The sequence below is a fragment of the Zootoca vivipara genome, chromosome 2 (assembly GCF_963506605.1).
Source record: "Zootoca vivipara chromosome 2, rZooViv1.1, whole genome shotgun sequence".
Lineage (NCBI taxonomy): Eukaryota > Metazoa > Chordata > Lepidosauria > Squamata > Lacertidae > Zootoca > Zootoca vivipara.
The window spans coordinates 100,951,123-101,023,211 of NC_083277.1; positions in this window are offsets into that span (position 1 = coordinate 100,951,123).

Consider the following 72,089-nt stretch of genomic DNA (forward strand, 5'->3'; position numbering starts at 1 on the left):
CCACATAACACTGGTCTTGAAAAATCTACATTGGCTCCCGGTACATTTCTGAGCACAGTTCAAAGTGTTGGTGCTGACCTTTAAAGCCCTAAACAGCCTTGGTCCAATATACCTGAAGGAGTATCTCCTCCCCCATCATTCTGCCCGGACACTGAGGTCCAGCGGCGAGGGCCTTCTGGCGGTTCCCTTGTTGTGAGAAGCCAAATTGCAGGGAACCAGGCAGAGGGCCTTCTCGGTGGTGGCGCCCGCCCTGTGGAATGCCCTCCCATCAGATGTCAAAGAGAAAACAACTACCAGATTTTTAGAAGACATCTGAAGGCAGCCCTGTTTAGGGAAGCTTTTAATGTTTAATAGATTATTTTATTTCATTTTTCTGTTGGAAGCCGCCCAGAGTGGCTGGGGAAACCCAGCCAGATGGGCGGGGTATAAATATATTATTATTATTATTATTATTATTATTATTATTATTATTATTATTATTGCAAACAAATTGCAAAACATATGACAAATTGACCAGATGAGAAATGTCACGGAGGAGCAGAAATCAGATGTTCTGCTCAGGCCTGCTCCATTGAACTAAATAGTCCATTGAACTAAATAGCCTGATTGCTGTCCATCGAAACAAGCTAAGGTTATATTTTAATGACAATCTCCTCTGCTCTTCTCGCCTAGGCTTTGAACAGACCATCATGCCAAAAATAGCACTAAATGTGACCTTGCACAAGAGCTCCCACTAGTTTCAACTGTGCTTGCACAGGGGAAACCCCTCGTGATAGATGTGTTGTTGCCCGGAAAATGGCTTCTGCTCAGGTAGTTCACTTCAGATAACAATTATAGAGCTGCATGGACCACTTTATTTCTGACTTTGTGCCATCTGTTGTAGCCAAATTGAAAGGAAAATTACCTGCTGGCTCAATGTGCTGAAATGACCTTTTACATAAAGCTAGTATTTTAACCAGGACTCCCAGGAGTGTGTATATATATATATATAATCTCCCCCACACACACACACCTATTAGGCTAATGAGTCCATTAAGCTACTATGTCAAAAAAGCATTCACCGTTTTTTCCTAAAACAAGTAAGTCTCCACTTATTTTTTTTTATTTTATTTTATTTTTTTTAAAAAGCTATGGAGCAACATAATTTTTCAAGTTTATTAGCTGTCTGGCTAGTACTTTGCTTAGAAATGGCTGTGCGGATGTAAATGAAACTGCCTTCTAAATCTGCCAACGGAACTGAGCTTTGGGGTGGGCGATGGGGTGATGGGGGCGGCGTGTTGGATGGGAGGGGAGACTTTTGCTGCTGTAAAAAAAAAATGCAGTTTCCATCATGCCCAAAAGTAGCATGGTCTTGCAATCAAATGCCATTGCAATGATGACTCATGCCCCTAATTGCCCTTCTTTGGTTTACCCTGGCCTCTGTAATTAAGCCTAAAGGCTAATAGTATGGACAGGACACACATATAACCAAACGCCAATAGCACTTCTTCACCAGTAAAAGGGTAACTTAAAAGCTGAGAAGCAGCCAAGGTGTGGGTGGGTGCTTAACCCTACCCCCCCCCCCCACGGCCCCCTCTTGATTGCACCATATCCCTCCTCCGAAGCATTTGTCTCACAGTGCGATTCCAAAAAAAGTCTTTGCACATCACATCTATCAGAAGGAATTATAGGGGTCTGGCCACCCCTTTTATTCCCTCCAGCAATGATATTGTCCAGAAGACAGGCATTAATTAACACTACAATAACAGATACTTGCCAGAAACCAGAAAATTTAGAATGGCGATTTTAGTAACTGGTGGTGTGCACCTTTAAAATGAATTTACAGGCATTTTAAAGCGGAACTATTTTATTAGGGCCCACCCCATATTACCACGGGTGGCGCTGTGGGTTACACCACAGAGCCTAGGGCTTGCTGTTCAGAAGGTCGGAGGTTCGAATCCCCGCGACGGGCTGAGCTCCCATTGCTCGGTCCCAGCTCCTGCCAACCTAGCAGTTCGAAAGCACCTCAAAGTGCAAGTAGATAAATAGGAACCGCTCCAGCGGGAAGGTAAACGGCGTTTCCATGTGCTGCTCTGGTTTGCCAGAAGCGGCTTTGTCATGCTGGCCACATGACCTGGAAGCTGTACGCCGGCTCCCTCGGCCAATAACGCAAGATGAGCGCCGCAACCCCAGAGTCGGTCACGACTAGACCTAATGGTCAGGGGTCCCTTTACCCTTACCATATTACCTGCACAACAGGAGTTAGGTAGGATGATTTGAGAGATTGTGAATTTCCTGTCTGTGTGTGTCTTTGGGTAGCTATTATTTTGGTCAAAAATGTGGGGTGATAACAACAACAGAAACAGTAAAAGTCATAATGATGATGATGATGATATTATTATTTATTAATGAATAGTAAAAATTACTAAAATAATAATTAATTGTCCTCACCTTTATTTAGTCTACAACCAGCTACCCTTCCACATTATATTATTCATTTTTTCTACTACTGCTATAGAGTGGATAGTTATTATAGATATTAAGGTTATAACAATACTTTTTGCTGATTTTAATTTTGATGATGATGATGATAATGTTACTGTTATGTACTGAGCTGAATCCTAGAACAATAGGATTCAGAATCAGCGGGAGCTACCCAATCCAACTCCAGGTGGAAGTGAATCCGCAACCTGATTGGCCTGCTGGAGCAGCCAATCAGGCGGCTGGCAGAAGCGAATCTGCTACCTGATTGGCCTGTAGGAGCAGCCAATCAGGCTGCAGGCAGAAGTCAATCCACAATATAATTGGCCCACAGGTGTAGCCCTGAAGTAGCCAATCACGCAAGGCCCATTGTGTAAATAATGTATATAAGCAGATGGTTTTGGGAAAAGAGCCATTCTTCTTCTCCTCTTCTCCTTGATGACTATGAGCTGAATAAAGAGCATGAAATTCACTCTCGACTCCGAGTACATTTCACTGGCGACGAGGATGGGATCCTGCTGAGCTGACCGCCACCACGCACTGCACCGCAGCACCGCCACCTGCTGCACCGCTGCATCGCACTGTGCATCCAGGCTTCAGCTCCAGGACCCAAGGAACCCAGAATGGCAACCGACAGCAGCTTCTCGCCATTCAAACCAGCATCAGGAGACTGGGAAGGGTACGCCGCCCGTTTCAACTTCCTCCTGCAAGCGAAAGAAGTCACCAACGATGCCATGAAGAGGGCGACATTCTTCAGCGTCTGTGGAGAGGAGACGTTTGAAATCGCCCGGGCTCTCCTTGCACCTAGAGATGTCGCTACCGTCTCTTACAAAACAATAATGGAACGGCTGAAGGAGCACTTCTCACCACAGCCCTCGGTGGTAGCTTGCCGAAATGCCTTCTACGCAAAGCGGCAAGCCCCGGGGGAAACCATAACTGGGTTTGTGACCTCCCTCCGCCAAGCCGCCCGGCTATGCAACTTCTCAGAGTTGGAGAACATGCTTCGTGACCGCCTCGTCGGTGGCCTGAGGGACGAGATGTTGCAACGACGCCTCTACGCCAAAAAAGACCTCACGTTCCAGATTGCTCTGGAGGAAGCCCTGGCAACCGAAGCCGCCGAGAGGTCAACGCAAGAGGCACGACCGGCCCCGCCATCCCAACCGAGGGTCTACCACGAAGACCTCACCGACGAATCCGAATCTGACAGGGAGGAAGTACACCGAGTACAGCGGCGCACTCAAGCAGCACACACACCACAGCAGCCTCGACGAGAAGGAGGGAACTGTGCAAGCTGCGGGGAGAACCACGAGAGGAGGACCTGTCGTTTCCGCAACGCAGAGTGCAGGCAGTGCAGAAAATTGGGACACATCGCCCGGGTGTGTCGGGCTCGACTCACCCGTCGACAAGCATCAGATGACCGACCCAGGAGCCCCAGGTCACACGGCACCATGCACCAAGGCAACTCGACGGAGATCACGGACTACCAGGTATTCCAGTTGCCCCATCCCAGCACAGAGAAAATTTATATAGAGGTACAGATAGAGGGAGCCCCATGCCGCATGGAGCTGGACACGGGTTCAACTCTATCCATAATCTCGGCCCGAACATTAAGGGAACTGTGCCCTAATGGGGGTCCCAAACTAAGGCCGGCCCCATTCACCCTCCGGGACTTCCAGAAACGTAAGGTCCCTACAATGGGGGTGGGGACCTTCAGGGTGCAATATCGAGGGCGAAAGCAACAATTGGACTTGCTGGTAGTTAAGGGCCCCTACGTTAGCTTACTGGGACTGGCATGGTTTGGACCTCTGGGGCTAGCCGTTACCGGGGTGAACCGCACTAGCTTACAAGTGGACGTGGACGCCATATGCAAAGAGTTTCCAGGGGTTTTCGATGGGGCACTGGGACGATATACAGGACCCCCCATTGCCCTACAGCTAGACCCCGCTGTACGACCCATCAGGCACAAGGCCCGCCGGGTCCCGTTCGCCCTGAAACCCCGCATAGACGAGGAATTGGACCGGCTCGTGGAGCAAGGAGTACTGGAGCCGGTGCCCAACGCCCCCTGGGAAACTCCAATTGTCACACCCGTCAAGCCTAACGGTTCGGTCCGCATCTGTGCAGACTACAAATGCACCATAAACAAGGCTCTCACGGCCCATGCATACCCAGTGCCAGTGGTCAGCCATGTCCTCGCCACCCTGGCTGGGTCAAAAATCTTTGGCAAACTGGACTTGGCCCAAGCGTATCAACAGTTGCCTGTGGACGAAGCCACAGCAGAGGCTCAGACGATTGTGACGCACAGAGGGGCATTCAGAGTAAAGCGGCTGCAATTTGGCGTTAGCGTGGCACCAGGCATATTCCAGAATCTAATGGACTCTCTCCTTAAAGGGATTCCTGGCGTCACCCCTTTCTTCGATGATGTACTGATCGCCGGGCCCACACCAGAGGAATTTGAGGACCGCCTCCGCTCCGTCCTGCACCGTTTCCAGACGGCGGGCCTCAAGGTGAAGCGGGAAAAGTGTTTACTGGGAGTGCCGCAGGTGGACTTTCTGGGATTTAAGGTGGACGCAGAAGGGGTCCATCCAACCGGTGACAAGGTACGGGCCATTTGTGAGGCCCCAGCGCCCAAGAGCAAGCCCGAACTTCAGTCATTCTTGGGACTATTGAACTTTTACCATGCCTTCCTTCCCCATAAGGCAGCGGTAGCGGAGCCCCTACACAGACTCCTAGATAAAAGGGCCCCTTGGGTGTGGGGCCAGCGACAAAGGGCCGCATTCCAGGCAGTCAAGGACTTGCTCGTCTCGAACTCGGTCTTGGCACACTTCGACGAGAGGCTGCCAGTGGTGCTGGCATGCGACGCCTCTCCCTATGGCATCGGCGCTGTCCTGGGACACCAACTCCCGGATGGAAGAGAGGTGCCGGTGGCATACTTCTCCCAGACGCTTGCTGCAGCCGAACGAAACTACTCACAGATTGACAAGGAGGGTCTGGCAATCGTGAAGGGCGTAAAAAAATTCCATGATTTCTTGTACGGGCGGCCCTTTACCATAGTGACTGACCACAAGCCGTTGCTTGGCCTGTTTGCCCCCGAGAAGCAGACCCCCCAAGTGTTGTCTCCACGTGTCCTCAGGTGGTCAATTTTCCTTGCCGGCTACCAGTATGCACTAATCCACCGCCCTGGGAAGGCGATGGGCCACGCAGACGCCCTCAGCAGGCTACCACTACCAGAAACAGGCCCCGACCCAGCGCCTGCGCAAGAGGTTATGACCCTGGAGCTGCTTCCCGACCGACCCATTCAGGCACAAGAAGTTGCGCACCATTCCACAAAAGATAGGGTCATCTCCCGGGTCCTGGACTGGGTGTGGCGAGGATGGCCCAGCAGCAGCCCCGGGCCAGAATTCGCTGGCTACACAAACCGCAAACATGAACTGTCGGCCCACAAGGGGTGCCTGTTATGGGGAAGCAGGGTTGTTGTTCCCCAGCCCCTCCGCAAAAGGGTCCTCACAGCCCTACACGAGACACACCCAGGGGTAGTGAGGATGAAGGCCCTTGCCAGGAGTTATGTGTGGTGGCCGGGGATTGACAGAGAGATAGAGGCCTGGGTCCAACACTGCCAGACCTGCCAAGAATCCCGCCCGGATCCCCCAAGGGCCCCAGTCCAGCCCTGGAAGTCCGCCCGACATCCATGGTCACGCTTGCACGTGGACTTCGCTGGCCCCTTCCAGGGAAAAACATTCTTCATAGTGGTGGATTCCTACACCAAATGGCTGGAGGTCGCACTGGTACCGTCCACTTCTACGGCGGCAGCCATCCGGGTACTACGTAAGCTTTTTGCAACCCACGGGCTCCCTGACACCCTCGTCTCGGACAATGGAACCGCATTCACGTCAGAGGAGTTCCAGACCTTCACAGCGCAGAACGCCATCCGCCACATCCGCTCAGCACCATTCCACCCTGCCACCAATGGCCAAGCGGAGCGCATGGTGCGGACCACCAAGGACAGCCTCCGCCGCATGACACAAGGGGACTGGGAATACCGCCTTGCCGCATTTCTTCTAGCACAGCACAGCACCCCAAGCACAACGACGGGCCGGAGCCCAGCTGAACTACTAATGGGCCGGCGCCTTGCTACTAGACTGGACCGACTTCACCCCGACAGAGCTCAGGATGAGGTAGTGGTGGGGAAAGGCAGGAACCCCCGGACATTTGTGGCCCAGGACGCAGTGTACGCAAAGAATTTTGGGGCAGGCCCAGCATGGGTACCCGCCACAGTCACCAAGGTGACCGGTCCCGTGTCGTACGAGGTACTAACGGAAGGGGGGCAATGTTGGCGCCGCCACTGCGACCAGCTACGGCGACGATTCCCAGGAGGAACCCGGGAGGAGAGCGGGACAGAGGGGTCCCAAGGGGACAGCAGGGCAGTGAGGCCTGTAGAGCGAGAGGGGTGGGCAGGGGAAGCAGAAGCAGTAGGCACAGAGGGGCGCCCCGAGGCTGGAAGGACACCGGAACCAGAGCCACAACCTAGTGGTTCAGTGGCGCCAGACCAGACAGCCCCGGAACACGAGCCAGAACCAGAACCCCTGACCAAGGAACACCCCAGGCCACAACGCACACGGAGGCGGCCAGCAGACCTTGGGGACTACAAATGCAACTTCCCGGGCAGGACTGGAACTTAGAGGGGAGGGGTGTTATGTACTGAGCTGAATCCTAGAACAATAGGATTCAGAATCAGCAGGAGCTACCCAATCCAACTCCAGGTGGAAGTGAATCCGCAACCTGATTGGCCTGCTGGAGCAGCCAATCAGGCGGCTGGCAGAAGCGAATCTGCTACCTGATTGGCCTGTAGGAGCAGCCAATCAGGCTGCAGGCAGAAGTCAATCCACAATATAATTGGCCCACAGGTGTAGCCCTGAAGTAGCCAATCACGCAAGGCCCATTGTGTAAATAATGTATATAAGCAGATGGTTTTGGGAAAAGAGCCATTCTTCTTCTCCTCTTCTCCTTGATGACTATGAGCTGAATAAAGAGCATGAAATTCACTCTCGACTCCGAGTACATTTCAGTTACTATCACTAGTAGAATCGTAGAATCGTAGAATTGAAAGGGACCACAAGGGTAATCTAGTCATAGCTGCCAAGTTTTCCCTTTTCTCGCGAGGAAGCCTATTCAGCATAATGGAATTTCCCTTAAAAAAAGGGAGAACTTGGCAGCTATGAATCTAGTCCAACTCCCTGCAATGCAGAAATCTTTTGCCCAACGTGGGGCTTGAACTCACAATCCTGAGGTTATGAGTCCCATGCTCAACTGGTTGAGCTATCCCTAATAATAATAATACTCATGAATAAGTTGTTGCCAAGGAGAAGGTCTTGCAGGATATCTCACTGGCAACGGATGATTGATTTCCTGCCAGGTTTCAGAGGGATTGTAGTCTTGCCCATGATCCCTGAAAAAGACCATGCATGGTTCCATAGTACCTCTTCTGCATTGAGGAGAACCATCCAAATTTTCTACAATAAGGCTTTATTATTAGGGAAGGAAGGGGACTTTGAGGAAGCGCAAGGAAGCAATGGAGCTGGCTGTTAGCCCCAATTTGAACCAGGCCCTGTTTGAAGGGGTCCTGTGCTCAAATTGATTGGGCAACTTGGTTCCAATGAGAGCTTACCTGTTTTTGAATTATTGCCCCCGTCTTTGACAACCTCAATTCAGCTTTGGAAAAAAGCAGTCAAAACCAAATAATTGTGGAGTATTATATAGATTTACCCAGATGGAGAAAGTTATGTCTTCATGGCACAGATGGCAATTCCTACCATCCCAACTAAATACAACTTCATCTGAGTGGAGAGCTTTTAAGGCCAACTGGGCTGTGCAAAGTGGGCTTTGCCTTGATTTAAGCACTAGAATCTGGAGCTGATCCCTTCCTGACTCCAATGGAAATGAAGGATCTTGAAATGCCAAGTTATTAATCACTGCGGATTAGAAAAATCCAAGGTCTCCATTAATCTTCCTGTCCAATTCTGTTATCTTCTGAGATTTTCCTGTCATTTCCTTTAAGACTTTCCTTGTAAATTTTGCATTTTGAGCTGTAAGAAAGCCATTAGAGGATGGCAAGAGGCCTGTACTTCTCTCGTAATGACTTCTCAAGTTACTCTAGACTTTCCCATGCCAAACAAGTTGAAGCCACACACACAATTTTACATCGGTGGCTACATGAAGCAGCCCTTCTTCAAAAAGCAGGGCCTTTTTAATATGTTCTCTCTGACAAGTTGGTGAAGGGGTTGTGAGTTTTGACCCATGCTGTTATTCCGGGTGGGGGAGGAGAGAGTCTAAAATAGCTAAAACACACTAATGGTAAAATAGCTGCTTATGAAATATGTACAGACAAGCGGGGCACACTATTTATTGAGAATTATGCAGCCACCATATTTCATTGTTATTTATCATTTCTGTAGCACTTTACAATTCTTATCTCAGTTATCCCTTCCCCACAAACCCCGTGGGTGGCAGGTTAGGCTGACAAACCATGACTCAAGTTGACCAAGGCCACCCAAAGATCTTCATGGCTGAACAGAGCTTTGGATCAGAATCTCCCAGCGCTATTTATTTAGGCACCCAATGGCAAATGTTCTCAGGGCATCATGTGAAAGCGGGAGGGGGGAGGGTATTATGTTTAGGGAAGCTTTTAATTTTTAATAGATTATTTTATTTTAATGTTTTGTTGGAAGCAGCCCAGAGTGGCTGGGGAAACCCAGCCAGATGGGCGGGGTATAAATAATAAATGAATTATTATTATTATTATTATTATTACAAAGCAAAAAAAACCTCAGAAGTCCAATGATAACAATATAAAAGCAGGTTACAGGTAGGTAGCCGTGTTGGTCTGGGTCGAAGTAAAATAAAAAAATTCCTTCAGTAGCACCTTAAAGACCAACTAAGTTTTTATTTTGGTATGAGCTTTCGTGTGCATGCACACTTCTTCAGATTCTTCAATATAAAAGCAGCAATTAAAAATGAAAAGGGGAGCTGAATTCTGTCACAAGCAGCAAGCTCTGCAACATGCATTGCATCATTCTGCACACTTCCCAAAATGCAGTTTGCATTTCTCATCTGCTCAGACAGTCCCACATGCACAACAGCAAAGAAACCCACAGAGGCACTATCTTCTTAAAGTGATCGAAGGGGCCCAACGTGATGCCCTAGCGTCATGCGCACAATGTTGTGCGGTGTCCTGATGTTGCACACGTGATGTTGCAAGGAGCTGTGGGCGGAGCCTAATGCCCTCTGAACATTGGGTGTCCTAACTGCCTCAGCCCGTGGGAACTGGCATGTAGAAATTGGAGTTCTTGGTGAAGTCAAGAAATAAACTGTAAATTGCAAGAACTCAGGCCAGGAGGAAGATGAATTTCAAGTGAATCTTCAAAAGGTTTTATTTATGTACACTCTGACCATTAAAACATTGCTGACGAAGAATTGTCGAAACAGGGCCTTGTCCTGGGATTTTTTTCACTGGAATTTATTTTTATTTGCCTATTATACTGGAATTAATTCCTATTTGAATTCTTCATTATATAAATACAACCTTTTGAAGATTCACTTGAAATTCATCTTCCTCCTGGCCTATGTATGGCCACACAGCACAACTGTCAAGACAGGGGACTCTCAGTCACTTTTTATGACAACCCTGCTATACTAAATCTGTATTAAGTGCGACCCACCTTAGATCAGGATACAACCCATTGCCGAAGTGCACTGGTGTAAGGGTCAAATTAGAACAGGAAGAGACAGCAGGTCTAGCTCCCTTCCCAAATACACCATTGTCTGCCTCCTTCCCAAATACACACTTTATATTCTCTTTGCTCTTTCCTGACATCAGACATGGGGTCCTGGTGAGAGGAGGACCAATTTCAATGGATTAAGGGTGGGCTCTCTCAAATTTCATATGCTCTGCCTTGCATTTTCCTCTTTTTCTGCTTGTTTGATGTGGACAGTGCCTCTTATCTCTAGCTCCCTTAATTGTGAACCGTTGAACAAATTCCTGAATGTGGCTACAATGCTAATATTATGTAATGCTCATTTAAACTTTTTCCCCCTACTTTTAATATCTTACTTTATTTCAAGATTCAAAGTTACACTATATCACTCAACAGTTATAATCCTATTCTACAATATTAATGACTTCCTGGTCCCCCATCCTCAATAATTACAATTACATACAATTGAGTTTTTTAAAAAATCCACCATATCCAGTTTCATCCTTTTAAACACATTTCTTACTATGTTCTGCTATTCTTCTTCTTAGACCTCAAATCCCACGGTGGACTTTGCATATGAGAAGTTACTTTTTAAAAAAGACTAGAAAAGGTTTCCAGTCCTACTTGAAATAATGTGTCTCTTATCAGAACCGGACGTTTTGCCATCTCTACATAATCCATGATTTTCATCCAAACTTTTGATATGCTGTACCTTTAATTGTGAACCAGTAATGCTATATTTTAATGCACTATTATTCAGGTTGCTGTAATTGTCAATCCTCTGAACTGCTTTGAACACAATGTATTTGTGGAAATACAGCATGGCAAACCAATGGACGATGACTGGTTCTGGGTAGAGTAGTAAAAGGCCTCTATACAACTTCCATAGTCTGTTTCTTCTGAAAGTGCCTACAAAAATATCAGCTGTATTCCTTGGAAGGAGGAAACAGCAGGGGAAAATAGCAAGCCAAAGGATGCCTTACACATGCCCTGCAGTGGCATGCGAGAGGAGCCCCTTGCAATATGGATCATGCCATGAAAGCGATGAGCATTCTGGGTTGTTAATCACTCAATTAGACTCTAATTACCATTACCGGCCACATCAAAGGGCCTCCTGCTGGAAAGAGAAGGTTGCAAGCCTTTCAGTGTGATAGGTGATTCCTTCCACAAACACAATGCCACAATGGGCCTCGGTGGACTTATCAGCATGACTGGACAGCATGGGAGACTGAGACGCAGCCCTCCGGGGGTTTTCAACAGCCTTGTTGCGCTAGATCAAAGGGGAGGAAACAGCTGATTCCAGACTGGCTGGTGTCTGTTTGGTGTTTCCCCCCACCAGAGGCAGATGCAGTCCTATTTTATTGATTACTCCTTCACAAATGAAAGCTGTGGCCCCGGGGAGAATGGCAGGGGGAACTGCATACTTCGAAGGCACTTAGAGAAGAGATATGGATAATCTGCTCCTTTCATTGACAGACACAACAGATTGATACATGCTGGACAAAGGAAGTCTGTGATTCTAGAAGGCTGGGTCCAAACACTTGGCTATAAAAATTCCACTGGATTTAGGGAAGGCAAGAACCAAGGCTGACCTTTATAGGTCAAGCCTAGCCTAGCTCTAATTATACAACAGCCCGACTGTCCTGGAAATTAACTTTACGATGAAAGGTCATCCTGTGTCTTGTGCTGATCTGTAGGAAGAATTTTGGCTACGTCTTTAAAAAGTTGCTCCCTAGGATCTTTGAGGTTGCAATCCTTGCAACACTCTGTACTGAACTTGGTAGGAGTAAACATGCCTAGACTTGGACTGTGCAAATGTTTACCATTGTTATTTTTTTTTCTTTAAAAAAATGACAATACGAAACCAGAGCAGAAATTGTCTGTTCTGTTCTGGAATTGTACAGCCACGATTGCAAACTGTAACTAGAGGACTGACATTTTGACCTAGACTAACTTTTTTGTAGAAGAATGCAAGCTGGTCATTTAAATGCAATCATCTAATCACGAGAGAGAGAGAGAGAGAGAGAGAGAGAGAGAGAGAGAGAGAGAGAGAGAGAGAGAGAGAGACCCAAAGGTGTTTTAAAGGTAAAGGGACCCCTGACCATTAGGTCCAGTCGTGACCGACTCTGGGGTTGCGTGCTCATCTCGCATTATTGGCCGAGGGAGCCAGCCTACAGCTTCCAGGTCATGTGGCCAGCATGACAAAGCCGCTTCTGGCAAACCAGAGCAGCACATGGAAACGCTGTTTACCTTCCCGCTGTAGCGGTACCTATTTATCTACTTGCATCTTGACGTGCTTTCGAACTGCTAGGTTGGCAGGAGCTGGGACCAAGCAACGGGAGCTCACCCCGTCACAGGGATTCGAACCACTGACCTTCTGATCAGCAAGCCCTAGGCTCAGTGGTTTAACCACAGCACCACCTGGGTCCCCTAAAGGTGTTTTAGTACAAGCTAAATTGTTGAAGTGAACAGGTTATAAATCCATTGCTAAAATGATGTTTTCAGGGTTGATGCTGTTTTCGTTGTTTTAAATTATGACATAGTTGTTGTTGTCATATTTGTTGTTATATTAATTCCTTTAGTGGTTGATAATTCAGCATATTGCACATGCCTATGGAGATGCGCTGGTGTCTCTCTGTGTGTGTTTTGCTCCAGCAACCACATTGCCTGCTCACTCCACATCCCAACTATAGCATTTTCTTCTAGTGCGAAAAACCGAAAGGTGTGTCACGGACAGAAAAAGAAAACCAGAGCCAAACCCACAGACTTGATGCTCAGCATGGACAGAGGAAAAAAACTGCTACGTGACTAAGGCCCTAGGCCTTAGAGAACACTGTGGCTTGGACACCTCACTGAACTCTCTCTCTCTCTCTCTCTCTGTGTGTGTGTGTGTGTGTGTGTTTGTGTGTGCGTAATCTAATCTGGCAGTCCTGCGCTCTGATTAATCCTTCCTCGACAAAACTCCCTCCATAGCTGAGACACCCTTCTCTTCTTCTATGCTAAAAATCTGTCAGTAAGAGTCACAATGAGACTTCCAGGTGGTCTAGTGATTTGTGACTAATCTCTTGGAGGATTTAAAGTACTTGGTTATGCTCTGTGTGCTGAGACAACCAAAGATGTGGTTTTTTCTTTCTCTTTTCTGCGACATTGCTTGGACCGAAAACTATCAGACAAATGGAGCAGTGTGTGGACATTGCCCTTTGAATGTTATGCTATCTTCTAAGATATTTTCAGCAAACAACAGGATATAGGTCTGCATTACTATTTTTGACTACTGAAAACACTGCTTCTTGTTTACCCCCATTACCTAGGAGTAACCCCCACTGAATTCAGTGTGGCTTACTTCTGAGTAGACTTGGTTAGGATTGTACTGTAGCCCAGAACCCTAGGAGCATTGTGAATCATCTGCACTATTCCAGTTAGTCCCCTTTTAAATGAAATCATCCCAAGGTGAGCGGATGGGAATCATAAATAAATGAGAATAATGCAGCAGGAGTTCCCATGATTTGGGAGTGTAACACACTAACTAGGAAGCAAAATCAGAAAGGTATTAGCATTGATTGAAACAGCCAGGCAGAGGGCCTTCTCGCCCTGTGGAACACCCTCCCATCAGAGGTCAGAGAGATAAACAAACACCTGACATTTAGAAAATACCTAAAGGCAGCCCTGTTTAGGGAAGTTTTTAATCTGTGATATTTGATGTATTTTAATGTTTGTTGGAAGCCACCCAGAGGGGCAGGGGAAGCCCAGCCAGATGGGTGGGGTATAAATAATAATATATTATTATTATTATTATTATTATTATTATTATTATTATTATTATTCATGGAAATGTTAAATATCTATTACATTTCCCATTTCACCCTGCAAATTTTGAATGTGAAATCCTGGATTAAAATGCCAATTTTGATTTTTGAATATGAAAGATTTTGAACATGGAACCAAATGCGATCTGCCAAAAATTAAGCTCTGGTCCTCCCACAAGCCAATTCACAACAATGGGAAATATATAAAAAAAACCGAATTTTTCCCACCACAAAAGTGGATGGAATTTACAGGCATAGTGTATTTTCAGTGTATACAACAAAACACTATTTAAAGCACTTTTCCTTTCACATTCCAGTGCAGCACAGAAATAAAATTAATGCAGGACACGAATGTGCTAGGAGAGTGGATGAAGCCTTCTAAATCGTAGGCAAATACATCACAAGGGGTTTGCCTGCACATCTATTTATGGGGGTGGGGAGGCTTGTAAATCATAGCTGTATAAAATATGCTAGTTTTTACCATAGAGCCATTGGGTGGTACTAAACTCAGAACAGACTCATTTGAAATGAATGAACATAACTAAGTTAGACTCACTAATTTGAATTAGTTCTGTTCTGATGAAAAATGTAGTTGAATACCACCTAGTAACCTTGTGTACTTTTCTTTTCACATACACATTTTTCATCTCAGGCTCCTGACACACTACCATTAATTCCTATGGGACAGCAACAAAAGCACCTGTAAATTACTTACGGGGCTTATAACACCATGGGCGCCTTTTTCACCCCTTTACTTTCTGGGGTTTGAATCTTTAACAGAGAACAAAATTTCCCCCCAGGCAGAAGGTGAAGGAGGAAGATGAATGGCAATTTATGGCGCTGCTGTTTGGTTTTCCAGGACTCCTGTCCCTGCTGTGATGATGAATGACAGTAACATGTCACTGGGGCAACGGGGCTTCAATTAAACTTTAAAGCAACAAGTCATTAGAGATATATCATCAGGATTGCTGTCTGTAATGGTCTGAGATTTTTATTTTATTTTTAAGCCAAGGAGTGGGCAGGCAGGCAGACAGACAGTCAGGCAGACAGACAGAGGAAGCTTCTTTTCACGTTGCAATCTCTTTTCCCTTTCCTCCCTCAAATTTTTTTGGCTGTGTTCCTTTGATGGAGCAACGAAGCAGCCACTTCGACACAGAATAGCTCCTCATAAGACTTGACTCCTTCTCTTACATGGAACTATATCATAGGAGGCTGCTTGTGAGAGAGAGAAAAATCATTAACAAACTTCTCTCTCTCTCTCTCTCTCTCTCTCTCTCTCTCTCTCTCTCTCTCTCTCCCTCCCTCCCTCCCTCCCTCCCTCCCTCCCTCTCCCTCTCCCTCTCCCTCTCCCTCTCTCCCTCTCCCCCATCTCTTCTTCTTCTTCTTCTTCTTCTTCTTCTTCTTCTTCTTCTTCTTCTTCTTCTTCTTCTTCCTCTTCCTCTTCCTCTTCCTCTTCCTCTCTCTCTCTCTCCCCCCTTTTTCTTTCCTTTCTATTTCTCTCTGATTCTATTCAAGTAAAAGAAAGTTATGCTGAGAATATGCAACACTAGTATTATTTCAGATTTTTGTTTTTTTTTTGTTTTTTGTAATTTCTTAGTTTCTTGATTTCCCCCTCCATTCTGATCATTTCTCTTACGTTTTGTAAAGAACAATGAAAAAAAAGAGGATTATTTTTTTCCAGACCAATAATTTATTTTGATTCAAAGCTCCCCCACCCCACCTTGTCCTGAAGATTCAGAGTTGGCAGTGAAGTTTATCCAAATAGATGGGATAATAATTCCAAAAGATGCTAAGGCCTGAACTGTGCTAAGTTTGCTGTGAGATGGAGTGCATAGGTAATAATACTACTCATCATTTTTGCTCTGAGAGCCTGACCTCTTGGTGACATAATTAAGAGAGCTATATCCTCAGAGGGCATAATTTCTTGCATAGTGGAACTCAGTACAGTATACATACTTGGTACATAGCTGCCAAGTCCCCCGTTGTCCCCGGGAAATCCCAGTTTTTCCAGCTGTTCCTACCTGAAAAAAGAGATTTTTTTGTTTTTTCCCAGTTTAGTCTGGCACGGCGGCCATTTTGGAACTGGGCAGAGCATGCTCAGAAGCGACTTTTGATGCTGCTTTGCCCAGTTCCAAAATGGCTGCAGTGTGACTTCTGGCGCGACGGCCATTTTGGAACTGGGCAAAGCAGCATCAAAAGTCACTTCTGAGCATGCTCCGCCCAGTTCCAAAATGGCGGCAGCACTACTTCCGGTCTGCTATTTCCACCCGGTCCCTTATTTCTCTGACAGCAACTTGGCAGGTATGACTTGGTAGGCTCGATGTTGAGCTCTAACCCATGTTTGGTCTGACTCAGAATGAGTTTTCCATGCTCTAGCCATCTTAGCAATTTTTTCATCACCTTCAGCTCTGGGAGAAACCATGGGGCTGTCCAGGCTCCAGGCAATCGGAGAGGGTGCTTCGGAGCCAGACAGTCGATAGCCCTGGTTAACTATACATTCCAATGGGCCACCAGGGAATCAGCTGAGAGGCCAGGCCATCAACATGGGATAAAGCATCCCCTCCCACTCTCTGGAAACCGTTTGGATCCATTAAGGGGCAGGGGCAGAGCATTTGAATCAGTCCCACCTCCCTGTGGAGGGGAAGGGTTTTTGGAGAAATCTAGTTGCACCAGGAAGTGATCCGACCATGGCACTTCTTTTGTTTCACTTTTACTCAATGCCGGATCACCCACGTCCATAGAGGTGATGAAGACCAAGTCTAAGGCATGTCCATGGCTATGGGTTGGGCCAAACTTATTCAGGGATGGCCCCATGGAGGCCATACTTTCCACGAAGTCCCACGCGGCCCCTTGTAGGGTTGTGTTGGCATGGATGTTAAAATCCCCTAGGTAAACCAAACTAGGTGTCTCCAGGAGAACATCCACCATGACCTGAAGCAACTTGGGCAGGGAATCCTTATAAACAAATTGGTCCAGCAGTCTTTAAAGTTGTTGTTGCTTTTACAGAGGGGAGAACTATTTGCTTTTCTCCTCAAAAGCACTGGGATTTGTGTGTCTCATAAAATATTCTTTCTGAGATTGACCTTTCAGTCACAATGGAGCTCTCTCTTCTTCCTCTCCCCCCCCCCCTGGTGTTTGCTCTACCTCCTTCCATGGCATATATATATATATATATATATATATATATATATATATATATATATGGTCCATGTTTGTTAAAGCCCACTTTTCTCTGAAACCACTTGCCCCATCGCGTTCAAATTTGGCCATAACGTCACATACAAATATGTGAGTGTCTGCATGCACTTAGATTGGACAGATGTCACACCTATGGCAGGTAAAAACCTGAATTTGTGTAAAAAACTGTAACGCCCTCCAGTGGACATCAAAGGAATAAATGCCATTGTGTAGCAATAGGGCCATAATCCCGCCCCCTCCTCCTTCTCCTAACTCACCACCCAGCCCACCGAGATCCAGGCAGCCCACCGAGATCCAGGCCTCTCACCGAGATCCAGGCCGGGTCCCGCAGGCCCACCAAGTTCCAGGCTGCCCCAGGAGCCAGCCCGGGTCCCGCAGTCCACGCCGCCCACCGAGATCCAGCCCACCCTGGGAGCCAGGCCCGGTCCCCCTGCCAGGCCACGCCCCAAAACCACCTCAACCATGGGGGAAATGGGAGACCCTCCCCAACATTACCTACAGGTACCCTCCCTACCCCCTACCCCACCGGGATCTACCGGGGGACCCACACAGACCCTCCCCAAACAACGAATCCTTAATATTGGGGGGGGGGACAGACAATAGTCGGGAGGGTGGATCCTGGGAAACAGGGGCCCTGACTAAGCCACGTCAACACGTGACCGGGTACAGCTAGTTCTTCTTATATTAGTTTTCCATTTAGCAGACACTTTCTGTAGCTTGTTTTGGTGTCTGACTCCACAAGGTACCACGAGTCACTTTAGGGGTTTCCAGCTTTGGGTTCTTTGTACAGATTCGTCTTCACCTTAGACAAACCCAGAGTACCCACAAAGCACCGTGCTTCAGCTCAAACTTGGGTTTTGATGAAGACACTGCACACCCCTGCGGCCCGCCAGATGTTGCTTGACTTCAATTTCCATCATCCCTGACAATTAGTCATGTGGCTGGGACTAATGGGAGCTTGAAGTACAACAGGCTTCCCATTATTGATTTAAGACATCAGAACAATAACGCCATCCTTCAGTCAAGAACCACTATAGTTTTTTTTTTAATTCATCATTCTTATATCCCACTCATCCTTCACTCAGCAGCATAGGGTGGCTAGCAACATCAACTACGTAAGGCAAAATATACAACCATAAAGCCATAACTAAAACAACCAAGTCACAAAGCAGCAGCTAAAACAAAGACAAAACCCCCAGTCATAATAAAAGTCAGTTGCAAGTAATATCCCAAAGCCTGCCATAAAAGAAAATGTATTTAAGCTTCGTTTAAATGGCTCCCCTGAAAGAATTCTGTAAGTAGGCTGCCATCGTCATGAAAAAAATGCCACATGACATTGTCCTACCAACTTGGTGGCAGTAGGTGTCCATAGGGATGGGCGGCAAGGCTGATAAAAACAGGTGGAGCCAGGGAACAATAGCAAAGGAGATCTTGTGCAGGCATCCCCAAACTTCGGCCCTCCAGATGTTTTGGACTACAATTCCCATCTTCCCCAACCACTGGTCCTGTTAGCTAGGGATCATGGGAGTTGTAGGCCAAAACATCTGGAGGGCCGCAGTTTGGGGATGCCTGATCTTGTGGAACTCTGTTGAGGTCTCACAAGAAGAAGCTTCTGCTGCTGTGTGACCTCACATGGGATTCTGCCGCCCAAGGCAGCTGCCTCAGCCTGCCTCATGAGTGGGGCAGCCTTGGTCCAGGGCATGGCCGCTCCTGTCAGCTTCCTCTACCTCAGTCTCAGTTTCACCCATGTATGCGGACTAATTTTCAAATCTTATGGTTGCAAGTTGATTTTAGTATTGTTTTTAATGCTGTTCCCCACCATGGAACCTCAGGGTGAAGGGCAGATAATATAATAATAATAATAATAATAATAATAATAATAATAATAATAATAATAGATGCGTTGTCTCTGCCTGTCATTGGCTCTGGCTCCACCTGCTGTTTGAGCTTCCTTCCTTCTGCCCTATCAATCTCAAATGGGCACCAGCTACTAAATGGGAGGGTAAATGGCTGAGAATTTGTAAACGGCCAAGAATATCTGAGGAGATATGTGCTGTGGAGCCTTCCAGGTACCCAGCAAAGAAAGGGAAGCAAGGGGGTGCACTGCAAGCACATAGCGTTTCACTGATTTTCACAGATCCTCAGAGGCCCTGAGACCGTCTCAAACATGTGTCAGGATTCTGTCAGTGGCTCCCATCTGCGGAAAGTATAAAGACAAGGAAAAGTTTCTTACCATCCTTTTTTTTATTACTATCTTTACAGAGAGAGGCTATAGAACTCAGCGTCTTGGATAATGGCTTTGTCCTGAGTGAATCTCCACCCTGACTCTCTCACTTCCTCATTTTCATTATCTTCCTCTATGGGTGCTGCTATGTGGCCTCTGTCTTTGAGCTCTTTGCTCTCCTACTTTTAAAACTCGCCGGTTCTGGGAGATGGAAGGTCTGGAATGCTTTCTAATGACAACATGTTGTTCTGGCTCTCCCATGATTTCCCAGCTTTCCCCCTCATCGTCTCTGAGCTGCTACCTCCCTCAAACCCCTGTTGTAAATCTATACTGCCTTCCTCTTCCTCCTCCCTGGAAGGGTCAGGATGGGGAGGCGGTCTCCACCAGTCCTCCTCTGACCAGTCCCAGACAACATGTGAGCATCCATAAATCATCTGCAAAATCATTAACTGTCCTGTCAGGTGATTCTAAGGTGCTGTCTGTGTGGTTCTGTTTGTAGATTTCCTTAGTTGACACTGCTGGAAACTTAAACTGGGGAATTGCTAATTAAGATCGCTGAGAAAGGCATTCTGTCATACATAACCAGTAGCCTGTTTGATTTGGGATCTGCTGAAACAGCAGCAGAAGCAAGGGTTGGGCTGACGGCTGTCCCATAGTTATTTTTTTAAAAAAATTGAAGATCTAATGCTCTTGAAGTTCTTCTTTTCAATGGATTCTAATCACACATGCTGCTACGCTCAATATGAACCAAAACAGTTTGGTTGGGTGTTTTGCTTTCCCAAATCCTAAGGGTACGTGCCCTTAAACCAACACACACATTTTCTGCTTGGTCAAAAGATCCAGTGTGTGCTAATCCTGTCATACACACACTCACTCAATCACTCATCATCCATCTTCCGCAAAAAGAAACATTGTGGAAACCAGGAGTTTAATCAAATGAATTTTCAGAGATTTCTGCTCGCATACCAAATGCTGAAATGGCTGTCATCGTATTTGCAAAATTAAACAAGTTCCTTTACGCTTCTCTAATAATATATAGTTGGATTGTCAAATCACCTCAAAGCAAAAGGCCCCTAAGATATCGCGTTTTATAGTGTATACTGTCCTATGAATAATATATTAACAGATCAACGTGTACAAGATAGTTGATTATTCAGAATCTAAGAAATTGTTTGTGACTTTTATGTGTCATCCTACCTACTGGATATCAGAACTCAGTCTTATCTAGTTATTTAATTTTGAAAATTTATGTCACTTTATAGTTCCAAGAACTTCTCACAGTATTTTATTTAAAAAAATCATGACCATAAAATCTATCGGCGGCCAAAATGATCAAGGTGGCGTAGCAGCTCCCATGTGATGTGAGAGTATGACATTTCAGGCTTCAAAGAAAAGGTAAGTAAGATGCTTGCAAACTTTGTTAGACAGCTCAGAGGGAAAGGAGAGGGGATTCAATTTGGTTTACGTTATAATGCAAAAGTTCCTAATCTGCACTTCCTGAAATGCTGTGTAAACTGAAATCAGGCTATCCTTTGAAATCCTTACTTTTCTGAATTGTCTGTTGCAGTTCTCCAAACAAATAATGCCTACCCAAATCTAAATACTACTACTACTACTACTACTACTATATTATTATTATTATTATTATTATTATTATTATTATTATTATTATTATTATTTATACCCCGCCCATCTGGCTGGGTTTCCCCACTCTGGGTGGCTCCCAACATTATCATCATCATCATCATCATCATCATGTGATAAAACATCAAACATTAAAAACTCCCCTAAACAGAGCTGCCTTCAGATGTCTTCTAAAAGTCAGATAGTTGTTTATTTCCTTGACATCTGGTGGGAAAGCATTCCACAGGGCAGGCGCCACTACCGAGAAGGCCCTCTGCCTGGTTCCCTGTAGCTTCACTCCTTGCAGTGAGGGAATTGCCAGAAGGCCCTCAGAGCTGGACCTAATACAAAAAATGTTTTGTGGTGAGTTTACATCAGGATTTATTTTTATTTTTTTGGTGGCAAAAATGTAGAGAATTGAACTTTAAGATCGGAAAAATGATATACAAAGAGAACCAAGATGGCTGGATATAGGGCAGGATTCAACTATCTTCTCTTACTAATGGAAGCCAGCAAACGACTTCCACTAGTGCAACAGACAATCTACCCCCCCACCACCCCAAAATTGGCACAGTGACAGTGGGGTCAGCAGAACCTGCAGAACAGCCTGTGTGGGGAGGAGAGGGAAATCGTTCCACCTGACAAGCTGAAAAGCTTGTGCTTATGGAATGATTGCCATAGCACTGAACTGTGTTCCTTCCACTGTTAATAAAGCTGTGACTCTTTATCCCATTCACAATCTCTTATCTTCTCTCTGGCACCCTATCTGCATAAGCTAGCAATTCTGAAATATAGATGCCTTTTTTCTCTCGCAAGATTGAATTTAGTGCCCTCGGCTGTACTTGAGGGACAATTCTAACAGATTCCACACGAAAAACACTTATGCCCCTGTGGAGATGGCAGTACCAAATCGGTGGCACATGCCCTGCTGGCTTGCACTCTTTATAAAGACTTGAGGAATGGGATTATCACCCCTCTTTTATTGTCCATTCCAAGTCGCCCAACCACTGACACAGTGTCCTTTCTCTTAGCAGATCAAGATGAGCTGGTGACAGCAAAGGTTGCAAGGTTTTTGGCTGTGGCAATCAGAATTAGACCCACCATTTGACTATTGATTCAAAACCCCAAAATGTATTTTTATATAATTGACTTTTCATTTCTATTATTTGTATATTGTACAGTTGTTTTATTGCTATGGTCGATGGCTGATGCAAATAAAGATTCATTCATTCATTCATTCATTCTCTTATCTTCCGAATGGTTATTGACCATTTCTGTCCTCTCTTAGACTGTGCTGCAGAGATGGCCATTGAAGCAATATGCTTAATTCCGTACTTTTCATTACTCTGTTGTGCCTCATTCCCCCATCTTCTCTTTAGATGGGGGAAAAAAATCACATGGGTAGAAGAGACTTGGTAAAGGCTGCAGAAGCAGTCAGTGCCAGAGATGAAAGTGGTACCCATTTATTTCTTCAACGCAACACAGCATCTTCCCCCACGGCAATGGCATCTTCAAGCCCCTTTATGCTGAGGCTTATTAGGTCACACAAGGCAGGGGCGAGGAGAGAGGCATGTTTTGCTCCCTAGACTTGTGCAGTCCAATTTATGTTCAATTTGCAGACTTTCAACATAGCAGCCTCACAGTTCATAAAATCAAGCTCAGCCAGAGCTAAGTCTCTGAGTAATGGATTTAGGATCACGCAAGGTGTTACCAGCAGTTCATGATAGGTAACTTTCTTGTTCACTAAGGTCCCTTCTGCTAAATGAGTTCCAGGTTTAAATCCCCACCAGTTTTCTCTTTTTGTTGGCAGACGTGCTCTTGAGTTAGGATTGAGCGGGGCTGTTGGGGAAGGGAGAGGAGGAGAGGGAGGAGGTGGCAAAGGACTTTATTAGGCTCAGCGTGGAGAGCTTTTCATTGCACAGGCTGCAGGGAGGAGAGACCGGGCCGGGTGGGGTGGGGTGGGGGAAGGTGGGATAAGTTGGTCTTTGTGTAAAAGGGAGGTGCTGAAAGGAAGGCTGTGTGTTTCAGCCAGGGAATCGACCCTCTGGCTCCACTTGTCTACACAGAGACTTTGGAGATGGCCATACACACAGACCGGTGCCTTCGGTTTCCGCAGGTAACTGCAAGCTCTGTGGGGAACAGGCCCAAGGAGAGAGAGGGAGGGAGGGAGGGAGGGGGGGAAACCACAGATTGCTTATCAAGCCTAATGTTTAACATCTTCCATCCATCCCAGGGTGTTCCCTTGGCCGGAGGCCCCCACGTTCCAATTTTAACTGCCCTGCCCCACGATGGGCTTGCGGAGGCCAAGGGAGGTTTCCAGCCATTCGTCAATTGTTGAAAATAAATTAATTTGATGCATGTCATATTCCTACACTCTGCTGAATTTTCCAGCAGAGAAGCCTTGCTGTTTATGCAGGATGGATTAGTCTTAGGGAGCCTCGCAGAAAGGGGATACATCATTTCCAGAGCAAGCTTGGGGGGACCCTCTTTGCATCCAAAACAAGCATCTGGGGATATTTTTGTTGCTTTAAATTGTTCTCTTTGACATTGGATTTGCACACGGTGAGCAAATATTATTAAAAAGCCTGTGGGGAATATTTTTCCTTCCATCAACGAGCTTCCCCATCCCCCCTTCCTTCTTTATCTTCCACCCCTTTCCCCAAACACCATTCATTTCAGGTCTCTGGCTTATTCTATCATGCCTTGGCTATTCCACTTACATCCACAGCAAGATTTACGTCCATCTCTGGAATTAGGACTGCGCTGTGGAGCGTGTCCACATAGCATAACTCTGAGAAGTGAACTTGCATAAGCAGCCCTCTCTGCCCCACCACTACTAGAGCTGCTACTCTTTTAATCAATTAGTTGCTTGCAATTTTAAAAGTCTCAACGTGCCTTAAAGGTAAAGGTAAAGGGGCCCCTGACCATCAGGTCCAGTCATGTCCGACTCTGGGGTTGCGGCACTCATCTCGCTCTATAGGCCGAGGGAGCCAGCGTTTGTCCGCAGACAGCTTCCGGGTCATGTGCCAGCATGACAAAGCTGCTTCTGGCGAACCAGAGCAGCGCACGGAAACGCCGTTTACCTTCCCGCCGGAGCAGTCCCTATTTATCTACTTGCACTTCATGCTTTCGAACTGCTAGGTTGACAGGAGCTGGGACCGAGCAATGGGAGCTCACCCCATTGCAGGGATTTGAACCGCCGACCTTCTGATCAGCAAGCCCTAGACTCTGTGGTTTAACCCACAGTGCCACCTGCAATGGGGTGCCTTACCCAGCATTAAAAGCATCAAGCATAGCATAAACTCAAAAGAGTGAGGAAGAAGAGAAAATAACAATGCATTACAGTAAAACCCATTTTAAAAATCCAAGGGACATTAAAATAGCAGCAACAATCCAGAAGCACATCATATTGTACAGCAGATAATAACCAGTCCAATGCCCTGGGAAAGAGGTGAATGCTTACATGACATCAAAAGGAAGTTAATGATGGTGCCAGATGGGCCTCACTGGAGAGAGCATTCCACAAATGGGGAGCCACAACTGAAAAGATCCTGTTCCTCAGAGTTAGTTTATGTGTGTTAGCTGTATGTTAGTTTATGCCATAGAATGGCGTGCATGCCTGCACACATCAAAGCAAGACAATTTTATTTATTTATTGGAAACAATCTTACATACCACCCATTATTTAAAAATCCCAGGATGGTTTACAACTCACGACAATAAAAAAATAGTTCACTAAAATCAAATGAATACAATGAAACTGTAATGACTACTGTAGCTAAACAATTGTTAATGACCAGCCAAGGTCTGGGTGAACAGGCATGTTTTCAGGAGCTCTGGAAAATTTACCACATTGTTTCTTGGTGGATATGATTCTACTAACCAAGCAATGAGGTAGCATTACCGTCACCATCAGGAAAGCAACTTTACTGAAAGTAAAGCAGTGGTTGGCCATTGGAAGCTGCACTAATGTGTGTGGCAATGCAGGTCAATGTGCAATCAATGGGTCGACACGCATGGAACGCAACAGGGATGACACAAATGAATGAGCAAATCTACCCTAACAACAGAATTTTGAAAGAGGTTTTTTTTTAAAAAAATGTTCAGGAGGATACCAGTTTTGTAATTATGGAAATAATAATAATAATAATAATAATAATAATAATAATAATAATAATAATAATATATTTATTTATTTAATGCCAACTACTTTGATAACCCTTTTTTTCAAAAAGTGGAAAATAAGTGCTGGAATAAATGTCAGAGTTTTGGAGTACATTGTCAGCAAAATGCTGATGACACACAGCTCCACTTCTCCTTTTCATCTGCAGGTGAGGCAGTGAATGTGCTGGACCAGGCATCCCCAACCTGCGGCCCTCCAGATGTTTTGGCCTACAACTCCCATGATCCCTAGCTAACAGGACCAGTGGTCAGGGATGATGGGAATTGTAGTCCTAAACATCTGGAGGGCCGAAGTTTGGGGATGCCTGTGCTGGACCATTGTCTCACCTCAGTAATGGACTGGATGAAAGCCAATAAACTGAAGCTCAATCCAGATAAGACTGAGGTCCTGTTAGTGGGTGGATCCCTAGATTGGATTGGATTGGATGGGAGGCTGCCTGCTCTGGATGAGGTTACATGCCCTCTGAAGGAGTGGGTGTGCAGCTTTGGGGGGAACTTCTGGATCCATTGGTGTCATTTGAGGTAAAGGTGGCCTTGGTGGCCCAGAGTGCCTTCCATCAGCTTTAACCTAGACCTGGAATTTCCTGCATTCCTTGTGGCAGGAACGATAGGTCACAAATGCATGGAGCTCTGTTCTCTCCATAGGTAGAAAATGGCTTCAGGAAGGCTGCTTGTTCCCTATCTTAGCTAGCAAAGGAGGACACTGGAACATAGGAAGCTGCTGTATTCTAAGTCAACCTATTAGTGACTTCAGTTACTGGCAGTGCTTTCCAGGGTTTGGGGAAGGGTTCTCTCCCAACCTGGAGAGCCAGGGATGTTCTGTATTATTATTATTATTATTATCATTATCATCATCATCATCATCATCATATTTATACCCCGCCCATCTGGCTGGGTTTCCCCAACCACTCTGGGTGGCTTACAGCATACAGTGGTACCTTGGTTCCCAAACACAGAAAACCCGGAAGTAAGTGTTCCGTTTTCGAACGTTTTTCAGAAGCCAAACGTCCAATGCGGTTGTCAGCTATTGTTTCTGGGACACCTGCACCAATCAGAAGCCATGCCTTTGAACATTTGGCTTTTGAACATTTCAGAAGTCAAACAGACTTCCGGAACGGATTAAGTTCAAGAACAAAGGTACCACTGCATATTTAAAAAAACCCATCAAACTTTAAAAACTCCCCAATACAGTCTGCCTTCGGATGTCTTCTAAAAGTTGTGCAGTTCTTCATCTCCTTGACATCTGAAGGGAAGGAATAACATCTCGTGAACTTTTTTCCTTGTTCTCCTTCCACCGTCACCTTGGTAGATGGTGATGCAGAAATACTTCACCCTTGATCCCATCAGTAAAAGGGATGGACATGTTGTGACATTGCTTCAGGTTTCTTCAATGCCTCCTGAGCTTCCCGGTGCAGTCATGTGGTCAGGATTTTGAGAGGAAAGGCTGGCAATGGTGAAATGCCACTGGAGGGTTGCTACTGTCTGGAATGCAGATGCTCAACCAATGATCTTTATCCCTTCCCCAAACCAAGCAGGGAGGTACAACCAGCCTGAACCTCAGGCAACACAAGGTGGTATATTTTGTAGCACTGATGAAGTACAGCAAATATTCAATTAATCTACAGTGGTACCTCGGTTTACAAACACAATTGGTTCCGGAAGTCCATACCTAACCTGAAGCGTACTTAACCTGAAGCGAACTTTCCCATTGAAAGTAATGGAAAGTGGATTAATCCATTCCAGACAGGTCCGCGGAGTACTAAAACTGAAAATACTCAAACCAAGGCGTACTTAAACCGAGGTATAACTGTATTATTTTATTTATACCACCTGGGTGGACTATGGATTCATATATTTCCTCAAGCATCAGCATGCCCAGGGCCATCTCTAGACCCGGGCTGGGTGGCGCAATGCGCCAGGGCGCCTGGCCACCAGGGGCGCCGAAGAGGCGCCGAACGGCTGGTGTCCGGCTGAGTGCGGCAGCCAGGAGCTCTATGCGAGGTGGCAAAAGTGACAGCACTAGCAGCGAGTTGCAGAACTAGCGAGACTCCTGCCTAGAGTGGCACCATGCGCCTTTGCAACTCTAAAGCTGTCACTTTTGCTGCCTCACATGGAGCTCCTGGCTGCCGCGCTCAGCTCTGCCTGCGCCCTGGACCATGAAGGCTCCACAGAGAGCGTGGCCAGAGCCCGCCCACCCGGCAGGTGAGCCAAAGAGGAGGAGAGCCATTCGCCCTCCAGAGCACGGGGCTTCCCCTTCAACGTCGATCTCGGCTTGCTGCTGGGCTCTAAAGACTCGGGAGCGGGAAGTTCGCTGGTCTTTGGGCCAAACCGTGTGCCCCGCGTGACTGCCCGTCCCCTGTAGGGAATGTGGGGCAAGCTTCCCTCTGGACTCCCCCTTCCAAAAAAAGGTCAACAACTCTGGGCCTGGGAAATGGGGGGGGGCGCCAGAGGGATCTTCACACCACGGTGCCGGATATGCTTAAGATGGCCCTGAGCATGTCATGAGCCATCTCTGCCAGTTACTCTTCTCACTTCTGTCTTGCACCTATATCTGCTCAGATGGAATTATACCTGAACAGAGAGAGCCATATTTCGTCTTCTTAAGACTCAATGGTAGACATTCTTCTGTCAGAAATCTGATGGGGGGGGCAGTTAACACTGCAGACCCAATCTTAAAATTCCTGCCGAATAAAAAATAAAGTGGAACAGCAAGGGTTACTCACTTTAAATGTAGCTACTGTTCAAGAACAGGCATGCTGGCTACTTTTTTAAATAACTTAATTGCTTTTCAAAACATTTGTGGCAAGAAGGAAACTCAAAATGAATTGGACAAAAGCTCCATTCATGCTAATGGCAATCTGCGTTAACACGGCATGGACTGTGAGGCGAGGAAGGGTGTTCATGGGGAGAAAGTCAAGGATCTGTAACCAAGGACTCGGGTACTGATTCTGCCACTGGGTTTCTTAAGAGTGCCCAGGCCTGCAATAACAATATTTCAGAGGTAAACACTTTTTTTTCTTTTTGAAGGAGGTGGGATAAATATTGTAATGCTATTTGCAAAACCTTTAAAGATATGTACAGAAATAGCATCCCCGTATGAGCGTGCCTACCCTGATTTATAATGCTTCACTGACCTTTAATTTCTATTTTGGCTCATTGTTGCAAAACATATGCCCAATAAGAGTTGCACCTTGATTTGCCTTGCTAAGTACATTTATTTTGGTAGCTCCTTTGTATCTTGAGAACTTTGAGTCTGATGCTCACTTCATCCATATTCTGGGTGGAATCCACACACATATAAAAACTGTTCTGATAGTGCTTCAAAAAAGTGTTTTTAAAAAGTACATTGGATTTTCCTTAAGGCTCACCATCGCCATCTAGTGTCACATTGTATGTTGCACTTAAAGCACACTTAAAACATTTTATTTGCAGCTTTATAACTGTATCCCTGGACTCTGTTTTGGGATGACATATGCAACATTTCACAGCAATGTCTTGCTCAGCTCTCCTTTGCTCATGATGCAGATAGAGGGTTGCTGAGTAAAGAAGAGATGGAGGTGTTACTTAAATCTCCTTGGGTTAGCAGCTTTACTAACTCTGACATCATTTCAAAACGATGTGACAGGTTTTTAGAGTATCACTGGCTTCAAATTGACTCTGAATTAAATGTGGAATTGAAGAAATATCTCAGTAGGTCCGTGTGTAATCAATAACACCAAAATACCACCAAAAAGAGTGAAGAAATGTCCAGTGTTTAGGACATATAGCTATCTTGGATGATAGCCATGTCTAGAAATGTCATCCTCTCTCATCCTAAATGTATATACAGTATGTGGAAGCAGGGCCAAAATGAGGGTCTAATTATATCAGGAGCTTTTGCTTGCATTTTGCAGTCATCCGCAGATACAAATCTTTCCATTTTCATACGCAAGGAACACCTGTATCTGAAATTGCCCATAACTTGAATTCCATGAATGATGTTCCATGGCATCTTATTCTTATATATTGAGGTACTCTGGCTTCGACAAAGGCTTTTTAATGCACCACATGGTCTAGATATATAAATGTCAGAGACCATGTGTTTTGTTTGCAGGCCACCAAGTAAAATAAAGGAATTCTAGCCCCACAACACTTCTGAAAAATGGTAGTTTCTACCCAATGATCCAATGCGCTTTATGGCTGAGCAGGAATTTGAATGTGAAACCTAACCCTTCTTTTTGCAAAAAACCATGTTGCCCAGCGCAGAGGATGATGAAAGTTTGTGCAAAGTCAGACCCACAACCTTAAGTTTATTTTCTTCTAATACAGACACAACATTTACACTTGTTTGCCACTGTTTGTGTTAATATTGCACAGGCAATCTGTTTACACAGGACATCATAATACTTTCCATTCGCTTCAAATAGTGAAGGAAGGAGGATGTCATGTATAAACCTTATTTCCATCTTCTCTGTTTTTAATGCAATTTTATTTTAGCGTCTCCAGTAAAAAAAATCCAACCCTGGTAACCAACATTTGATTTAGCCGAAATAGCCAACTCATACCCTAATAATAGCTTGGAAACAAATACATGTGAAGATGTCCTGAGCACACCCAGCTTAAGTTGGTAGTTTAATTCTTTGTTGATAAAGCATTCGCTTGCAGTAGCTCCTAAAGTACACTGAACACACATTCACATACACTTCTGGCAACTAAGTAGCTGGGATTCCCTCCCCATGCTTGTTCTTTGAGCTGGACTGGTGGAACAACAGCATGGCTCCACCCAAACTTAAGGCTCCACACCTTTTGGGGTGTGCACAAGCAATCTACAAATTCTCTTACATCAGGGGTCCCCAGACTTACCCGGAGGGCAGGGGAGTGTGCGCACAGCAGGCCAGAGGGCGGGGGAGTGCACGCCTGTGCGCATGCGCACACACACTTACTGGCGTGGTGGTGCGCTTCCAGGTCGGAAAAATCGCCGGAAATCGCTTGTGCGCATGCGTATGGGCCTCCCCCCGACCCGGAAGTGCACCAGAAATGACCTCTTCTGGGTTGGGAGAGGCCCATACGCATGCGCACAAACGATTTTTGGCGCTTTTTTCCGATCTGGAAGTGTGCCGCCGTGCTGCCCGCCATAAGAGTGGGTGGCGGCAGCAGGCGGCGGGGGTCGTTGCGGGCCGGATTAGGAGGCCAATTGGGCCGCATCTGGCCCGCGGACCGTAGTTTGGGAACCCCTGTCTTACATGGAAGTTGCTGCTCTGCCTACCTCTTCCAGACCCTCCTGGTCCTTGGAGATGGGATGGGGACAGAGGGGATGATACCATCGTACCCCTGTCTATTCCTCTGCTTCTGGTGTTTCCTGCACCTCCTCCCCTGTCTCTGACAGCTCAGACTCTTCCCCTTCCTCCAGCCCTGGATCCTGCCTTGCGGGAGGCAGAAAACCCCAAATATTGCTGATCCCTTCCTATGGATCAGCCATGCCACACACTCCTCAGAGCCCTGCCAGCCTCCAACATAAGAGCTTAGCTTACAATGAAGCTAAATTGAACCCCAACTCTCCCCTTAACTGTGCTTATCAAGAAATTGTGGGCCAAGATCTCTGAACATACCTGCACTTTGTGGGTTTTAAGATGGAGGGGTACTTGTGTGTGCATGCATGCATGTATGCTAGAGGTCTCCCATCTTTTGGGGGCACGTGGGCAGCTTCTTAAAAAGCAGAGACGTCACCTTGCCGACAAAGGTCCGTATAGTTAAAGCTATGGTTTTCCCCGTCATGACGTATGGAAGTGAGAGCTGGACCATAAAGAAGGCTGATCGCCGCAGAATTGATGCTTTTGAATTATGGTGCTGGAGGAGACTCTTGGGAGTCCCATGGACTGCAAGAAGATCAAACCTATCAATTCTGAAGGAAATCAGCCCTGAGTGCTCACTGGAAGGACAGATACTTTGACCAACTCATGAGAAGAGAAGACTCCCTGGAAAAGACCCTGATGTTGGGAAAGATGGAGGGCACAAGGAGAAGGGGACGACAGAGGACGAGGTGGTTGGACAATGTTGTTGAAGCTATGAACATGAGTCTGACCAAACTGTGGGAGGCAGTGGAAGACAGGAATGCCTGCCGTGCTCTGGTCCATTGGGTCATGAAGAGTCGGACATGACTAAATGACTAAACATACAAACAAACAAACAAACAAACAACAACAACAGGCACACAGTATTTACAAATCTAGGGAAATGCTGTGGGCATCACACAAGAAGAAAAACTTCTTTCTCAGAAGAAAGTAGTGATGCTCAGAAACCCTTCTCAAACAAAAGGTAAAACTGACACCACCACCCCATGAACAAAACACAAGTTATCCACCCTGGAAGGCTAGAGGAGGAAGGCTGTCTCTCCTAAGGCACTGTGTAGTCCATGTCACATTATGCATCTGTTGATGATGAAGGGGACTCGCCACCTCCAACTGCATACGTGGAAATCTCTGCATTTTCCCCAAAGCCTAGACTGGACTGAACAAGCTATTCTCCTCTCTCACTGTGAACAGAAGAATGCCTGAGCCACTGCCCTTTTTCAGGTTAGAAAGGCTTTTTAGACATAGATTTTTTTTAATTTCCACCTGCCATGGCAAGCTGTGGTGGCCATATTTCCCAGAATTCCTAGATACCACCCCAAAGCCTCTCTAAGAACAAGGCAGGGAGGGGGGGACAGTGGAGAAGCCACCAGCATTGCTGCTGCTATTGCAGACGTAAAAAGTTTTTGTTGTTGTTTTAATTTTAAGAAAAGGGATGGGGGGAGGATAGTGAATAGCAGGGTTACAGCGCAGGACCAATGGCAATGCCATTACTGCTACAAACAAGGGGGTTGAGATGGTAGCAGCAGGAAGAGATTTGTGAGTTCAAGGCCTGGCTTCAACTATAATGCAACTTCTTGGACCAGCTCTTTAATGTTGGTGAACTTTGAAAATGCCAGATCACTGGGCTTTAAAAAGTCTCTCCCCCCCACCCCCCGGCCCTCAAGCTATCTCAGTAAGAAAGAGACTATATTTAAAAGAGCTTGTCTTTGCTGTTTCTTGGACCAAATTCAGGCTGCAGCGGATGCCTCGGCAGGGAACTTACCAGGATCGCTGTAGTAAGACCGCCAAGAATACTCTTTGCCTTATTAACTTCATGTTGTTTAAAAGAGAAAATTATGGAAGTCCATTTGGCATGTCTTTACATTAAAAGCCACTCTTAACTGCATCATGTTTTTCCATCCTGTGGGTGTTTAATGTATAACTACCACACGTGAATATTTTAGGGTTTTTGTTTTTCTTGCCGCTGCTGTTAAACACCAAAGATGCATTGATTCCGAATATTTCCTTTTGTTTCCTTCTGCCTAGGAGAAATGCATTCACTTTCACAATTCTGATAATAGGCAGCTTTTATTTGCAGCAACCTATTCATTTACAAAGGTTGGATTGGGTTGTTGAAAATAAAACTTAAAAGGAAAGAAACGGCAGTTTATTAAAGAAAACATGACGAAAATACAACACTGCAATCATGGTTTTAATTAAAGTAAAAATGAAAGAAATTCTGACTTACATTTGCCTTAGATTATTTGTTAGTATAATTGTGAATACGGTCATGCAATATTTAGGACTAATGCACCCAAGGAAAATGCACTATTAGTGGGTCTTGAAGGGGATGTATGGATTGTGACTTCAGCAAGAGTGAATCCATGTTTACCACATCATTGTGATGCTGTCCAAAGTGAAATGAATGACAGGTTCCAATCTGGTGTTTCTCTCTACCTGATTTCATCTGTGTGCAGTGAGAATTCAAGGCTGAACATGCTCTCCCAGAGCATCATGCCTCATGCCGGGTCCCCTCCCACAGTGTTGATGCACAGGAGGAAACTCTGAAGGCTGTCTCCATGAGCAGGAAACCTGCCTTTTCAGAAAGCTATGAGAGGCCTGATCTGAGTTACCAGGCTTCAAGATCTTATTAGCTGGGCCGCATTGTATAGCCAAAAGTAAACAGAAGTGGTCACTCTCTGTAACCTTAAGCATTAAGTTCAGACATTCTTCCTCTTGGGTCTCAGAAGCTTTGTAGAGCAATGACGCAATCACATGATATATATAGGGTTTAAAAACAGGAATAATGTTATACAAATAAGTATACCCAGTACCAGATTTAGGTATAAGCTAAACAAGCTATAGCTTAGAGCCCCACCCCACCCCAAATATACTTCTTCTTAATTGTATTTCACTATTAATATACTTCTTCTTAATTGTATTTCAGTTCAACAATTACTTTGATAAAATACATATTTTGTTATATGCAAATGGCTTTACCATTCTATTAATGGTAAAAGTAAAGGACCCCTGACAGTTAAGTCCAGTCACAAATGATTCTGGGGTTGCAGTACTCATCTCGCTTTACAGGCCGAGGGAGCCAGCATTTGTCCGCAGACAGTTTTTCCGGTTCATGTGGCCAGCATGACTAAGCCGCTTCTGGCGAAACCAGAGCAGTGCATGGAAACGCCGTTTAACTTCCCGCTGGAGTGGTACCTATTGATCTACTTGCACTTTGACGTTTTTCAACGCCTAGGTTGGCAGGAGCTGGGACCGAGCAACGGGAGCTCACCCCGTCGTGGGGATTCGAACCACCGACCTTCCGATCGGCAAGCCCAAGAGGGTCAGTGGTTTAACCTACAGTGCCACCTGCGTCCCTTAGATACCTATTAGGTCCATAGATTACCATATAGCATATATTCAACACACACACACACACACACACACACACACACACACACACACAGTGACAATTGGTTGTTGACAAAGGACAACTGGACATATAAAGGGCCCCATTATCTTCAGTAGCTTAGGCCCTCATCAAACCCAAATCCGGCCCTGAATATACCAAGTTTTCTCATGTCATTTGTATATCACAAAAATTGCATAATAAATGTGGACAATATCTACAACATTATTAGTGGCCAATGTATGAGTTCTTGGTTTATGAATTGGAATCCAAATCAGTGAAAAGGAAAGAACTCACTCTGAAACTAACTTACAGGAGGTACCTAACACCACGGAAACTAGCACTAATACGCCCAGGAACCTCACCAATATGCTGGAGAGGATGTACCTCCACAGGAACATACCTCCAGATGTGGTGGAAATGCCCCAAAATCCAACTCTTCTGGACAACAGTCACACAAGAAATATGCAAAATAACTAAACAAGTATTAGAAGTCACCCCAGAACTGGCCCTACTAAACATCTTCCAAGATAATAATACCCACTCAGACCACAAAGAGCTCATAGCCCACCTACTCTCAGCAGCCAGAAACATCATAACCAGACACTGGAGAGACCTGTCAGGAGTAAGCACGGACCAATGACGCAGTCATATTTTGAAAGGAAAACCATCCACACTGCAGCAGACTTCAAGCACACTCACTTTCTTTCCCTTCCTTCCATACGCATTAATGTATTTTGCAAGACATTGGGGATTTTCATGCTGTCATTTTGAAGCATAAAATCCTTGTTGTTATGGCTATTATGTAGAATTATCTTATTCCTGTCATTTTTACTCACTCACTCATTTTTTAAAAATGCATTTCAAGAATGCAAACTTTATAGGGGCCGTTCTCACTATAAAAAAGATGTATTCTAAAGAAAACAAAGGGAGTTCAAGAACTTGCTTATCATGGGGTTAATGCAAGCTGCTGAATGTCAGCTTGAAATTAGGGATGAGCAATTGCCCTCCTCTCATTCCTAAAAGTGCTTTAGGTTTTTTCAAGAGTTCCAGCTGACGCTTTGAATCAAAGCCTGAAGGGACTTTTTGAGTGTCTGATTGGAACACCTGTAATTGTGATGTTTAGATTATTATTTTTCAATCGCTGTTTTGTTGGTAGTGTTTTATAGATTGTAATTGTTTTAGTGATGGCTTGTTAATGATTTTATAACGTTTATTCTGTGTTGGTGATGTTCTATTATGATATTCATCCCACAGATTGGAAATTCTCCAACCCGCTCTACAGGAGGAAAAGAGTAGCAATACTCACTTCTAAATATTAATTTAAAAAGCTGGATACCACCAAAAATACAAAGCTATTTAATTTAAGAGGTAAACCTAATGATAGTAACACTGTCAATTAAATGTCAGTTAATCCCCCCCACGTCCCTTGTAGCTAGCTAACAGCATTAGCACATTGGGAACATTAGTCTTGAAAAACAAGCGATGTACAGTATTACCATTACTCCAAATGCAAGAATAAAATAAAATCCAGTTGCATTACAAGACAGCCCATTTAGAATAAAAGAGAGGGGGGAAATGGCACCATATGTTTTCAATTTCTCAGAAATATATTGGCTAGGTTATGCCTCGGGAAAGCAGGGCCAAGCATGACTTGTCAAGATATCTGAAAGTTTAATTTAACATCTCGTCTTTTCCTATAGTGAATCTCTGCTAATGGGGTGGGACCCTTCCCAGCTGGAAAATCAAATAGGAAATTGAATGAAGACATTTAAAAATGTTTATTACTTGGTTTGCCGTAAATGTTAAGGGTTTTTCTGTTTTCTTTCCTAGGTGGATTTGCCACCATATTGTATCTGACGATCCTTGCCTTTCCAAACCCTGAGAAATTCAATATTTTGGTACCATAGATAGGAGCTCCAGCATGCAGCAGAAGACTTGTTCTCACAACTGATCTTAATCTCAAAAAATATGCTGTACATAGATAAGGAGCTTAATAGCTGCAATCACCTCACTTGTTGCAAACCACTGATATACTGCACAAGTTAAACTAACAAAATAGAACTTTTAGGTGGCCTAACCCGTTATGTAGGGGGGGTTACCTTGTCTGACTAATGGAATTTATTTCCTCCACTCCTTGTTATCTGCTTAATTTATTTTTTGCCTAAAATGGGAGTGATCTTGGTTCTCAAAAGTTTAACCTTAAGAGTCACCACTTCTCAGAACAGCTATATATCATTCAACCTTGGAACGTTTTACATATATTCTAAACTTTCTACAAGTTTATTCATCACTATGAACCATCTTGTGGCCGTTGATCATTTTTATGGTTACTGATTAGCTTTTTTTTTTTTTTGGTGTGAATTTAAAAAAAGAGGCAACTAGTTGAGGTCTAAATATGAAGGCATAGTATTTCTGCACTAGGGAAATCCACAAAGCAGCATTCCTAACTTAATGTTTTGTAGCTTTTAATATCTTAAATATCTTCCTGGCTACTTCTGGTTCCCAAGGCTGATCCTGTGACATTTGTTCTGGTTTTGCTATGATTGGAGTCGATTGATTACATATTATTGTACAGTATACTGTATTGGTTTTGATATGCAAACCACTTTAATAATTCTTCATGGAAGTGAAAAGCAGTATAAAATTATAAGTAAATAAACCTGAGTATAGGATTGCATCCTAAATTGCTTTTCAGGAAAGAAAGGTGCAGCAAGTTCTGAAACGTGATGGGAAAACAGGGGAGAAAAATGGGAAAATTGGGAGGATAGTAAACTGGGTTTTTTTAGTTTAATCACAATTGTTTCTAACTGAACTGGGAGCACTCTGATTAGTTTAAACTCTGGTTTGTTAACAAGTCAGGATCATGAACTACAGTTTGATCCTCGTTACAGGTAGGTAGCCGTGTTGGTCTGAGTCGAAGCAAAATAAAAAAATTCCTTCAGTAGCACCTTAAAGACCAACTAAGTTTTTATTTTGGTATGAGCTTTCGTGTGCATGCATTTCATGTGTATCTGAAGAAGTGTGCATGCACACGAAAGCTCATACCAAAATAAAAACTTAGTTGGTCTTTAAGGTGCTACTGAAGGACTTTTTTTAGTTTGATCCTCGTTTGCCTTAACAAATCATTGCTTAAACTAACCAGTTTTCCCCCAGCTTGGTGTGTCATCCACAATTATTATGACATCTACTGAATTTGGTCTGGAATCCTGGTTTGTGACACAGCAATTGTAGATGTCAAGGCTTCAAGAATTCTATTCCTCCCCCGTGGCAGCAAGAAGCAGAGAAAACAAGGTAGAGTCCTTTTTAATGAGTTTATTCATTCATAATAGCAAGAGACAAAGGACGCAACAAGCCCTGACAATGGCGTTGCTCCAACTGAGACTCCTTCCTAGCAACAGCATTTCCCTTTACGGTGGCCACTAGTGGGCAAGTGTCTCTGCATTCTTTGTTCCTGCAGTCTTAAAGAATGCCAAGTTCTGGAAGAAGTGGGGTCAGAAATACTCTGTTCGTCTGTCTCTAAGCTGTGGCCTTCCTCAAACTCCTGCTGTAAATCAAGGCTGCATTCCTCTCTCTTTTTTGGGGGGGGGGTGTTGATCTCCACCACTCCTCCTCCATCTCACCCCCTTGAGTCCAATCCCTGACAGTAGCATAGCTGCCAAGTCTCCCATTTTCCCCAGGAAATCCCCGTTTTTCCAGCTGTTCCTAGCTGAAAAAAACGGATTTTTTTTTGTTTTTCCCCGGTTTATTCTGGTGCGGTGGCCATTTTGGAACTGGGTAAAGCAGCATCAAAAGTCACTTCTGAGCATGCTCCGCCCAGTTCCAAAATGGCGGCAGCGCTAGTTCCGGTCTGCTATTTCCGGCCCAGTCGCTTATTTCTCTGACAGCAACTTGGCAGGTATGGACAGTAGAGGAACATTGGTACCCTAGGCAGGCATTATGGTAAGGCATCCTTTATAGTCTCAGAAGTTTCCAATCATAGGTCCTCAAGTCCGGCACACACTCAGAAAACAACACCCTACAGGTCTTAACTTCTGGATCAATTGCAACTATAGAAAGCCTGCATAAGTTGCACCATCATAAGTTTTGCCAGTGCAAGTTACCCCTATTCCACGCTTCTTGCAGCCAAGCTGGTGCCAAATGCATTGCTTGGCAGTGAGGTTGAGAGTGGGGTCTTGTTGTCTGGGTAGCTCAGGGCCTCCATATACACTGCCCAGGTTTTTGCCTTGGAGAGGTCATTTTGGAGTTACTAGCACAGCAGTTTTACTTCATCCCATGAGGGAGGCACACTCCATTTTCTCTTGAGACAGATGGATGCCAAATGTTTGCTTCATCTTTATTGAAACAGTAATAATTGTGGTCCCTTTCACTGCCTTGAATGCTGAAAGTTGGCATTCAGATTGCTTTTGAATGAATACTTGGGTGGCCATACTCCCTTCGCATTTGCCCTATATCTCCAGAATGACAAAGGCTAGAGAGACTTAAAGAAAGTTTATATCCAGTCCAATTCTTGCCCTAAGTGGGCACTGGGCAGTATGCTTAAAGGTAAAGGGACCCCTGACCATTAGGACCAGTCGTTATTGGCCGAGGGAGCCGGCGTACAGCTTCCAGGTCATGTGGCCAGCGTGACTAAGCCGCTTTTAGCGAACCAGAGCAGCACACGGAAATGCTGTTTACCTTCCCGAAGTAGCAGTACCTATTTATCTACTTGCACTTTGACGTGCTTTTGAACTGCTAGGTTGGCAAAAGCTGGGACTGAGCAACGGGAGCTCACCCTGTCACGGGGATTTGAACCGCCGACCTTCTGATCGACAAGCCCTAGGCTCTGTGGTTTAACCCACAGCGCCACCTGTGTCCCGGGCGGTATGCTTAGATTTGAGCAACCCCTCCAGGCAAGATGATAACTTGATTGATTCTATCTACACAGAAGGTCACCACATAAAATATATGTGTTGTTTCATTTTCCCAGTAAGGGAAAACATGAAAACGCACACAAACACACACATTTCTTCTAGAGCTGAGCAGAGATTTCTCAGATAATCTTTTTCTGATGAAATGTCTGAGATTTATTTCTTTTTCTCATGCCACCCTGAAGAAAAAGAAGTCCACTTTGCAATCTCCCAACTTTTCCAACCACAAACGGGGGAGAATTTCAAAATGACATTTTTGCACAGATGTATAAGGGCATGACAACAGCTAGCTCTGTGCTGTGGAACCAAGAACTTCCTCTCGTTCTCATCCTGTTAAAATGGGAACTGGTTTAACTACAGAAGCCCTTGGCCTTAAGCTAATGAACTCCGGAATGTATTTAAAAGAAGAAGCCAAGAGAGCCTTCTAGTTACATAGTGGTCCTTCTGAACAGTAGCACTGATATCTAACAAGGCGAGTTACTGTTCTGTCGTTTAGACGAAGCTCATAAAATGCTGGGTCTAATTTGTCTAGGGGAGAGAAAAAAACAGCAGCGAGAGAGAGGAGGGGAGAGAGGTGGTGTTAAGTTCCTGGTGGAAAGACACATACTCATGTATTATGAAGCATTCTCACCAAACGCCTTTGGAAGTTAGGCAAAGTTAACATGTCCAGTCTGGATCCAAGCCAGGAAAGGAACAGTGGATGTTCTCTTGTAAAACCCGTGAAAGCTGCAAGCAACCCATAAACAGTTTGTAGAGTGAGTCAAAATGGACCGTTTTATGTGCCCTGGTGGAAGGGACCGCTTATTTGTACTTGGAGTCAAATGTAACAATATGATGTCATCAAATGATTTACCGTCGGTAGCATAGCAAGAGTCAATATACAGTGGTAGATGGAAACATCCTATTCTTTCTGAAGCATTTGGAGGGAACCACCCCAATCCTCAAGTTTGTCTTGGCCCTCCCTCTGCTGGTGGTGAACAGGAAAACCTCAGCTGCAGCTATGTTACTGGAACTATGAGATAGGAATGTTAACCGCCAAATTCATGTGGGATCTATTTTAGGACCTCTTAGAGAGGATATTACCCAAGAGCTTAAGAACTGTGAGGGGAACACATTACAGAAGGGATGTCTGACAGGTCGGTCGTGATCTACTACTGGTAGATCCCCGGGAGGTTTTGGTAGATCGTGGTCGATCACCAGATCCCTTTCCTTAGCATTGGTAAAATCGAATTCGGTCCCGCCCCCTCGCCCCGCCTTCCATTGTTGCACAATCTGCAGAACGGAAGATGGAGTTTACTCATTGAGGCTATTTGTTACCCCATAGATTTGTTGGTGAGTGGCTCCCCCCCCCAAAAGCCCCTCTTAAAAACAGGTCTTTCCTCCTCCCTAAAAAAAAGCTCTGACCTTAACCCCTAAAAAATGGGGGTATATCACTGCCAGTTTTTAATTCTGTAAGTAGATTGCAGTCTCTTGGAAGCTGGCCACCCCTCATTACAGTATAATTCTGTGGTCCATTCTGCTTGTCCAGTGTGGTGGCTGTTGGTACTGAAGGACTGGAGATACTAAGAAGAGCAACAGTGTTCCAATATGTGTGTGTGTGTGTGTGTGTGTGTGTGTGTGTGTTTTAATTAACAACTGAGGCAAATAGTTGCAAAAAACTGGAGCTTCCAGGTCCTTGTTTCTCAGTCACTTTCAGGGGGGGCTCCTTATTCCATTCCATGTCACCTCAGGCTCTCACCAGCCATGTTCAAGGTCCATTGTTTGCGTCCTTTCTGTTGCCAGGAGAAAGAAAGCAGATGTACTCCTAGAAATCTTGTAGAGCGGGCTACAAGTGAGTGGTAAGAGAGGACATGCTTTGAATGTAGAAAGTCCCAGGTCTAACTCCTGACATTTTCAGTTAAAAAGCACAGGGAACAACTTCATGCCCTCCAACATTTCTCCAATGAAAATAGGGGCATTCCATCATCATCATCCCACTTTTCACCCTAAGATCCCAGGGTGGGTTACAAGAATTTAAAACACAACAAGAATTTAAAACACAACATTTAAAACAGTTTTTGAAACTTTCAATTATAAAACAATAAAATCACAAAAAGAATTTTTTAAACTTTTTACAAAGCTTCCCTATACAGAGCTGCCTTCTGATGTCTTCTATAGGTTGTATATTGACTTATCACCTTGGCTCAGGGGACATCCTACCATACCCTCCAACATTTCTCCAATGAAAATAAGGACATCCTAGGTCAAAGTGGGGCATTCCAGGATCAAATCAGAAACCAGGATGGCTTCTCTAAATCAGGGACGTCCCTGGAAAACAGGGGTACCGTGGAACCTCGGTTTATGAACACCTCGGTTTACGAATTTTTGGTTTACGAACGCCGTGAACCCATCTGGAACGGATTAATTCACTTTCCATTACTTTCAATGGGAAAGTTCGCTTCAGTTTATGAACGCTTCAGTTTATGAACAGACTTCCGGAACCAATTACACCCATGCTTCGGGTGAAGTACGCTTCAGGTTGAGTACTCCGCGGACCCGTCTGGAACGGATTAATCCACTTTCCATTACTTTCAATGGGAAAGTTCGCTTCAGTTTATGAACGCTTCAGTTTATGAACAGACTTCCGGAACCAATTGTGTTCATAAACCGAGGTACCACTGTACTTAGAGGGTCTGGCCCTGTCTGCATGAAAGGTTCTTCAAGAGTTGCTTGAAAATCTTGCTTCGTTCCAAATCTCTGCTAGGAGTTCGACAGAGCTGGAGAGACTGAATACTTGACTTCTAGTAGAGGCAAGTTCAGCCTCTGTGCAATTCAGGAGACAACTAGCAGCACTTCAGATAGCCTTTAAACCACTGGGTCTTTAAATCGCACAGCAGATCAACAGCCCGTTTTCTGGCAACAGACCCATTTTCTTTTCATTTATCTAACGGTTTCAGCAGGGGGGGGAGGAGGGAGGGGGAGGTTCTATGGAACAAGTCTCTGTTTGCTGCCCTTCCTGTGCTTCACACCCACTGCCAGATGGGAGAAGGCTGGCGACAGGTATAAAGCTATACGCTACAGATAATTTAGGAATAACATTTATTTGTATAAAAGAGCCAGGGCCGGGCTGTACCTACCAGCTAGGTACCACTGTTTCATGAATCCGGCCCACAGTTTGAAGGAAAGCAAATTGGAATAAAGCGAGGAGCCAAGAACAGCACTCACGGGATGGGAATGTTCAATATTTTATTGTAGGAAAATACCTGTATCACACTTGTAAAGCAACTATTAAAAGTTTAGGTAGGCTTCCCTTTCCACACACACACACACACACACACACACACACACACATATCTCAACGCACGTAGCGTGCATGGCCAAATGTAAGGCCACCCCCCCCCCCCGGTAGTTGTACACCAGAGTCGGTTCATGAATCAAGGGATTTTTCTCTCTCCTGTCACCCCATATATTTTGTTTGTCTAGCATCCCTGCTTGCCCTATCACAAAAGGCTTGGGGTGCAAAGCAATGTGTTCAAAATGCATAAATCAACCAATTAAATATGAATAGATACAAGTGTATATAAGATTTTACTGTGCTTTTAGATGTCAGAGTAATTTATTCGGGATCTCTTGTGGGGTCTCAGCAAAGGTCTTAGGCAGAGGTACGGTAAATAACATAACCATCAGACATCAAATGCTAACAGTATTCTATCTTAATGATATGTACATAAATACCCGAGGATTTTACATAAATGATACAAAACAAGAAAGCAGAGCGGGAAATTTTCAGGCCCTTTCACACAAACAGGCAAAGAACTTATAGTTTTGAGGGGACTTCATATCTCACTTTATTTTTAATTTTTAAGGAAACATCGCTACCAATTTGTTCTTAAGGTTTCAGGGGTTCCTTATAGAGCTGAGATAGCCATGCCTCATCCTACCTTGAGCCAGTCAATCGTTCTCAGTTAAACCTACCTCACTGGGTTGCTGTGAGTATAAAATAGAGTGGAGGAGAACTATGTATGTCACATTGAGCTCCTTGGAGGAAAGGTGGGATACAAATGATAATAATAATAATAACAATAATAATAATAATAATAATAATGCAGGTGAAACTTGGAAAATTAGAATATCATCCAAAAGTGCATTTATTTCAGTAATGCAACTTAAAAGGTGAAACAAATATATGAGATAGATGCATGACATGCAAAGCAATATAGGTCAAGCCTTTATTTGTTGTAATTGTAATTATTTGTCGTTAGGCGGGTCAATTATAAATGGAATGTAATTAATGAAATGTAATAGTGATGTTTATTTTTGTATTATTGTAACTATTTGTTTTATTACTGTGGAATTTCCAAAAGAAAGCATTTGTAAAAATTAAAAGAAAAATAAATAAGAATAAGTTGCATTACTGAAATAAATGCACTTATCGACGATATTCTAATTTTCCGAGTTTCACCTGTAATAATAATAATAATAATAATAATAATAATAATAATAATAATAATAATAATAATAGGTACTGAGCCTTGTGCCACAGAGGCAGGCTTTTTCCCCACAGTGACATTCTGACTTTGGAACTCTCTACCCCTTGAAATCTGGCAGGCACCTCCTCTGGTGCCATTTAGCTCAAAACATGCTTTCCATAGCTGTTGGAAACTGTCACTGACGCACCACAAAATATTGCTAGTTTTGTTTTTACTTTGTTTCTAGGATTTACTGAAATTGTGTTGTTACACACTCTAAGATCGAGGAACTAAATAAATCATACAATAACTATGAATGGGGGAACTGAGGCAGAGCATCTCCAGTCTACCAAATGAAGTAATCTGATTGCTACTAGCAAAAATAAAGTCTGACCTCAAACCCACCCTGAACCCGTAGGATACAGTGACAAAGAAATCTAAAAAAAATTTTTTTGAAAAAAATCCAAGCTGTGCAATGTTTATGTATTACAAATCTATTAATACAAGAGCGAGAGAGAGAGAAAAAGAAAAAGAGATTCAGAAGGCAAAAGAAAGGGGAATTAACCTCTCCATTTTGATTTCCTGTTTTGACAGAGTTGCTGCATATTAAAAAAAAAACATTAACTAAGACGAACAGAGTAGAAATGCTGTTTGTCAGTTGGCTGAAACCAAATATACTTGATGCTAACTCCTTGAGTAAGACTGTCATTATTTGCTCACCTTTTTTTGGAGTTCATGCCCATTGCCAGATGAGAGTTGAGAGACAGGTATGAAACCATATGCTACAGAGAATTTAGGAACAACAAGTACCCCCATATATACTCGAGAATAAGATGACCGGAATATAAACCGAGGCACATAATTTTACCCCCCAAACCTGGGAAAACTTATTGACTCGAGTAAAAGGCGAGGGTGGGAAATGCAGCAGCTACTGGTAAATTTCAAAAATAAAAATAAATACAGCCCTATGCCTTCCCCAGCTTTCGGCGGTGGGGGGTGGGGTGGGAGAAGCGGCGAGAAAGGGATCCCTCCCTCACCACTTCTCCCTCCCCGCCGCCTCACACAGAGCAGGCATAGGACGGGGGTTTGGAGAGTCGCAGCGCAGCACTTATTCGAACCCCCATCCTATGCCATTCTCTGCCACCGCCCGCCTCACTCGAGTATAAGCCGAGGGCAGCTTTTCCAGCACATTTTATACTCGAGTATATATGGTATTTCAAAGTCAGGCTCTTTGTTAAGTATACAACCTAACTTAGCCTTCCCCAAACTGATGCCCTCCAGACATGGGCATAGCCAGGATTTATGTTAGGGGGGCAGGCTTCAAGTTGGGGGGGGCAGAATCTCAGTTAAGTATTTTTATTGATTTACTTGATTTTTTAGGGGGGCAGCTGCCCCCATGCCTCCAGATGTACAGGTGAAACTCGGAAAATTAGAATATCGTCGAAAAGTGCATTTATTTCAGGAACGCAACTTAAAAGGTGAAACCAATATAGGAGATAGATGCATGACATGCAAAGCAAGATATGTCAAGCCTTTATTTGTTGTAATTATTTGTCGTTAGGCGGGTCAATGATAAATGGAATGTAATTAATGAAATGTAATAGCGATGTGTATTTTTGTATTATTGTAACTATTTCTATTATTACTGTGGAATTTCCAAAAGAAAGCATTTGTAAAAATTAAAAGAAAAATAAAAAAGAATAAGTTGCATTACTGAAATAAATGCACTTTTTGACGATATTCTAAATTTCCAAGTTTCACCTGTAGTTGGGCTCTCATCACCCCAGTCATCAAAGCTAATGATGGGAGTTGTGAGTCTAAAATATCTGGAGTTTCTGGTACTCTGTTTACCCAACACTCTCTTGGTTTGTAGTGGGAAACTGGATTATGTGACATGAACAGTGGTGTGTTACCTGCTCACCAGGTGGGATTTCACCTGCCCCAGCTTCTCTAGCTTATTTATTTGATTATGTATTCATTACACACATACACTGCCTTTCCATAAAAATGCTCGATGGTGATTAAAAATGGTAAAAACAACAACAGCAAAAGAATCATCAGTCCTCAGAGAAGGAAGCAATGTCACAATTGGATAATGTTTTAAAAAAACGGCAGCCAGCCAAACAACAACAATTAAATTAAAAATACAGATAAAAAGGCACATTTTTTAAAACGTATTTTTTATCAAAGATTTATTGGTTTACAAAAGTATGTGCAATGTCTCATTTTTCAAGTTACGTTTTCTACAGATCAGTTTCATTTGTTGAGACATTAGTGGTACATTAGTGGTTTTCTACTTCTTGTTGTCTTGTTGGGCTGTGTATGCGATAAAGGGGAGCCATACCGGGGGAAGGCGTCTTCTTCCATTTGTCCCCATGTCAGTTTCAGTTTGTTGGTTAGTTTTTCTAATAAGGCTGTTTCCCATACTATTTGGTACCATTGGTTCATGTTTACTGCTGACAGGTCTCTCCAGTGCCTGGCTATTATGCTTCTGGCTGCTGAGAGTAGGATAAAAAAGCACATCTGTAAGAGAGAGAGAGAGAGAGAGAGAGAGAGAGAGAGAGAGAGAGAGAGAGAGAGAGAGAGAGAGAGAGAGAGAGCAGCACAGCAAAACAATAACACTGAGCTCAGAGGTGCCAGCTTTGCAGGAGGATTGTGGGGGCCCAACACGATGTTGCACAATGTCCTGATGTCAGCGTCGTGAGGAGCCGGGAAAGAGCCAAATCCCCCTGTTTTCAGGGGTCAGAAACTGCCTTGGCCCCTAGGAGTTGGTGCCTATGATTGAGCTCAATAGGACGAGTGCCTTTTTCAATAGAGGACTTTGCCTGTTGGTGGGACAAGTGGGTTATGCAGGCCTCCTTGTAAGGAGTTCCAAAGTCTGGATGCAGCGAATGAGAACACTCCTTTGCTGAATCCCCGACAAATTTATGCCACATGTTGGTGGAAAACAGGGAAGGCCTTTCCAGAAATCTCAAAACCTGGGCAGACTTGTATGGAGGAAAGGAATCCTTTCAGTATGTCACCAGAGATCCTGGTGGGTTGAGTGGGTTAAGTGGGAGAGAACCATTTCAAAACTTCATTTGATCACTGGTAGCCATTTTTGTACACCCCAGACTTGTTTCTATTTGTCAACAAAAGCAATCCTTTCACACAGAAGGACAGCCATACCTCGGTTTAAGTACGCTTCGGTTTGAGTACTTTCAGTTTAAGTACTCCGCGGACCCGTCTGGAACGGATTAATCCACTTTCCATTACTTTCAATGGGAAAGTTCGCTTCAGCTTAAGTACGCTTCAGGTTAAGTACGGACTTCCAGAACCAATTACACTCATACCTCGGGTTAAGTACGCTTCAGGTTGAGTATTCCACAGACCATCTGAAACGGATTAATCCACTTTCCATTACTTTCAATAGGAAAGTTCGCTTCAGGTTAAGTACGCTTCAGGTTAAGTACGGACTTCCAGAACCAATTATGTACTTAAACCGAGGTACCACTGTATAGGATGATTTGCATTTGCTCACTATAGGACCTTCTATTTTTTTGGGGGGGGGGACTTTAATCGAGACCAGAGATTTGGAAGATATGGTCAAATCCCCTCTCACTGTGTTCTAAAAAATGGCCTCCCCTCATTGTAGCACACACCTGCTCTTAATAATATTACAACTAATAAAAATGATGTTTTTTGTAGTGACAGGTTTAGTGCCGTATCTTGCTTGGCTGTTATGCCCAGTCCAAATAAAGGGTGCCTTTACAACAACAAAAAAGGGTAGAAATTCAGCACATGTTAGCATGCAATCCAAGGGAAAAGGAAACAATGTATATTTAACTTCCTATACATTTTCGAGTCCAGGCACAGATGGGCTGCTAGACTGAACAGGTGGTAGCTTAAATATTTATAAAAGGATAATTTTTTACTACTGCTTCATTATGTCGGGGATATGCTCCCCTCGCTCTTCCAATGGATCCAGCAGTTCCCATCATTGGACAGATGCAGAGGGCAGTCAAGTCAGTCAGCCAGCACAGCCAAGGACACCCACTAAGCCTTGCTTTCTTGACAAAACCAAAGGTGGAAAAGAGTAGGGAGGAATAGACGGGCCAGACTACATCTTTGAATGAAGCATGCAGGGTTGCTGTTTTTAAGAAATCCAAACAGAATTGGATTGGGGTGGGGTGGAGGGCTAATAATAACCAGGATGGAGAATTTCCCCCAAATGCAAAAAAAAGCATTTTTACAAGAGTAATTATCATTGTGGCCACAGGAGGAAAGGGGAAAAAATGAACTCCCTGCCCCCTATCTTCTGTGAGCCCCCAATTTACCACCCTTCTAGCTACGTATTTTTTAAACAACAAAATATGCAAAGACACATCACATCCAGTTTGTGGCCGATATTCTTGTAAATAATCAACTGATACTACCAGCTGCCACTTTTTAATCGGTTCACTGTATTTAAGGACTGGCTAATAAAATATAAATTTGTCGAGTGACTTTTAAGCAAAGTTCAAAGATCAGAGAAATTGATTTCCTAATGCTTGCTGAACAGTGTGAGCACTTCCTTGATAAGCCAGGAAGGAAATTACAAGATTGTCTGCATTCACGCTGCAGTGTAGTCAGATATGAGTTGTAACTCAGTTAAACATGGAGCATTTTCACCAAGCCATTCTAGACCTTACCTGCTAGGTAAGCAGAGATTAAACATTGTTCTAGATGACCCTCAGGGTTCCTTCCAACTCTACAATTCCATGATTCTATGAAATCCGTTTTCTTTGGGTCTGCAGTGTGTTGATGCAAAACCTATATCAACACCAGTGCAATTTGCTTGAATTCATAATTACTGTACTGGAATGCTCTGGGTGGTTTCATTCCAATGCGCAAAAATGTGTTATATTTTGGCTGCCTCTCTGAGCCATTGGGTTCATGCAGAATGTTCCTTTCATGAAGAAAATATGGAAACCAAAGTGGACCAAGTAAATGGAAAAACAAAGCCAGCCTAGGTTGGCAGGGGCTCCGTAGGGCGGAATGATACAGCTGGAGAAATCCAGCTGGATTTATAGCACTAATCTGGCTGCATTTACTTTTGGTCACTCACACAGTATGTTTTGAGCCATTTATTTTTTGCTCAGAGTTTATTTTCAGTAGTCATGTGTATAGCATGAAAACATTTTAAATAATGACAATGACAATCACACACACACACACACACACACACACACACACACCTACCTTTTTAAATAGTGGAAACAAGAATCTGTTTTTTAAAAAATAAAATAAAATAAATCCTGCTGAGAACTGTACATTTGCAACAGTACACACACAAAACAAGAGAAGCAAGAATATCATTTTGTTCTGTTTTTTTCCCTCCTTCTTTTTGCCCTGTCTTTAAACGATTTTGCATATTAGTGAAAATAAGAGCAATTTCCCCAAGTCATTGTTTGCCTGTAGCAAATGCAGAGTTCATTAACACACAAACGGCAGCTAATAAACTGATTCTTTTTGAAAGCAGTGATTAAAAAAATGACATACAAAGAGAGCCGTATCAAGTGGAGGAGTCTGCTTGTTCCTAGGTACTTGCAGGTGAGGAGGGACGCGATCTAAGATCAGTCCCCAGGGTGCATAATTTGCAACACAGGGCCTTCGTTTCAGAGCTTCCCTGCCACAGGGCACAAATATGTTTTCCTTGGCCAGGTAAGCTATGTGAAATAAATTATTCTGCAGCCAGTCTGACAGAGCTGGGCAGAGGGTACAGAGAGCTGGATCGTTTCCTGGTGGCCTCTTGCCTAGAATTTGTTCTGAATGTGTGAAGCTGAACAGGATTTGTAGGAGACAGATGTGCATAGCATATGCTCCCATTTCAAATTTATCTTTTCATATTGCAGAAGGATAATGTGTTAGAAAGGTCTGAGGCTCAGACTGCAGCCGAAAACCACTCGAGCTCCTAATTGATATGGATATTGTGTATCACGCCAAAGGCTGGAACACAACAGCAGCAATTGTAACTGCAATGAGAATTTCATGGTTAAAAGCTGCAGGCCTCAAAAGCACTTTGCCTAGAGCAGCCCCATGGACTTTTCTGGGACAACACTTGACTTCTGAATGCCTAGGAAGACAAACACTGTGGCTCAGTTTACAGGCACGTTGTGTGGATAGGAATGTGTCTCTGGTTTTTGAACGGTATTTTTGGGAAGCACAGGGTTCTCTGAAAGCTTATCAGTACAGTGGTACCTCAGGTTAAGAACTTAATTCGTTCTGGAGGTCCGTTCTTAACCTGAAACTGTTCTTAACCTGAGGTACCACTTTAGCTAATATGGCCTCCTGCCGCCGCCGCACTACCACCGCACGATTTCTGTTCTCATCCTGAGGTAAAGTTCTTAACCCGAGTTACTATTTCTGGGTTAGCGGAGTCTGTAACTCGAGGTAACACTGTAGTTCCTCGGTGAGAAGAGGAGGCTTAGCTCAGTGGTAAAGTTCCAGCTTCATAAGGAGACAGATTCAATTCTGATCCTGAGCAACTGTGTTCAGAAGAATTAAGTGGTAGGTGGCAGGAGGGACCTTTGCCCGAGGCCCTGGAGGGCTACTGTCCGTCAGAATAATGATTTGACCTCAGCGGCAATGAGGGAGAAATTAGACTCAGGTTGTATTTTAATGCAAATCTGCCTAATCATGGCTTTCTGAAACAAAACAGTCGTACCTTGGATCCTGAACACATTGCGAGTTGAACGTTTTGGCTCCTGAACAGTGCCATGGCTTCCTGCAGCCAATCGGAAGCTGGGCTTTGGTTTCCAAATGTTTTGGAAGTCGAACGGACTTCCAGAATGGATTTTCATGAGAACCTTTTTAAAATACTGCAGCAATAACAACACCAGCTGCAAAGTGATGTGGAACCGTGGAGAACTCAACCTAAGAATGGAGAGAAACTGAAATTGAAAGACTCTCCTGTCTCTACTCTTCAGTCAGTATGAGGCAGCCCTCTATGTTCAAGATCAGTGAGACGTTCCATTAAAGGCAACCAGCTGAAGGTAACCAGCCTTCTTCAATGTCTACCAAGAAGAAAATCATAGGTGTGTGCCAACACACATGCTTGGTGAGCAATAGCAAGGCCCAGCAATACAGTGCATGAAGCTTCCAACTCAGAAAGACATGTGACACAACACAACACCATCCTATATGTCACCATGTACATATACTGCCAACATATACCCTGTTTCTCATATTTTAAGACATACCCATAAAATAAGCCATAGCAGGATTTTTAAGCATTCAAGGAATATAAGCCATACCCTGAAAATAAGACATAGTGATAGGCGCAGCAGCAATGCTGGCCGCGGCAGGAGGAGGAGGAAAAAAATAAGACATCCCTTGAAAATAAGCCATAGTGTGTTTTTTTGAGGGAAAAATAAATATAAGACGTGTCTTATAATATGAGAAACACGGTATGATCACAAAAATCAATGTAAATGCATAAAATCAAGCAGGGCTTTCTAAAACAAGCAAGAAACGAAATCCTTGTGAAAGGGGGAAAAGATAAAAAGATAAAATGGTCCACATCCCATCCAGATTCCAGAGATTCAGAAAACCCAATCATTTAACCCATTGAAGGCAATGTTGACAGTGATTGGGGAAAGAAGCAGTGTACATGATCCTTGCTCCTTGTTTGAGGGATAAGAATGCCTCAGTAAGACTTATCTCAACTCAAAATGTTGGTAGCAAATTCATTTCAGGTCCATAAAATACCTATCAATGATTCGCTTTGATTTAGCATCCCAGCTCCTTAAGTCTCAGAAATTCATGGATTCTTGGACTTTATGACCTCTGTCCAAACAAGTTACCAAGATCCAGAGGCCCGCTGAGGCACAAAGTGGAATAAGATGGTGTAACAATGTGGCTTCTGCTACTGGCAGGTAGACGAAGCCTTTGCATTTGCCTGCCATTCTGCCCTTACTCGATCAATAGACCAGCATCCTCTCCCTGCTGAACTTACCATAGATCCACTCATATTTCACTTTATAGGCTGCTTGTTTGAACTTGTCAGCTGCTTCCAACCTTTCAGTACCATTCAACAGACGGCAAGATAAAATAATAAGAAAAATCAAGGTGCTAACAAAACCATGACCAATAAATAAAGCGGGGGGGGGGGGAGAGAGTTAAAAGCAAGTGATCTAAAAGGCCTGGGAAAACAAATGGGGCTTCACATGACACAAAAAGCATGGCAGACTCAGCACATAAACTCTTCTTGGCCAGGGAGTTCCACAGTCAAGATGGCACCTATTGGATGTAGAAAGGTGTTGTATACCAGGGTCAGGCTATTTGCCAGTCTACATGTTCCGCTTTGAGAGCAGCTCTCCATGGTCTCAAACAGAAGTCTTTCTTATTGACACTATGGACTGAACCTGAGCCTTTCTGCTGCCACAAAGCTGTGGTAAGAAGGATCCAGCTAATAGCCTCTGTACAGTCCCAGCTTTGCAGCCAGGTCCAATGCTCATTACAGGAACCTTGAGCTGGAGGGAGGGTGGCCATGTGTCTTATTTTGCAGTGGCCAGGCCTATGTTTGAATGACTCCTCTGACTGAAAGGTTGTCTACTGAAAATCTGTTTTAAATGTAAAGAACCGTGAAAAGGAAGATCAGGGGTCTTGAAGCTGCCCATCCACGATTTGTACCCAGATAGCAGGCTGAGCCTGTTCACCTGGTTACAGTTTCCCCACAATGGCAAGAGTAATTATTTCAAAACGAGAATATATGCCTATAAATTAGCATATGCAAATCTGCGTCCTCTTTTTATGATACAGGAAGAGAATGGAAGTGGCCACCCAAGTTGGAGAGCAGACAGTCTAGGGCTGGATTTGTTTAGCTTGGGCCCATTTTGGGCTGAAACACCATCTTCTTCCTTCTCCTCCTCCTTTAAGCATGATGCAAGAAAGATAGGACATATTGTGTTATGTTAACATCCCCCAGATTACGGCCCCTTCTTAAACATATGCAGCAAAAACCAAACTAAAACAGTTAACACCTGCTTCGTGCTTTGGTTCTGCTTACAATCCAAAGAAATCACCTTGAAGTACTTGAGTGTCTGCCACACAGGAAGGTAAACGATCTGGACAAATAGTATAGATCCTGTTTAGTTGGTAAATCCTAGAAAAGGCTCAGTTGGCATGGTTCAAGCCAAGGCACCAAGACTTAAAAATACTAACACACTCAAAGCACACCTTTGGCACTTTCAGACTGGGAGCTATGAGTGAGGTTTCAGAGAAAGAGGGTGGCATATAGACTTAAATATATTTGGAAGCATGTGGAATAACTTGGTTGAGAAATGAGTTTAGAAACTAAAATTAGTGGCAAAGTGAAACCAGAAATTATAGCAGGTCCACAGAGCAATCAGCTGGTTATGAGCAGGTCTCTTTCTCTAATTTATTTTGCAGACTTCTTAAAAAGTGCATATGGGAGAAAATGACTTCCAGAAACCAGCTGTTTTACTAGGTCAGACAGTGGCAGCTGCCTGCAATGTAAAAACATGACTTTGGAGATCAGAGGCAATGGAATGCAATTGCATTACCTCGATAGCATGTGACTGCGTTCATGTACAACTTGTTGCCAATATTAGAAATGACACCAAACAAAATTCGCGAAGTACTTAAGAGAAGTTGAAACACAAGATAAAGAAAAGCTTAAAAAGCTACACTCTCTGAATGGATCCCGTTTTCCTGCCTCACCTCTGCACACCATGAAATTAAATATCCATCTTGGGAGTAATGGGTGTTAACCATCCTACTCTCAGTTTTCTTTATCTCCCTCCATTCTTTATTATGAAATTGTACCTGCACATCTGCTGATTAGGATGGAGGCCCACCACTCATCATCTCCAAGAAGTGCTCACTCTGTTCATGATCCCTGCTTGAACTTTTCATTTGTCAGGGGCTTGCAAAAGCAAAGGCTGCTTGAAGTTGCATAGTCACTTCCTATGAGCTGGATTCCCTTCCACAGACATGCCCGCAATCGGTGGACTACAGGGGTTGGGGGGCGATGAGACTGCTACATATTAGTCCTGCACCTTCTCAACACAGTGTTAACTGTTTAGAATAAATTACATCCCAATAGGACTTTTGTGCAGTTGAGATTCCTGTGCACTAAGGTTACGCATCCTTCTAAATATCTTCCTAGTTTGTCCAATGGTTCGAAAAGGATATTCATTCAGCACACACTGGAAGTCATTGTTTAGTTCAATCTGGGGGTCAAGGCTGAGACTGAGTGTGCTATGAGCTGCTGGGATGCAGTCCACTGTTGTTTTGTGATTGCGAACATATCACCATAGCTGTCAACTTTCGGATTTGAAAATGAGGGAACAGCAGCAGCCTCACCTGTCCCGGGGACAGTCTACGGTATATCTAACAATCCAGGATAGCAGTGGGAAACGGCACTGGAATAAGGGAGTTTCCCACAAAAAAAGGGAGGGTTGACAGCTATGCATATTACAAACAGCAGTAATCAAAAGAGATAAAGGGCACCAATCATTTGAAAAAATGAGCAAAGCTGAGCATAGCCAAAAAATCTCTCTCTCTCTCTCTCTCTCTCTCTCTCTCTCTCTCTCTCACACACACACACACACACACACACACACTACATGCATGCACATGCAGGAGCACATCACTTGCATACATTTGGATCTGTGTACAACTCCCTTGTTACAAACTGTTAGGATCATCCTACTCTTGTGTAGGACCCTGGTAGAGACACATGCCTGACTGGCATGTTCTCTCCTTCCTGGTCTGTCGTTCAGGAGCTTCAAAAGCTTTCTTCAGCCCGAACATCAGAGCGACTGATACGAAGAAGCATCAGCACACTTACAATCCTGCAGAGTATTTACAATTTGCGTAACAGAACCAATAGCACAGCATTTTGGCTAATCTACTTTTATTTACATATAATACACTCGGAGCATTCTGCCTTAGCTCCTTCCTCTTTCTCAGCAGACAGCAAAGAGAGAAAGAAACAAAGGAGAATAGTCCCAATTCATGGAACACAGTAACACAAAACATCCCGTCTCCGTCACTTCCCACACTGTGGAATGAAAACATACACCGTCCTGGGATAGACAACAATCTCAAGACTGCAAACACGGAGCAAGAATCCTAACACAAACCACAGAACTGAAGCAGTCCTACCGTAGCTCTCCTAACATATTTGATGTACCCACTCACCCACCCATGAAGATCACAGGAATCTCCTTTACACAAATGTCTGTGTAAGCAAAATGCCCTTCTTGATCTGCGATGTGTTCTTGTAGGTACTTTGTATGACTCTTCTGTGGTGCTGGTTTCCTCTTTGGTCTTGACTTCTGGTCTTCTCAGCTCCGACCCATGACTGGTCCATTGGCTCTGACTTTAACCTCTTGTTCCTGGTTCCCAGTTCTTGCTTCATCCTGGACTACTACCTATGACCTAGACTTCAAAACATGAAGCATGCCTAGTGCATCATGTACAAACACATACAGATGCCATACTACCTCCCCATATCCTATATACAAATATACAGTGCTGTAGTATTCTCACTCAGGCAAAGTTTTGGGCGTTGAATATTCCAGCTGAAAATAAGAGTTGCATGCCTTTGGTCTTAGATGAATAGTTGACATAAAATTAGAACTTTGACATCTCATAAAGTTATGAATGGATAATATATTTCACCCAATGAGCTAAAGGGAAACTCATGCAAGAGCATTGACTTTTTGACATTAGAGCTTATTATTTTCCCAGGCCTTTAGAATCTGGCTATTCTGCTACTTCTAACTGATGTGTTATTGTCATTTTCTATTGAACTCTTTTGGCTGTATTTTGTTTTTGATTTTTTGAAATTCTTGAGGATATAAACAAAGCAAAAAATTATAATCAAGACATACTTTGGGTGGCACAAAACTGGTTTTAAGCATGGGGTGCATATCCTTCAATGCATTTTTTAAAGCTGCTGTAACACTGCCATTCTTCACAAGAATTTTCTGAAATCTCATTGGATTCCTCCCTGCATTGCATCAACTCTTTGAGCCCATTTTCCTGCTGATAGGACACACTTTCTTGATTTTTTTGATGTATGGGATTATCATGCTTTATAAGGTTTGTACCTGGGGAAATCCTCTCACCTTATCTATACAGTTACTTCCCCAGCTCTGTAATTTTATAATTTTGCACTACAGCAGGCAGGCGAGGAGGTGGGTGATAAGCCCTGTGGAGGAACAGAGCAGGAAGTACAGCAGCTACATTTTCGCTCGGTGTCTCGGAGCATGTGGTTGCCATTTCCGGGAAGGCCCCGGCCCCCTTATCCCACTCTGGGATCAGCTGAGCAGGGATAAATGAAAAAGATGACCAACTAAGCAAAAAATTAAGCAGCTGTCAGCCCCAATAAGCCATGATCCCCATGTTGATTTGGGATTTATTCCAGTGCCTTTCCCAAAAGGAAGATAATGCAAGCTGACACCACAATACCTGAGAGAAAGTGTACGGCCATGCTGTGATCGCAAGGCACAATGGCAGCAAGAAGCGAGCTGGTAGGAGTCCAATGATCCCACTCATCAATCCATCAGGAAACTCTGAAAACTCCCAAGGGAAGGAAGGAGGGAGACAGTAGAGGGCTGTGAAATTGATGGATGGTTTTATGTTCCAGACTGGACAATGATGTAAGAATTTCCAATCAGAAAAGGAAACCCTACCATTACATTTTAACTGAACTCTTTGATTCAAGTAGTAAAAATAACACCGAACATGCTCTCTCTCTCTCTCTCTCTCTCTCTCTCTCTCTCTCTCTCTCTCTCTCTCTCTGCATTTTGAAGGGAGGCTGATGGGATCCTAGTTTGATGCTTCAGCATACCTGAATTACTAAAAGAGAGAGTCCACACAAGTCACCATCATTTTCAACTGTTGTCCCCAGCAGAGATTTCCTACAGAGTCAACCCAATTTCAGTGGAAGAGTTCCATTGATGTGAACCATAAATGCAGCTTCAGAGACAAAAAGATCTATTGTCACAGCATAGGAATTAGCAGCAGCATTCTAATTTCATGAGTGTCTCCTTACTTACTGGCCAAACATATTTTAGAAACTAATATTATAGCGTTATACAGAGTCAAACCATTGCTCCATCTAGGTCAGTATTGCTTGCTCTGATTGGCACCGGCTCTACCCTAATTAAACATTAGTCCCACCTCTGAACTGATTTGGGATCAGATCCAGGATGGGGTGAATAGCTCCTGAGTTGGCCTAGGGCAGGTCAACCTGATTGGAGGTTCCCAGATCAGGGCCGCTGGGTAGATGTGGAGGGAGGCTGTGAACAACTTTAATTGTTACAGCATGAGGTCAATGAATGGATGAATTTAAAGATATGATTTTTTAAAATTAATCTTTGACTCAGAAGAGCAGTTCTTCTCGTTTGGTGACAGTGAGTTGGGATCTAGACAAGCTCTTGCCAATAACTGGAGTTTTTTTGTCAAAGTGCAATGCAATATGAGGTTTTGAAATATTTTTGTGGGCTTAAAAATCACATTGTGCCTGGTAAAAGGTTTCAATATATTTCACGTTAAAAAACATAATAAACTTGGGGGAGGGTACTTTAGCACTAGGTATACAGAATGGGGTGGGCTCTGAACAAGTGGTGTTAAAAGGTTTACTTTCACAAAGGCCTGGCGCTCTGGGTGTGTGGTTTCCGCCTCTATAAATTTGATGATATTTTACAAATGTAGTCTATGAAATATATTCTGAACATGTGTTTAAATACGCTTGCAATGAAAAACAGAATACGCTTCCTATGCTGCTTGGGTATTTGGTTAATGCCGTATGTCTGGAATATGTTAAACATTATTTTAAAGGTAATTGAAACATTTCACACACATTCGCCTGCACGCCTGGAGTGCATAATGCACGCTCTTTGGGAGGAAACTTCACCTTGTGCATATAAGCTGAGCAATGGTATAAATCAGTGGAGATGGGTGAAATGGAAATCAGAGAAGATCTCATCTCTTCCTATCACTTTTATTGGTAGAATGGAGCCCTGGTTCACATTTGTTCTGGGGTGAAATGTAGTTTTCTTCATCTTTTCGTATATAATTCCCCCCCCCCCAGCATTTCCCCCAAAACCTTCAAATCAAATACATTATTTCATAAGTTGATTTCTGGCCCTCACCTCCACTGTTTTTTACTCACACATTTTCTACTGCATTATATCTTTATCGCTCACAAAAGATCTCTATTACAATTTGTCATTTTTCTGCTGCTGCTTTTATCTCCAATTCTGCCTGTAATTTCATTTGACTAATATTTTTTTTTCTAAAACAGGCCTCCATTCTTCTATAAAAAGTTCATCATTTTGATCTCTTAATTTTGCCATTTCTGCATAGTCCATTCCTTTCAAAAAGCCACTCCTCCGTTGGAACATTCTCTGCTTTCTCTTTCTGCACATACAATCTTCTAGCTACTGTTGTCACATACATAAATAGTTTAGTCATCTTTTTTGAAACATCCATCCCTAACATACCTATAAGAAAAGCTTCTGGTCTTTTGAGAAACTGTAGAAACCTAGTCATAAGGTTCCTAGTGAGACTGCATGGTCTCTGAATGTGGCAAGTGATGCCACAGCACTGACACATCTATAGGCAATGTTCCAGTAGAAACAGCAGAGAGAGAGAGAGAGAGAGAGAGAGAGAGAGAGAGAGAGAGAGAGAGAGAGCGCAATTTGGGAGGACTGCTAGAGATGCTAACCATGTAACCAGAGATCAATTGTTCTTACTATGCACCTAGGAGGATGCAAATCTTCTGCAGAATGCCTCTATATAACCCTATCTGTAATATCTGCAGCAGGACAACTGAATGGTGGAAGGAATATACAGTTCATGTTGTCCACCCTACCCAGAAGGGTAGGGTGTTCAACTAGGGAACCAGCAACTGAGGAACACTGGCTTGTGAGCGCTGCAATTGGAGAATAGCCTTTACCAAAGGTGTCATGGGCTTTGAAGATGCTTGAACTCAGGATGAAAGGGAGAAACGTGCTAAGAGGAAGGCATGCTTGGCAAACCTTCACCATGATGAACTCCCACCTGGAAACCTATGTCCCCACTGTGAAAGGATGTGTGGATCCAGAATTGGCCTCCACAATCACTTACGGAACCGTGTTTATGGGAGACAATATTACTTGGCTATGAGTGATCTCCAAAGAAGGAGGAGAAGAACCCAGAAGGATGACTGCACACATCTGTAACTTTTTAAATGGTTCTATGGGTTTGATTGAGAACCTGCAGGGTGCATTTATTAACCCAGCCTAAACTTCTCAAAACTTCAATCTGGCCTCTACAGTACCGTATCTATATATAGCTTCAAAAGGAAATCACAAATGATTCTTTTCACAGCACATAACCACCATCACCATGTGCTAATTGTTCCATATCAAAGGCATAAGAGGAGGCCAGGCCAAATTTTTCATTGGTTGGCAACCCTCCACCTAAGGCATCCAATCAGCCTCCTTACAACTAGACAGTGTCATAAATGCCACCTCTTTTGGCTTTGAAGGCTGCACCCTAGAATTAGAAAATAGAACTAACCACTCAGATTTCCTCTGAGCCACGCCCTGTAAGAGAATGTGATAGACCCTCCCTGCCCAAGCATTACTGACTCATTGTTGAAAGAGGGATGTGAAATCATTTTGAAAACCAGAGGAATAAACTCCATCTGTTTCATTCATTTCAGTTATAGGTCTGATCTTTTGGAGAGGCAATGAAATCCCTGAAAACGTCAAACCAACAAGATGGCACAGACAGAAATCAGAAGCACGGGAAGCTGATCTTGGGGGGGGGGCTCCCACTGAAAGAAACCTTACAAAATATGTGTCTTTTAAAATTGCTTTTAAAATTAAACAGGGAGTCTCTCTCTCTCCCCCCCTCCAAGTCTGTCTCTAATTTGGCACCTCTGATGCCTTCAAGGATATCAGGGAATGATGAAGATTAAAATGGCAAAGATATAAAAACAGCCTTGCTTAGGATAAGTTGGGCACCTTGGTCGTTCTAGAAACTCCTGTTATATATGAAAAAGATGAGAAATATTTAAACAGATTTTATCTGGGTCGGATATTTCATGCAGCGGCCCTAAGTAAACTATTATGGTAGGGATAAAATATCCCTGCCAAGACAGATAATAAATTATGTAACAGATGTGGAGGACAGATGTTTCTACTAAAACGTATCTGAATACCTGAAATAAATTGCTACACACACACACACACACACACACACACTCCTGTCCATGGCTTACTACATAGAAATAATTCTCAGGTAAGCATGTATAGGATTTCAGTTTTATAAACCCAAAGCTGTCTTTCCATAATCCCCTACTTTCCCAAAAAAAGAAAGAAAAGAAAAAGAGAGTGAAATACTGTAGCTGCTAAAAATAAAAATAATCTGGGGATGGTAAGATACAAGTAACTTGATGTCTCACCTTTAATTGAGACCTCAGCTTTCAGCTGGAATCCAAACTGGTAAGCTTTTAAATAGACCAAACTAGGTTTCACATGTGTGGCTTGTGGATAAGTGGTCTTTTTTTTTAGCTCTCCTTCCTACAAAATGAGTTTCTTCTGCTGCAATCCATTAAAAGGAAAGGCAGAATGGAGATATGCATGAGCCGTTTTTTCCCAACCTAAGCACAAAATCTGAAGCTTTCATGAAAAGCAATAGCCTTTTTCTTTTAAATCACTGTAGTTGCTTCCTCATTATCTGTTTATTGAGCTTTCATCCTGATTTGTTCACCCAAAGTTTGTGGGGAGCTCATAGAATGGCGACCAGGGGTGCCAACTTGGGCCCCAGGTTATGGGTGCCCAATGGCACCCATGATGTAATGTGACGTCATGACATCATGTTACATCAGTGTGCCACAGTAGAACTTCTGAGGCCTGACAGGGCCTCAAACATGATCTTTGAGACCTCACAGGGCCTTGGAGATCATGCCCTTGGAGATCTCTGCTCTGACTTCTGGTTTGTACCGAAAGTCGTGACGGAGGCCTAGCAGGGCCTCCGACTCGCCTCAGAGGTCACACTAGGCCTCTGACGCAACTTTCAGTAGTAACCAGAGGTTGTGTTGGAGCCCATGCTGTGGGTGCTGAGCACCCACAAAACAAATTGTGGGTGCCTGGGCACTCAGAGCCCCCTATAGTTGGCACCTGTGATGCCGACTCTTTTTAGCACATTCATTCTGAATTATTTTGTGAGGTGGTTAGATGCTATAGCATCAAGCATTTTCCTGTACTTTCCTCTCACTTTCCTTACTACAGAAAGTCCAGGTTTATTTTAATTGGTGGGTTTGTTTCACAAGAGCTCCTAATTCACATTAACCGTGCAACCTGAATTTGATGGTATGTTATTGAATCACACCTACAAAGTAACAGCCTGGAAGATTATTTATGATCTGATCATGGTTTTTCATAGGAAAAAATAAGAAGAAGAGGCAACTATGTTAAACTATGACACAATGAGTCAGTTCCATTGAAACATGTAAGATAAGATATCTTTATTGTCATTGTCCCCTTGCGGGAACAACGAAATTACTCGGTTGCTACATCCACTCAGATAAAGCATTCTGCATAATCCAAAATTACAAAACCTAATTAAAAACAGTAAATATAATACAAAATAACAAGTAAAATAAGATGACTTCAAAGTCCAGGCTTTCCATTTAAGGCCAAAATCGCTCTAGAGAAGAAACTGTTCCTGAGACGGCTCATTCTTGCCTGCATTGTTCTATATTTGCGTCCCGATGGCAGGAGCTCAAAGAAATGGTGACCAGGGTGTGTTGGATCTCTTGATATGTCTAGTGCTTTTCTATGGCACCTGGTGGTGTAGATTTGTTCTAAGGTGGAGAGTGAGCAGCCAATAATGTACGGGTTAGTTTGGAGATAAGTATACTGTAGTTTGCAGAGTAGGGCACAAATGAAACATAACCAGGCAAGATCTTGCTTTATATATCTTGCTAGTTGAAAAATGTTCCATCGAGACACAACTTGCCCTTCCATTTTTATGGCAAAAAGTATAAGGCTTGTAGGTTACAAATTTGAGCAAACTACATTTCAATGATAAACAAGCAAACCTGACCACATTGGTGTTGGGTTCCCAATAAATATTATACCTGACGTAGATTGGGGTTTTTTCCCCCTCTTGGACTACCGGGTGCTATTTGCATTCCAGTCATCAAATTTAGGCTATTTTTTTTCCACATGACTTGAATAGCTTGATGTTGTACCCTCGCCTTCAACCACAGAGCTTATTGTGCTCCCTATTAAATGGCATGGTCAGAGAGACTGTAGCCTGATTCGTCTAGCTGTAACCGTGTCTTAAATAAACAGGACAATCCAGCTTGGTGTATTTATTTTTCATAATCTGAGGCAGGGGTAGGGTGGGAAGCTAATTTTACAGAAAGAATACTCCTGGCATAATTTCCCTTCTAAATAATTTTACTGCCACTGATGTACTCAAAGGTAGACTTTGTATCTGAATAATAACCAGACGGGTGTCTACAGAGAACGGTGGAGGGGAGGGGGAGGTTCCACATTAAAAGTGAAAGAGTTGCCAAGCAGGAGTTCTTTTGCTCCAGCCATAGTCACATTCAGCAAAAAGAAAGCTATACACTTTCAGATGCCAAGTCCCCTCACGCTGAAACATCCCAGTCCACCCCACTGCCCCCAAATTGAATTGGACTAAAAAGTCTAAGAACTTGTAAAGTTTTCTTAGGCTGCAATCCTATACACACTTACCTGTACTCATAGTGAGTTACTGATATGTAGAGATGCAAAGGATTGCACTATTAGAGAGGTTGCAAAACTAGCTTAGGGCTTTCAGTAAAATGTCCCTGTTTCACAAGCTCCCCAATCCTATCTCACGAAAAAGGTTGCATCCACTTCTCTGATACACTCTTCATCAGGCTGATGATGTGTAATTATGGGTTTTGATCCAATATCTAGAACACATTATTGATGGCTCATCTTCATATAGTTAGCCACTCCAGTCAGGGTGAAAGGGAGGCAGACTATGTTTAGGGCACCTTTTCTAGCCCCTTCCCCTTTTCGGGGTGAGCAGAGTGGATCCTAAAAAGGGCTGCTCAGTCAGGGATACAGCTGCCGAGCTGCTCAACTGCCTCATTCCTTGAGTCAGAACAACTGAATCTGTATCGACCGCCCATGTGCTGGTTCATGAATAGGGGCTTCCAGATTTCACGATCCTGCCCCCGTTACCATTTGCCGATCGCCATGGGACTTTTGGGGTTTGGGTTGGGTTTTTGGAAGACGCCTGTGCGTGTAATATCAGTGTACTGGAAGAAGCAAAGATCACCAGTGTTGAAGCAGTGATTCTTCAACATCAACTTCGTTGGACTGGTCATGTTGTGTGGATGCCTGATGATCGTCTTCCAAAGCAACAACTTTATTCCGAACTTAAAAATGGAAAGTGTAATGCTGGTGGTCAACAAAAGAGGTTTAAAGACTGTCTCAAGGCAAATCTTTAAAAATGTAGTATAAACACTGACAACTGGGAAACACTGGCCCCCATACTCCTGACAGCCTGTGAGCGCTCCAGTTGGAGAACAGCCTTTACCAAAGGTGTCATGGGCTTTGAAGACACTCGATCTCAGGACGCAAGGGAGAAACGTGCTAAGGAGGAAGGCATGCTTAGCAAATTCACACCATGATCAACTCCCACCCGGAAACCAATGTCCCCACTGTGGAAGACGTGTGGATCCAGAATTGGCCTCCACAGTCACTTACGGACCCATTGTTAAAACCGTGTTTATGGAAGACAATCTTACTCAGATATGAGTGATCGCCAAAGAAGAAGAAGTAGTAGTTAGCCACTACACCATTATTTTAAGGTAAGAAACAGCAAGTAATATACCCCCTCAAAAAGGTGAAGCTAACATGGATTTTGGAGTTTTAGTTGGCCTAATGATGTTGGCATCAACCTAATATGGTGCTGCATTCAACTAACTCTTACTCAGAGCAGACCCATTGAAATTAATTGACATTTTTTATTGATTACATTTATACTCTGCCCTTTTCTCCAAGGAGCTCAAAGTGGCATACATGGTTCTCCTCATCTTTTAATTCCAACAACAATCCTGTGAAGTAATTTCGGCTGAGAGGCAGGGACTGGTCCAAGGTCACCCAGTGACCAACACTCTAACCACTACACCACACTGGCTCATCACAATGTTAGTGATGGCCATTAATTTCAGTGGATCTACTCTGAGTAAAAGTTAGTTGAATATAACCTATGTAATATGGAGGAAAGCGAATCCATTCTTCTTCTTCCACAAAAGCTCATTGTTTTATTTGTCTGCAATTTGTCCGGCTTAATTCACTCTGGATGACCTCATGTGCCTACAAATTCCATCTTTTTCCGCTAAAAGGAGGAAAGGTTATAGAGATATTTAGATTCCGCTTTAGAGAGTTTCATTTTATAGAAAGTTGCTTGGAACCTGAATTACAGATGGAAGCAGACAAGAGACATAGCAGCTCAGAAACAGACTGGATTTTACCAGTTTTATCGTTCTAGGCATTTAGGGAGGGGAGGATGAACCCTAATAATCAGTTCAGGAGCTCTTCTACTCATTCAATGCAAGAGGAATCCTGAAGCAAAACTCAGTTGTGCAAAGCCTGACCTAGCATTACATTACAGATTATGTGACAGCAGCTGAATTACTGTCAAAAAAACTGAAAACTGATACTTTTATTATTACATCCACCCCACAGTTAACAGCTTAGTGTTTCCTCTGCAAATATGATTAATTTTGTTCAGATGACATACAATGACAAAACTCCTTTCTACTCTGAGTTCATGCTTATTTCTACTTGACTTGACTGCTGGGGACTGGTGGAACTGCTGCACTAGGAAAAGTAGAATTCAGAACAAGTTGAGTTCCAGGGCACTAGACATTCTACAGTACATTGTGAAGTTTCAGATGGAATCTGCAGTCTAACTGCATTCTGTAATGGCACACATGTGGAATGTCCCCAGACATATGTGCAGAGGGTTTTGATGCACCAAGAGACTACTGTTGAATATTGCAATGCCCCTGGCATCGACCTTATCCACATCAGTTCAACCCAATAATTTTGAGGCTTCCCAAGTCCAACTAATGCATGGATTCTATAGCACACAACCATGGACCTTTGTTTAAATGGCTTTGGTTGGCTTGCTGTGAGGAAATTTGAGCTCTGCTGAGAAAGCAACATAAAGAAAGTACAGCCATACCTCGGTTTAAGTACGCCTCGGTTTGAGTATTTTCAGTTTAAGTACTCGCGGACCTGTCTGGAACGGATTAATCCACATTCCATTACTTTCAATGGGAAAGTTCGCTTCAGGTTAAGTACGCTTCAGGTTAAGTACAGACTTCCGGAACCAATTGTGTTTGTAAACTGAGGTACCACTGTATTAGAAAATACCCACAATGGACAACGGGAGCTTTTAAATTATGGATGACATATCAGTATGTGCATCAGGGGAATTCTGACCATTTGTGGAAAGCCAGCTGCTCTTGTGTGATTCCATTTTCAATAGGAATCTCGAGGAATTGGGGGGGGGGGCATAAAGGATCCTAAGGGAATTCTGAAGCCATCCATCTCCTGTCATATTTTGTAATAAAAATGTGAAGGGAGGTCATGAAATCAATTTACTGTTTTGTTTGTTTGTTCAGATTAACCCAATGTCCCAAATAGGTGGTGTCTTCTGGCGAGGTACAGCCAGTTCACCTCAGGTTGTGGTTGAATGTGTTTGTTTGTACTTAGAGAGGGAGAACCTCCGCAAACGAATGGATAAATAAATAAATAAATAAATGTACCAAGTGTAACAACTCACAATATTCATGATTCAGCAGATGGCACCCAGCCTAAGACTCTACAAGATGCTGCTCGGACGTGCTACTTTTCAGGTTCCTTTGCTGAGGAAGGCCTTAACAGAGGGCAGAAAATCAAAATGGCATGCACATTTTTAAAAACCATGTTTTCTTTGGTTTGTCATGTGGAGTTCAAAATATAGGTGTGTTTACTGTGGGTTAGATTACTCCCAAGTAGGAGATAGTAAAGGTAAAGGTAAAGGACCCCTGACAGTTAAGTCCAGTCACAAACGACTCTGGGGTTGCGGCGCTTATTTTGCTTTACAAGCCGAGGGAGCCGATGTTTGTCCGCAGACAGTTTTTCCGGGTCATGTGGCCAGCATGACTAAGCCGCTTCTGGTGAAACCAGAGCAGCACACGGAAACGCCGTTTACCTTCCCGCCAGAGTGGTACCTATTTATCTACTTGCACTTTGACGTGCTTTCGAACTGCTAGGTTGGCAGGAGCTGGGACCGAGCAATGGGCGCTCACCCCATTGCGGGGATTCGAACCGCCGACCTTCCGATCGGCAAGCCCTAGGCTCAGTGGTTTAGACCACAGTGCCACCCGCAGAGATAGTAGTCATAGTTAAATTAGGTAAGAGTCAAAATTGCACCCACAACTTCAGCATCCTCACAAATGACGTGAGGGGGAAAGAGTGAATAAGAGTGCAACAACTGCACTTCTCACTGTGGTCAGAAATCTTGTTAGCCGCTTTGAGACTCCTTCGGGTAGTGATAAAGCGGGATATAAAATCCAAACTCCTCCTACTCCTCCTCCTACTCCTCCTACTCCTCCTCCTACTCCTCCCCCTCCCCCTCCTCCCCTTCTTCTTCTTCTTCTTCTTCTTCTTCTTCTTCTTCTTCTTCTTCTTCTTCTTCTTCTTCTTCTTCTTCTATTATTTAAGCATCTCTAATCATGACATAATTTCCAAGCCTTAGTCTTGGGTGAAGGTCTTTATCGATGCCTCCACTACTTAAATCTGTACACAATGAAAAGGAGAATTATTGGTCTGAATCTTACTCCATTTCTGCCCCCCCCTTTTTAATTTGTAAAGGAGATAAGTTGGTGTGCTTTCCTATTCAACCACTTTATTTTTGGCAAGGTTCGCAAGAAGACTATACTTCAGCAATGTAAGCTTTTCTTCCTGGAGGCACAATACCCAGACAGGAGGAAAAGTAAATCAAGAAGACAAAATAAACACATTTTCTCATGAAGACTGCAAGCCAACTGGAACTTCCAATTAATGTCCCAGAGGCAAGTTGTTTTCAGTATTGAAAAATTCCTCATGTAACACAAAAAAACACACACACACATATTGCCTCAGTGACCAGCAGGCTGTGATAAAATTGAAAATTAACATTGCACTCCTATCCTGGTTTACTCATAAATAAGTCTCATTGACCTCAATGACACACCCAACTAAATGTCAATGGAGCAAGTGAGCATAGCTGCCAAGTTAATCCTTTTTTAAAGGGATTTTCCCTTATGCTGAATAGGCTTCCTCTCGAGAAAAGGGAAAACTTGGCAGCTATGCCAGTGAGGTTTCTGAATAAACCTGGATAGGACTGCACTGTTACACAAGTGAGCAGGCATAGGATTGCAGCAGAAAGTGTACTACTCAAATTCTACATGTTGTTGTTGTTTAGTCGTTTAGTCGTGTCCGACTCTTCGTGACCCCATGGACCATAGCACGCCAGGCACTCCTGTCTTCCACTGCCTCCCGCAGTTTGGTCAAACTCTTGTTGGTAGCTTCGAGAACACTGTCCAACCATCTCGTCCTCTGTCGTGCCCTTCTCCTTGTGCCCTCAATCTTTCTCAACATCAGGGTCTTTTCCAGGGAGTCTTCTCTTCTCATGAGGTGGCCAAAGTATTGGAGCCTCAGCTTCACAATCTGTCCTTCCAGTGAGCGCTCAGGACTGATTTCCTTCAGAATGGATAGGTTTGATCTTCTAACTCAGAGAAGCTATGAGCTATGCCATGCAGGGCCACCCAAGATGGACAGGTCATAGTGGAGAGTTTTGACTAAACGTGATCGACCTGGAGAAGGAATTGGCAAGCCACTCCAGTATCCCTGCCAAGAAAACTCCATGGACAAATTCTACATATCTCTTTTAAATTTGTAAATGTTGTACAAAGCAGTCAAAGAAAATGCTTTCTGTGGTATGATTGTGACAATATCAAGTTCATAATCAGCCTTCTTTCTTAATGTGAAAACCTTGCCTGAATCAACTCAGTTCACTTCATAAATTGGGGTACACACAACTTTTATTTTTACCCCTCTCTTTACCCAGAAAAGGCTTACATATATTAAATAAAATCAAGTCCCTGCCCTGCAATAAGAGTGTTAAGAAGGACCAGGAGATTGAGCTTCTAAAGCCTTGTTGACATGCAAAGACAGCAGGTTGAACCCCCAAGCTGCCATTTCACTCACAGAGCATCTGTTCATCTCATGAATACTTCTGCTAACAGGACTGGAAGGGTGGAAGGTTTTTTCCCCTCCCTTGCCCCAAAACTTGGATAGCCCCTCAGTTACCTGGAATAGTCTTTTTTGGGGTGCAGGGACAGTAGCAAGAAGAGGGGGAATTCTAGGTATTTGATCTTAGCCAAAGCAAATTTTGATACATCCCAGGGGGGCTGAGAAAGTGAAGGGTCCCTTCCCTTACTTCGTGGTATAACAAAATGAACAATGTGAAAATTCCAAAACACAAGGTAGGAGGCCAGGGTGGTAGCCTGAGACCTCCACATTTCTGTGTATGAGAATTATAAAATGTAAACTAAATGGACCCCTGACCGTTAGGTCCAGTCGTGACCGACTCTGGGGTTGCGGCGCTCATCTCACATTATTGGCCGAGGGAGCCAACATACAGCTTCCAGGTCATGTGGCCAGCATGACAAAGCCGCTTCTGGCGAACCAGAGCAGTACACGGAAACGCCATTTACCTTCCCGCTTTAGTGGTACCTATTTGTCTACTTGCACTTTGTTTTGCTTTCGAACTGCTAGGTTGGCAGGAGCTGGGACCGAGCAACGGGAGCTCACCCCGTTGCAGGGATTCGAACCTCCGACCTTCTGATCAGCAAGCCCTAGGCTCTGTGGTTTAACCCACAGCGCCACCTGCGTCCCAAATTATAGCCAATGCTTAATTGAGAATTATAGCCAATGCTTAATTCAGTTGCAGATGGATCCAGGGCTGGTCTTGCCATTAAGCAGTAAAATGGCAACCTCGGGCTGTCATAAAAAAAAGCTTAGTTATTTGAAGTTTTATCATTGGAATTTTACTGCCAGGGAGAAGGAAAGAGCTGTTTCTGGGATTTTCTGTCTCAAGTGCCGAAATAACTTGGCTGGCCTTGAATACAGTTGACTAGGGGTTATGGATGTCATTTGTACCTTCACCTCAAGCAACCAAATGTCTTGGGTCAGCCTGCATGGATATAGCAGGTAAGATATAAACCAAGTGTAATGAGATATTGAGAAGTTTCTTTATTGAAAATAATCAGGGCTCCCCCCCCCCCAGTCAGAACTCACCAGAACTCGGTTCCAGCCCCTCTCTGGTGGGTGCTGTTGCCATGATAAAGAGAACAAGGCTGAGTTTCGGCATCTCTTTTCCAATAAAAATAGCACTTCACGGCTTTTTTCAACCAGAACTCAGTTCTGGCACCTCTCAGGTGGGTCCCATTGCCATTATAAGAGAACAAGGGAGAAGTTCATGGTGAGTTCTGGTGCCTCTTTTTCTAGAGAAATAGCACTGCAAATATATATATATATATATTTGGCGCTTTAAATAGGTTCCACTTTTTGACTGTGATCTTCTTAAGGAAGGCGACCAAAGCAGCCGGGTGGATGAAATCCTAACTTGGCGTGCTGCAAACTGAGAGACCCTGTCTCTTTACATGGCCATGTGAGAGAAAAGGCAAAGAGGCAAGTCCTGCACTGCTTCTTTTCCTTAGTAGCTGAAATTGAGTTTGAAGTCCAAGTTATGCAACAACATAGCATTGTCTCATTTTATTAGGGCCACTGGTTTCTGGAGGTCTTGGCATGGCTTTTCTCTCAATTTCTCTCAATTAACACACTTCTCTTCTTTCTCCGCAGAATCCTTCCTGCTGTTTTGCATTGTAATAAAATGCCATCTTGCAAGCTCTACGCTAGATTTCAGTTTGGGCGACTGTGCTCTGTTTCATAACTGAAAGGGGTTTTTTTAAGAGAGAGGGAGGGAGAGAGGGAGAGAGAGAGAGAGAGAGAGATGGATGACTGAAATTTGCAAGAGCAAATAAAAACGAGAAATCAGTCTGAATTTGTGCTAATTGGTTCTGAAGAAGAAGAAGAAAAAAACACTGCATCTATATCTTTTAAAAGGAAAGAAAGGAGTCAGCAACAGAAGCCAGACAGTAGCTGTGTCTTTTGGCAACAGGAGTAATCTAATAAAACATTCACCTTTCAAAAAAAAAGAAAAAGAAAAAAGTCTCAGTCCAACAACCTCTGGACACTGGTACGTCATCCCGGCAAGAAATATATTCCACTCTTGGTTTGTGTTTCTTGGACCAATGTAGCTTAGGATGGTTGTTATCCCAAGACCATGCCACCAGAGTTGGAATTAATAATATAAACCAGAAGCGTGAGCTCTGATTGACAGGCTTGATTCTCTTAATACCCCGTAGTGGGTCTTCTACCACGGTCAGAAGTTAAAATTTATTTTGACAAGCTTTCTGCTGGTTATGGAGGCTAGAAGCTTTATACAGGGGTGTCCCGTGATTGAATATCTGGCATAGATTATCAACAAAACTCAAAAGGAAAAGGCAACTTAAGGCTTCTTGATGACAAACTAGATCCTGCAGAGCCTAGAACTTGGTTTTAATTAAGTTATTACCTCTCTTAATAGGAAGGAGCTGTGCTTTTGTCCTTGTACAAGCTGGCAGACAGTAAATACACTTGGAATGTCAGCAGCTTGGTTAAATGGAGGCTGTTTTATGGAACGCTGAAACAAATATGTGGATATTTCCTTGCCCACGGACAATACTTGCTGGTTTTTGTTTGACTGAATGGTTGTGATATAGAGAGTTTCTCAGGGCCAGTCATCAGAGCTGGCCCAATACATTTTTTCCGCCTAAGGTAGAGCAACAAGTGGCACCCCCACTCCCCAAAACTGTCATAGTAACCTTGAATGACCCAATCTTAAACAACTCCTCACCCACAATAATACAACCACCAGACTTAACATGGACACTGGTAGCAGAGCCTGCAATAAACCCAGATGCCAACTCTGCTGCCACATACACCCGGACAACACCATTACTGGCCCCAACAACATTCAACATACCATCTCAGGACTATTCAATTGCTCATCTTCTAACATTGTGTATGCCATAAAATGCCAACAGCGCCCTTCAGCTCTCTATATTGGACAAACAGGCCAAACCCTACGCCAAAGGATAAATGGACATAAATCTGACATCAGGAACCACAAGACAGAGAAACCAGTAGGAGAACACTTCAATCTCCCAGGACATTCTATACAAGATCTCAAAGCAGCTGTTTTATTACAGAAAATTTTCAGAAACAGACTGGAAAGAGAAGTTGCCGAATTGCAACTCATTAGCAAGCTTAAAACCATGGAGCCACCTGGAATGAACAAAGACATAGGATTCTTATCTCATTATACATGATCAAGCTTTCCTTAGCACCTCAGCCCTTGCTTTCCCCCTGCAAGACCAATTGCAGTCATTAACAGTCATCAACAGGTTTACCACTCCTATCAGCCCATCACCCATTCCCATCACCCCCACCCTCTGAATATACATAAGGGTCTGGTGGATTCTGTCTCGGTGTACCTGAAGAAGTGTGCATGCACACGAAAGCTCATACCAAAATAAAAACTTAGTTGGTCTTTAAGGTGCTACTGAAGGAATTTTTTTATTTTGTCTAGAATGATCCTGTTATGTTGCCACCTGAAGCAGAAAATCCCGCAAGCATTTTCCCCATTCCTGGCAGTGAAAATGCAACTGGAATAAATTAAATAGCTAAAAAATGCTGCCTTTTAAGGACACCCATGGTGCCTGTGATGACTGCTTGGTGACAGAACCAGCCCCAGTCCTCATAATGAATCTGAGAGGTAAGGGGAGTGTTAGGAAGAGTAATGGTGGAGAAAATGCTGGTGTCCTAACATGTCTGGCCCTTCCATGAGGCAAGATGAACCAACAAATGCAGTTGCGGGATCTGATGGCTGATGATTTGGGTCCAGTCAGCTACTCCACTCTGCAAATGCCTGGATCTCCAGCTAGCTGGTCACCCACCTTGCCTGTCACCTCCAATGAAAACTAAGCCTGAGCATTCTTTCTCCACCTCCTGTTTTATTGCTTTGGAAGGAGAAGAGCAGGAAGTGTTGAAACAGTGGCAGGAACAGGCAGGAAGGGAAACAGTGGGGTAGCACGAGCAACACAGCTCCTTCTGTTTGCTGCTTTTGCTTGAGGGCTCATCTGTGTAAGAAGGTCCCAGTCCAGCAGCAGAGAAAGAATGGCAAAGTGTGTGTGTGTGTGTGTGTGTGTGTGTGTGTGTGTGTGTGTGTGTGTATCCTAGGAGGTAGATTAAAGTGCAGAATTCAGCAGCCACACAAGGCCAAGACAGCTTAAGCATATCACATTGAGCCTGGCTTGACTGCACTGGCTGCCAATTAGTTTCTAGGCCCAATTCAAAGTGCTGGTTTTGACCTATAAAGCCTTAAACAGCTCAGGATTGCAGTACCTCGAGGGCTGCCTCTGTCCCTATCAGGGCCGGCCCTAAGGCAAGGCTGGGTGGCGCAAGGCGCCAGGACGCCGGGGCGCCGCGCTGCTCCGCCCACGTGGCAGCTGCGCTTGGAAACGGGAGGGGGCGCCGTAGGGATAGTTTGTGCCAGGGCGCCAGCTATGCTTAAGA